General features: G+C 44.7%; 1 protein-coding gene across 2 annotated transcripts; it reads right to left on the reverse strand.

Moving 5' to 3' along the window:
- Positions 1–3,964: 3,964 nt before the first annotated feature.
- Positions 3,965–60,731, reverse strand: PIGO (phosphatidylinositol glycan anchor biosynthesis class O). Of its 2 annotated transcripts, XM_040336029.1 has the most exons (11): positions 60,626–60,731; positions 48,810–49,303; positions 45,720–45,863; positions 39,644–39,767; positions 36,770–36,929; positions 30,831–31,010; positions 18,622–20,200; positions 15,133–15,336; positions 13,268–13,473; positions 10,988–11,058; positions 3,965–4,604 (listed from the first exon to the last, which is right to left on the reverse strand). In XM_040336029.1, exons 2-11 carry the CDS (start codon positions 49,300–49,302, stop codon positions 4,475–4,477), a joined length of 3,291 nt encoding a protein of 1,096 aa, XP_040191963.1. In that variant the 5' UTR covers position 49,303; positions 60,626–60,731; the 3' UTR covers positions 3,965–4,474. The 2 variants fall into 2 exon arrangements, with proteins under 2 accessions (XP_040191963.1, XP_040191964.1); XM_040336030.1 differs by lacking the exons at positions 3,965–4,604; positions 10,988–11,058 and having other exon boundaries at positions 13,347–13,477.
- Positions 60,732–67,313: the final 6,582 nt, after the last annotated feature.

Below are 67,313 nucleotides of genomic sequence, written 5' to 3' on the forward strand. Positions count from 1 at the left end.
TAAAGGCAAGCAAAGGACCACATCCAGTCCGCAGGTCACAGATCGGAGACCGCTGCTTTAAAATATAAGTTTGTATTTCCTACAACTACACAATCCCAGCATCTATGACGTACCATAGCTGGAAAAATGGGATTCAGAAACCCTTTTCTCTCTGCTGTCTTGGTGAGGAAAGAGTTACATTGTATTTGTAGTCACGTGGTGTGTATTGTCTGTGTCTGTGCTATTTTTCTCACTGATTTTCATCCATATTGCAGGGACCAGACATTACATTAAAGCCGCAAGCCGTCTTAAATGACTTTTTTCTTATAGTAATCTCATTTTGTGCAGGGACAGTTCTAAACACTTGCCACTTCACAGGCATACTATAGACACCCAGCAGGTACGATATTTAAAGGAATTTTTCATTTTTTTTTTTCACTTTAAGCATCATTAAAATCACTGCTCCAGAAAAAAATGACCGTTTTTAAAACTATTTTTTCCATTGATACATGTTCCCTGGGGCAAGACCCGGGTTCTCAACCCCGTTTTACGACAATAACTTGCATATTAGGCTTTAAAATGAGCACTTTTGAATTCGAACGTTCGAGTCCCATAGACATCAATGGGGTTCTAAATGTTCGCGCCAACGTTCGGTCCGTTCGAAGGTTCTGGTGCAAACCGAACGGGGGGGGGGGGGTGTTCGGCTCATCCCTAATAAGAACCCAGATCTCTCATCTACCTTTGAAAGCATCATAAAAAACAAGGGCCTGGATTCAAGAAGCAATTGCGCCTGTGTAACCATAAGTTACACAGCGCAATTGCTTACTTGCCCCGGCGTAACGAATGCTCCTGATTCAGGAACCTCGTTACGCCAACTGCAGCCTAAGATATGCGCGGCAAAAGGCTCTTATGCCTGCATATCTTAGGCTGCATTCTTGCGATGGCCGATAGGTGGCGTTCCCGTTGTGCTCAGCGTATAGTATGCAAATTGCATACCAACGCTGATTCACAACGTTGCGCGAGCCCTGCGTACGCAATTTACGTCATTTCCGTACGGCGGTTTTCGCGTAAGGCTGCCCCTGCTATTAGCAGGGGCAGCCAATGTTACGTATACCCGTCGTTCCCGCGTCGCGAAATTTGAAATTTACGTAGTTTGCGTAAGTGAATCGTGAATGGCGCTGGATGCCATTCACGTTCACTTTGAAGCAAATTACGTCCTTGCGACGTCATTTGCCGCAATGCACATCGGGAAAGTGTCCCGACGGAGCATGCGCTCTACGCTCGGCGCGGGAACGCGCCTAATTTAAATGATTCCCGCCCCCTACGGGATCATTTAAATTGCGCGCGCTTTCGCCGGGCATTTTGCCGGCGCGCCCACGCAATTTACGGAGCTACTGCTCCGTGAATCAAGGGCAGCGCAGTAAATTTGCGGGGGCGCAAGGCAAAAACATTGCCCTGCGCCTCCGTAAAAAATGCGCAAATCTACTTGAATCCGGGCCAATGTTTACATCCGCCCTTAACCGGAAATGACGTCATTATGATGCTTCTGGCCTCCTAGATCATAGAGTTGATCAGAGACGATCTCTCTTCACCTCTATGGACAGCCACGCAAACCACCGGATCATTTCCCAGGCTCGCGGTGAGACCAGTAAGCCCAAGAAACACCGGAGAGCGGCTGAGGCAGAAAAGCCTTTACATTTTTCCTGTCACCAAGGTTGGTGTTGTTTCCATCCTCGGATTCTCGTTTTGGTCACAAAGTCCTGTAGGTGGCAGTGTAGTTACCTTTGCCTTAGGGCCGGAGCGTTCATTGTTATCTTTTCCCACCCCTTGGTAGACACTCCTAGACCTAAGGTCTAAAGATCTCCACCATGTTCTTCAGTGATTAGAAGAAAAATGTTTTGCACTCAATGTAAAATCCTTTTTTTTTTGTGTTTATTGAAGGACAACTTTCGGTTGTTCCGTTTGTGGCCAGTTGTGTTTCTTCTATTCACTTTTTTGTAACTGAGTAGCCTCAAGTTTGGCCACCAGCGGGGGTTGCCCCTAGGACAATGATGGCGAACCTTGGCACCCCAGATGTTTTGGAACTACATTTCCCATGATCCTCATGGACTCTGCAGTGTATTGGAGCATCATGCGAAATGTAGTTCCAAAACATCTGGGGTGACAGGTAGGGTTGTCCCGATACCACTTTTTTAGGACAGAGTACAAGTACCGATAATTTTTTTCAGGTACTCGTCGATACCGAATACCGATACTTTTTTTTTTTTTATGTCGTGTCAGTATTTTTTTTTATTTTACAATTTAAATTTTTCAATTTTTTTTGTTTTTTTTACAATGCTTCCTTGGGGGGGGGGGGGTGGATGTGTCAGTGTGTTTTTTTTTTTAATATGTATTTTTTACAATTAATTATTTTTATTATTTATTGCTATTTTGTTTTTCTTAGCCCTGTTGGGGGGCTTTGGCGAGATATCAGGGGTCTTAACAGACCTCTGACATCTCCCCTTTGATACAGAGAAAGGGACTAAGGACACAGATTCCCCAGTCTCTTTCTCAGCTGTGCTGAAAATGAATGGACAGGAGACAGAGGCTCCTCTCCATTCATAAACTGAAGCATCGTAAACACAGTTTACGATGCTGAGTTATATGAATGGACAGAGTCAGTGATCACTGACTCTGTTCATTCAGAAAAGGTAGGAGCCGGATTTAGCGGCTCCTACCTCCGCTCTCCATCCTGACAGAGGGGGGAGTGCAGCGGCACGTAGAAAGGTACAGGGCACGGAGGGGGAGAGCAGCACACGGAGAATTGACACAGGGCACGGAGGGGGGAGAGCAGCGCACAGAGAATTGACACAGGGCACGAAGGGGGGAGAGCAGCGCACAGAGAATGGACACAGGGCACGGAGGGGGAGAGCAGCGCATGGAGGATTGACACAGGACACAGAGGGGGGAGAGCAGCGACAAGGAGAATGGTACAGGGCACAAAGGGGGAGAGCAGCACACAGAGAATTGACACAGGGCACGGAAGGGGGAGAGCAGCGCACGGAGAATGGACACAGGGCACGGAGGGGGGAGAGCAGTGCACGGAGAATGGACACAGGGCACGGAGGGGGGAGAGCAGCGCACGGAAAATGGACACAGGGCACGGAGGGGGGAGAGCAGCGCACGGAGAATGGACACAGGGCACGGAGGGGGGAGAGCAGCACACAGAGAATGGACACAGGGCACGGAGGGGGGAGTGCAGCGACACGAAGGGGGAGAGCAGTGCACGGAGAATGGACACAGGGCACGGAGGGGGGAGAGCAGCGCACGGAGAATGGACACAGGGCACGGAGGGGGGGAGAGCAGCGCACGGAGAATGGACACAGGGCACGGAGGGGGGAGAGCAGCACACAGAGAATGGACACAGGGCACGGAGGGGGGAGTGCAGCGACACGAAGGGGGAGAGCAGTGCACGGAGAATTGACACAGGGCACGGAGGGGGGAGAGCAGCGCACAGAGAATCGACACAGGGCACGGAGGGGAGAGAGCAGCGGCACGGAGGGGGGGAGTGCAGGGGCATGGAGAATTGACACAGGGCACGGAGGGGGGAGAGCAGAACGGCAGCGGCACGGAGGGGGGACACAGGAGCATGGAGGGAGAGAGCAGAACGGATGGGAGAATACAGAGAAAGTCAGGTATCGGTAAAGTATCGGAGCATTTTCCCCGAGTACAAGTACAAATGCTTGGTATCGGGACAACCCTAGTGACAAGGTTCGCCATCACTGGCCTAAGCTGTGCTTTTGCTTTTTGTTCTTTGTGTCTTACTTGTGCAGGTGGCAGTATAACCCCAAGGTCAAGATCTTAAGGTCTCCACTGTGTCCTTCAATGAATGCACAGAAAGAGATTTCATGGTGAGTACAAAAAATACAAATATTTTCTGCCTTGTCTCTCTGTGTCTACTTTGATAAGTTTCCCTGATGTGATGCATACAAGAGGACCCCAATAATAATGTAGCACAAGATTCCCTTTATTTCTGAAGACCCCAGCACCACTTGCACACATACACTCAAGCAATCTTTATTGTGCGGTCACTGACGTATTGAACGCCTATGGCAAGCTCTTGGCAGTGGTTGGTAAATGTTCTTCTATGAATGTTTTTTTTTTTTTAACTCTCCCAAAAGCTACATTTATTCTCCAGTAAAATGCAGTTCACCCACACCGCTCTCCATGTTGCAGCAATGATAGTGGACTGTCTGCTTGACAAGGGATACTTGAGGGGAGGTATCAAGGAAAACTTGACAGGAGAGCCGTCAGAAAATGGCTGCTGATAACACCAGATGACTCTAAGCTACTGTCCTCTCTTGGCAAATCCTCTGAATAGACAGATGAAACAAATATGGCGGAAAGGTCCGGGGTTCTGCCAGCTGGCGGAGTGTAATTAGTGCAGCAGCCCACAGCCTGGACTGGGAAAGGCACTGAGTGAGTTCTGAGCAGCGTTTCAGTCCATCCTCCGCTGCTACCTGCTCTGCTGGACCAAGAGCCTCCGGAACCAGTCACGAACGACACAGTCTACCCGCAGAACCAGTGCAATCCCACACACCATAAAGATGCTGCTGATTGTGAAGCCCAGAGCTTCAAACAGGAACCTGAGAGACAAGAAGAGGACAATAAATTAAAGGTATACTATAAATGTAATACTGAAGAAGGGACACTATAGACGTAATACTGAAGAAGGGATACTATAGATGCAATACTGAATAAGGGACACTATAGACGTAATACTGAAGAAGGGACACTATAAATGTAATACTGAAGAAGGGATACTATAGATGCAATACTGAATAAGGGACACTATAGACGTAATACTGAATAAGGGACACTATAGACGTAATACTGAATAAGGGACACTATAGACGTAATACTAAAGAAGGAACACTATGGACGTAATACTAAAGAAGGGACACTATATACGTAATACTGAAGAAGGGACACTATATACGTAATACTGAAGAAGGGACACTATAGACGTAATACCCAAGAAGGGACACTATAGACGTAATACTGAAGAAGGGACACTATAGACGTAATACTGAATAAGGGACACTATAGACGTAATACTGAAGAAGGGACACTATAGACGTAATACCCAAGAAGGGACACTATAGACGTAATACCCAAGAAGGGACACTATAGACGTAATACTGAAGAAGGGACACTATAGACGTAATACTGAAGAAGGGACACTATAGACGTAATACTGAATAAGGGATACTATAGACGTAATACTGAATAAGGGACACTATAGACGTAATACTGAATAAGGGACACTATAGACGTAATACTGAAGAAGGGACACTATAGACGTAATACCCAAGAAGGGACACTATAGACGTAATACCCAAGAAGGGACACTATAGACATAATACCCAAGAAGGGACACTATAGACGTAATACTGAACAAGGGATACTATAGACGTAATACTGAAAAAAGGATACTATAGACGCAATACTGAACAAGGGACACTATAGACGTAATACTGAAGAAGGGATACTATAGACGCAATACTGAACAAGGGATACTATAGACGCAATACTGAACAAGGGATACTATAGACGTAATACTGAACAAGGGACACTATAGACGTAATACTGAAGAAGGGATACTATAGACGTAATACTGAAGAAGGGACACTATAGACGTAATACTAAACAAGGGATACTATAGACGTAATACTGAAGAAAGGATACTATAGACGCAATACTGAACAAGGGACACTATAGACGTAATACTGAAGAAGGGATACTATAGACGCAATACTGAACAAGGGACACTATAGACGTAATACTGAAGAAGGGACACTATAGACGCAATACTGAAGAAGGGATACTATAGACGTAATACTGAAGAAGGGACACTATAGACGTAATACTGAAGAAAGGATACTATAGACGCAATACTGAACAAGGGATACTATAGACGTAATACTGAACAAGGGATACTATAGACGTAATACTGAACAAGGGATACTATAGACGTAATACTGAAGAAGGGACACTATAGACGTAATACTAAAGAAGGGACACTATAGACGTAATACTGAATAAGGGACACTATAGACGTAATAATGAAGAAGGGACACTATAGACGTAATACTGAATAAGGGACACTATAGACGTAATACTGAAGAAGGGACACTATAGACGTAATACTGAAGAAGGGACACTATAGACGTAATACTGAATAAGGGATACTATAGACGTAATACTGAAGAAGGGACACTATAGACGTAATACTGAATAAGGGATACTATAGACGCAATACTGAATAAGGGACACTATAGACGTAATACTGAAGAAGGGATACTATAGACGCAATACTGAATAAGGGACACTATAGACGTAATACTGAAGAAGGGACACTATAGACGTAATACTGAATAAGGGACACTATAGACGTAATACTGAATAAGGGACACTATAGACGTAATACTGAATAAGGGACACTATAGACGTAATACTAAAGAAGGGACACTATAGACGTAATACTGAATAAGGGACACTATAGACGTAATACTGAAGAAGGGACACTATAGACGTAATAATGAAGAAGGGACACTATAGACGTAATGCTAAAGAAGGGATACTATAGACGTAATACTGAATAAGGGACACTATAGACGCAATACTGAACAAGGGATACTATAGACGTAATACTGAACAGGGGATACTATAGACGCAATACTGAACAAGGGATACTATAGACGTAATACTGAATATGGGATACTATAGACGTAAAAATGAACAAGGGACACTATAGACGTAATACTGAATAAGGGACACTATAGACGTAATACTGAAGAAGGGACACTATAGACGTAATACCGAAGAAGGGACACTATAGACGTAATACCGAAGAAGGGACACTATAGACGTAATACCGAAGAAGGGACACTATAGACGTAATACCGAAGAAGGGACACTATAGACGTAATACCGAAGAAGGGACACTATAGACGTAATACTGAATAAGGGATACTATAGACGTAATACTGAATAAGGGATACTATAGACGTAATACTGAATAAGGGATACTATAGACGTAATACTGAATAAGGGATACTATAGACGTAATACTGAAGAAGGGATACTATAGATGTAATACTGAAGAAGGGACACTATAGACGTAATACTAAAGAAGGGACACTATAGACGTAATACTGAATAAGGGACACTATAGACGTAATACTGAAGAAGGGACACTATAGACGTAATAATGAAGAAGGGACACTATAGACGTAATACCGAAGAAGGGACACTATAGACGTAATACCGAAGAAGGGACACTATAGACGTAATACCGAAGAAGGGATACTATAGACGTAATACTGAATAAGGGATACTATAGACGTAATACTGAATAAGGGATACTATAGACGTAATACTGAAGAAGGGACACTATAGACGTAATACCGAAGAAGGGACACTATAGACGTAATACTGAATAAGGGATACTATAGACGTAATACTGAATAAGGGATACTATAGACGTAATACTGAATAAGGGATACTATAGACGTAATACTGAATATGGGATACTATAGACGTAATACCGAAGAAGGGACACTATAGACGTAATACCGAAGAAGGGATACTATAGACGTAATACTGAATAAGGGATACTATAGACGTAATACTGAATAAGGGATACTATAGACGTAATACTGAATAAGGGATACTATAGACGTAATACTGAAGAAGGGACACTATAGACGTAATACCCAAGAAGGGACACTATAGACGTAATACCCAAGAAGGGACACTATAGACGTAATACTGAAGAAGGGACACTATAGACGTAATACTGAATAAGGGATACTATAGACGTAATACTGAATAAGGGATACTATAGACGTAATACTGAATAAGGGACACTATAGACGTAATACTGAAGAAGGGATACTATAGACGTAATACTGAAGAAGGGACACTATAGACGTAATACCGAAGAAGGGACACTATAGACGTAATACCGAAGAAGGGACACTATAGACGTAATACCGAAGAAGGGATACTATAGACGTAATACTGAATAAGGGATACTATAGACGTAATACTGAATAAGGGATACTATAGACGTAATACTGAAGAAGGGACACTATAGACGTAATACTGAAGAAGGGACACTATAGACGTTATACTGAATAAGGGACACTATAGACGTAATACCCAAGAAGGGACACTATAGATGTAATACTGAAGAAGGGACACTATAGATGTAATACTGAAGAAGGGACACTATAGACGTTATACTGAATAAGGGACACTATAGACGTAATACTGAAGAAGGGATACTATAGACGTAATACTGAAGAAGGGACACTATAGATGTAATACTGAAGAAGGGACACTATAGACGTAATACTAAAGAAGGGACACTATAGACGTAATACTGAATAAGGGATACTATAGACGTAATACTGAAGAAGGGATACTATAGATGTAATACTGAAGAAGGGACACTATAGACGTAATACTAAAGAAGGGACACTATAGACGTAATACTGAATAAGGGACACTATAGACGTAATACTGAATATGGGACACTATAGACGTAAAAATGAACAAGGGACACTATAGACGTAATACTGAATAAGGGACACTATAGACGTAATACTGAAGAAGGGACACTATAGACGTAATACTGAAGAAGGGACACTATAGACGTAATACCGAAGAAGGGACACTATAGACGTAATACCGAAGAAGGGACACTATAGACGTAATACCGAAGAAGGGACACTATAGACGTAATACCGAAGAAGGGATACTATAGACGTAATACCGAATAAGGGATACTATAGACGTAATACTGAATAAGGGATACTATAGACGTAATACTGAATAAGGGATACTATAGACGTAATACTGAAGAAGGGACACTATAGACGTAATACTGAAGAAGGGATACTATAGATGTAATACTGAAGAAGGGACACTATAGACGTTATACTGAATAAGGGACACTATAGACGTAATACTGAAGAAGGGACACTATAGACGTAATACTGAATAAGGGACACTATAGACGTAATACTGAATAAGGGATACTATAGATGTAATACTGAAGAAGGGACACTATAGACGTAATACTGAATAAGGGACACTATAGACGCAATACTGAAGAAGGGACACTATAGACGCAATACTGAAGAAGGGACACTATAGACGTAATACTGAAGAAGGGACACTATAGACGTAATACTGAAGAAGGGACACTATAGACGCAATACTGAATAAGGGACACTATAGACGTAATACTGAAGAAGGGACACTATAGACGTAATACTGAAGGGATACTATAGATGTAATACTGAAGAAGGGACACTATAGACGTAATACTGAAGAAGGGACACTATAGACGTAATACTGAAGAAGGGACACTATAGACGTAATACCGAAGAAGGGACACTATAGACGTAATACCGAAGAAGGGACACTATAGACGTAATACCGAAGAAGGGATACTATAGACGTAATACTGAATAAGGGATACTATAGACGTAATACTGAATAAGGGATACTATAGACGTAATACTGAATAAGGGATACTATAGACGTAATACTGAATAAGGGATACTATAGACGTAATACTGAAGAAGGGACACTATAGACGTAATACTGAAGAAGGGATACTATAGACGTAATACCGAATAAGGGATACTATAGACGTAATACCGAATAAGGGATACTATAGACGTAATACCGAAGAAGGGATACTATAGACGTAATACCGAATAAGGGATACTATAGACGTAATACTGAATAAGGGATACTATAGACGTAATACTGAAGAAGGGACACTATAGACGTAATACTGAATAAGGGATACTATAGACGTAATACTGAAGAAGGGACACTATAGACGTAATACTGAAGAAGGGATACTATAGATGTAATACTGAAGAAGGGACACTAAGGACGTTATACTGAATAAGGGACACTATAGACGTAATACTGAAGAAGGGACACTATAGACGTAATACTGAATAAGGGACACTATAGACGTAATACTGAATAAGGGATACTATAGATGTAATACTGAAGAAGGGACACTATAGACGTAATACTGAATAAGGGATACTATAGACGCAATACTGAATAAGGGACACTATAGACGCAATACTGAAGAAGGGACACTATAGACGTAATACTGAAGAAGGGACACTATAGACGTAATACTGAAGAAGGGACACTATAGACGCAATACTGAATAAGGGACACTATAGACGTAATACTGAAGAAGGGATACTATAGACATAATACTGAATAAGGGATACTATAGCCGCAATACTGAATAAGGGATACTATAGACGTAATACTGAATAAGGGATACTATAGACGTAATACTGAAGAAGGGACACTATAGACGTAATACTGAAGAAGGGATACTATAGACATAATACTGAATAAGGGATACTATAGCCGCAATACTGAATAAGGGATACTATAGACGTAATACTGAATAAGGGATACTATAGACGTAATACTGAAGAAGGGATACTATAAATGTAATACTGAGCAAGAGATTCTATGGCCCTGTTTCATGCAGTGAATCCCTGAATGTGGGATCTGTTCCATGCAGTGAATCCCTGAATGTGGGATCCGTTTCATGCAGTAAAAATAAATGAATGTGGAATCCGTTTCATGCAGTGAATCCCTGAATGTGGGGCCCTGTTTAATGCAGTGAATCCCTGAATCTGGAGCCGTTTCATGCAGTGAATGCCTAAGCATAGGGGTCATGTATGACATTGTCATCAGCCATATAAAAATAATCCCCTCCACAAGTCTGTATTCCAGCTTCTTTAGTTGGAAAAACCTTCTAACTAGAAATTGGGACATCCCGCCTCCAGGGACAACAACCTAGAACTAAGCTCCATCTTCCTGTATTCGTAGAAAGGGAAGATATTTTTTTCATGTGTGGTTAGGGACATGTATTTGGTCGTTTCAGATACAAGTAGCTTTAACCTACTTTGGAGCGAAGACTTTCCACACCATAAGATGCCGCCGAAGAATCATAGCTGCACAGACACAGGACAGGAGCTGTAAGGAAACAAAAAGCAAACGTGAATTGAAAAGAATGATTCTCAAACCGAATTACTGCTCCAAATCTTTGAAGTTGTGATAGTCAAAGTCTATGTTTGTCTGGCAGTGGGGTTACATCCAGGTGTTAAAGTAAGGCTTCATTTTACTTTACCAGCCCTATAAATGTCTACAGATTGGCTGGTAGTATAAAGCATGCCAATGTTAGACCAATAATCAATAGTAATCAATTGCTTTTGAGTGAGTTTCCACAAATCATGTTGCCATCAATTGTTGATTAAAAGGTGACAACTGACCAAATAGAGAAAAGATTAACAATGCCACAAAAAATAGTTTCTGTCGATATTTATTTGCACTCCCAGGGTATTTCAGAGTGTGCATTCACATCAGGCTCAGTACCTGCACTCCCTGGATGGAGACTATGTGTGGTCACAGGAACAGCAGGCTCAATACCTGCACTCCCTGGATGGAGACTATGTGTGGTCACAGGAACAGCAGGCTCAATACCTGCACTCCCTGGATGGAGAGTGTGTGCGATAACAGTAAGATCAGGCTTTGTGCCTGAACCCCCAGGATGAACAGTGCTTGAAGACTCAGTACCTGCACTCCCTGGATGGAGAATGTGTGTGGTCACAGTAACAGCAGGGTCAGTACCTGAACTCCCTGGATGGAGAATATGTGTGGTCACAGGAACAGCAGACTCAGTACCGGCACTCCCTGCATGGAGAATATGTGTGGTCACAGTAACAGCGGGGTCAGTACCTGCTTACCTGGATGGAGAATATGTGTGGTCACAGGAACAGCGGGGTCAGTACCTGCACTCCCTGCATGGAGAATATGTGTGGTCACAGGAACAGCAGACTCAGTATCTGCACTCCCTGGATGGAGAATGTGTGTGGTCACAGTAACAGCGGGGTCAGTACCTGCACTCCCTGGATGGAGAATGTGTGTGGTCACAGGAACAGCAAGGTCAGTACCTGCACTCCCTGGATGGAGAATGTGTGTGGTCACAAGAACAGCGGGGTCAGTACCTGAACTCCCTGGATGGAGAATGTGTGTGGTCACAAGAACAGCGGGGTCAGTACCTGCACTCCCTGCATGGAGAATATGTGTGGTCACAGTAACAGCAGGGTCAGTACCTGCACTCCCTGGATGGAGAATGTGTGTGGTCACAGTAACAGCGGGGTCAGTACCTGCACTCCCTGCATGGAGAATATGTGTGGTCACAGTAACAGCAGGGTCAGTACCTGCACTCCCTGGATGGAGAATGTGTGTGGTCACAAGAACAGCGGGGTCAGTACCTGAACTCCCTGGATGGAGAATGTGTGTGGTCACAGTAACAGCGGGGTCAGTACCTGCACTCCATGGATGGAGAATATGTGTGGTCACAGTAACAGCGGGGTCAGTACCTGAACACCCTGGATGAAGAATGTGTGTGGTCACAGTAACAGCAGGGTCAGTACCTGCACTCTCTGCATGGAGAATATGTGTGGTCACAGGAACAGCGGGGTAAGTACCTGCACTCCATGCATGGAGAATATGTGTGGTCACAGGAACAGCGGGGTCAGTACCTGAACTCCCTGGATGGAGAATGTGTGTGGTCACAGTAACAGCAGGGTCAGTACCTGCACTCCCTGCATGGAGAATATGTGTGGTCACAGTAACAGCAGACTCAGTACCTGCACGGAGAATATGTGTGGTCACAGTACCAGCGGGGTCAGTACCTGAACTCCCTGGATGGGGAATATGTGTGGTCACAGGAACAACAGACTCAGTACCTGAACTCCCTGGATTAAATGTTTGTTTGTGCAGGCACAGTAACATTGGGCTCGATACCTGCACTCCCTGGATGAGGAGTGTGTTCAGACAAAGTAACATTAGGCTCGGTACCTGTACTCCCTGGATGAAGAAAGTGTATAATCACATTAGCCGGCTCAGTACCTGCACTCCCAGGTGAAAGGTGTGTTTAGGCACAGTAAAATTGGGCTCTGTACCTGCACTTCCTGAATGAAGAGTGTGTATGGTCGCAGTATTAGCTGGCTCAGTACCTGCACTCCATGAATGATGAGTGGTTGTGGTCAAAATATTAGCTGGCTTGGTACTTGCACTCCCGAATGAAGAGTGTGTGCAGACACAGTAACACTGGGCTCAGGACATGTACTCCCTGAATGATGATTGATTGTGGTCATATTATTAGCTGGCTCAGTACCTGCACTCCTTGGATGAAGAGGTATTTGGTCCCCAGCTGAAGCAGAGCCACAGAGAAGCAGTCGGGATTCTCTCTCAGCCTCATCTCCATTAGAGGCATGTCCTCGTCCTCACTCTCCCCTTCTCGGGTCTCTCTTTTCCCTCTCTTCCTCCGCCCCGTGGGGGATTCACACAGGAACGGCCATAGCAGCAGTAGGCAGGATCCGGCTTCCTCAGGGGAGAAGATATCATTTACGTCAGACAATCTCCAAGTATAGATTTCACAGAGCAAATTAATGCCACACCCGTTAGACCACACCCACAACAAGCCACACCCATTATCATCTGCCTTTTATTTATAAAAGTTAGCAGCTATACCCATGGCGGCTGGTGCAAAGGCAAACAAACCACCCGACTACCCCCCCCCCCTGCCACGGGTGGTATTCATGCGGTCGGGCTTTCAATTGGCAGATACAGAGCACTAAGAGATCTCTCTGGGCGCCATCTCTCGAGTCCCGGATCTTCCTGTACATCCTCCCCCCGGCCTGGCCAATATAATCGATTTTCCTCTCGGCCAATCGCACTCCTCCTGCTTCCTGATTGGCCGGGAGGGAAAGCAGGAAGACAATAATGAATATTAATTTGCTATTGTCACACAACTGGGTGGGCTTGGGGCGCAGTGCTCTGCGCCCCAAGCCCACCCTTTTTTTAAGCCAATTAGAGCCTCAGGGCCAGATCCACAAAAACGGGCGTATATTTAGGCGGGCGTAGCGCATCTCATATGCGCTACGCCATCGTAAATCAGAGTGGCTGGTAGGGTATCCACAAAGAACTTGCTCCCATATGCGGGCCGGCGTAACGTAAATCTGCCGACGTAAGCCCGCGTAATTCAAAGTAGGCTTAGAGTGGGCGTGTTGTATGGTAATCTAGTATGACCCCACGTAATTGACGCTTTTTACGAACGGCGCATGCGCCGTCCGTGGACGTATCCCAGTGCACATGCGCGAAATCACGTCGCAAATAGTCAATGCTTTTGACGTGAACGTAACTTACGCAAAACACTATTCGCGAATAACAACGTAAAATTCGACGCTGTCCCGACGTCCATACTTAACATTGCGTACGCCTCATAGAGCCGGGGGTAACGTTAAAGCCTTACGTAAACGACGTAAAAAAATTGCGCCAGGTGGACGTACGTTTGAGAATCGGCATATCTAGCTAATTTGCATACTCTACTCGGAAATCAACGGAAGCGCCACCTAGCGGCCAGCGTAAATATGCACCTAAGATCCAACGGCGTACTAAGACGTACGTCGTTAGGATCTAGACCACATTCAGGCGTATCTTGTTTTGTGGATACAAAACAAAGATACAACGGCGCATCGAAGAACTTACGCGGCGTATCAATAGATACGCCGACGTAACTCTTTGTGGATCTGGCCCTCAGGCTCTAATCATGTGCTTAAAAAAAAACCAAAAAAAAAAACCCTATTGCAATCCCTGCGTCCGGTGCCCTGCATATAGATTAGGGGCTGGGTACATGGATTAGAGGGGCGGCGCCCCTGAGCCCTGTATGGCGTGGCGGCCACTGAGCCCTCCAAATATCGCAGCCACACTTCTTTTTATCTCCATATACTGGAGAGAATAGTATACTGTTCTGGGATAAGAACACCATGAACACATGATTAAGAAATCATGCTATGATTTGATTGGTTTGGCCGCTCCTAATGTCTTTCAGTTATCGGCGAGTTATAGGGTCGCCTCTTTGCACGATCCATATTCTATCGATTGCCTTGACCTTCCCCTTAACTCCCAGTAATTTTCTGTTCTGATTTGTTAGCGCTATTGTATTATTTCTACAGATTAGAAATGTGCAATCATTGTTACCTGAGAAGAGGATGTTGGAGCAGAAGGTGTTGGCAGCAACCAGCAGTGCAGGGATGATGTTGTTTGTGTGTCCGTCCTGAAAGCCCACAAAGGCCGAATTCCAGTGAATGGCAGGGAAGACGGGCTGGTGACCAGTGGAGTAGAAGCTCTGGGTGGCGGCGAGAGCCCACGCTATGACCGCGTACCACGGGACGCAAAACAAGTCTAAAGTAACGATAACAATAGTATTTATACCACTCTAATCGTCTGAAGGTCAGTCAACTTTAGCCTTTTACCATATGTTATTGTCCTTTAATAGGAGGCCTATGTATAAGGTATATCATCATCTGGTATACATACTGTATATTGCAGCCTGCATTTTGGAGCCCATTCATAAAATGCAGGCCGTAGTATGTAACCTGCAGCCTTAAAGCGGAGGTTCACCCAAATAACATTTATATCAGACCAACTTATTTATACTTCTAACATGTACAGTCCACAATCTTTTTATTTTTTTTAGGCTGTATATACCTTCTAATCTATATTTGCAATCTGGGTTCCGAGTAGGCATTTCTATGCTGAGGAGGCATGTCATCTGGGAGGTCGCCCAGAGGATTGACGTCTTTTCAGAAAAAGTTCCCCCCCGGCGGATAAGGCCCCGCCCCCTGTATTGCGTAGGCGCATCACGAGTCACGGTGTTTCCGAAAGAAGCCGAACATGCAGAGCTGCGAGTCGGCTCTATACGGCGCCTGCGCACCGACTAGGAGCCGCGTAGAGCTGACTGCGCAGGCGCCGTATAGAGCTTCTTCATGTTCGGCTTCTTTCGGAAACTCCGTGACTAGTGACGCACCTACGCAATACGGGGGGCGGGGCCGTATCCGCCGGGGGGAACTTTTTCTGATAAGACGTCAATCATCTGGGCGACCTCCCAGATGACATGCCTCCTCAGCATAGAAACGCCTACTCCCGCGAGGAGAAGTACCCGGAAGCCGGATTGCAAAAATAGATTAGAAGGTATGTACAGCCTAAAAATTGCGGACTGTACATGTTAGAAGTATAAAGAAGTTGGTCTGATATAAATGTTATTTGGGTGAACCTCCGCTTTAATGCTGCAGATAAAACTCCGGCATTGGAAGTGAGGCCGGTGTGTTGTGATATTCTGCTCCCTATCGCAGAATGCTGCGGAAGTCACGTGGTGCCCAACTGCGCATGCGCTCCAACGGCAAATGCGATCCACAGGATTTACGACACTACCCTTCAGTTTACCATACACGGAGCGGGGGAGAGAGAGAAATAGAGATACTGAGATACATTCAGAGCGAGAGAAAGATGGTGTACATATATTTTATATAAGGGAAGTAATGCACATAGGGGAGGTAATCCCCTCCCTGAGCCCCGCTTCTCTCTCAGTATCTCTATATCTGTATCCCTCTCTCGCGCTGAATGTATCTCAGTATCTCTATATCTCTATTTCTCTCTCGCTCTGAATGTGTCTCTCTCTCTCCCCCCTGCTCTGTCTATGGTAATACGTCACTTCCGTGACAAAGTGTGATGGGTTCACTGAAGGGTAGTGTCGTAAATCCTGTGGAACGCATCGCATTTGCCGTTGGAGCGCATTGTGCATGCGCAGTTGGGCGCCACGTAACTTCCGCAGCATTCTACGATAGGCAGCAGAATGTGACAATACACCGGCACAGGACTTTGACAGGTCATGTGACCTGGCTCTCCTCCTGGCTTGTTTTTTTTGTTTTTTTTTGGTTTATTCAATTCAATTGGACACCCTTTGCTTTTAGAGTGGAAAACAAGCAGAAACGTGCTTCACGGATGTGCAGCTCCTTTGTAAAAGCAGCCCAATGTCTGCAACGCTGCTTTACAAATGGCCCACTCACACTGGCCGCACGCTAAAACAATCCATTTTTACCTGCACACTAGGGTCGGATGCATAAATGGATGGTGACTTTGGGGGAAGCACCAGTACGTTGTTGAAAAATGCAGCATGTCTCCACCATTCCACAACACACTGCAACAGACCTGAAGGAAGTGTTACAATGTGAACAAGGCACATAGAAAACGGTGACCGGCCTTGTTCAAGTGAAGAAAAACGCCAGTCACGCAACACAGTGAGAACGGGGCAAAAAAAGAGTTAACATGTGGAAAACCTTTCTGCATTAGGTTAAAAAAATTAGAAGGATGTGGGATTATCTTGTTGAGAAAGTTGATGCCACCGACTTTGTGGGTCTGGATAGAACTTTTGTTTTGTTTTCCAGTTATAAAAATGGCCACAATTGCCCCAGAAGAAATGCATTGGAAACTGCTGCAGCTTGTGAATGGCCTAAAAAATGGAGAGCAACTGAGCATGTGCAGAGCAGGGTGAGAGAGTATTACTGGATTTTAAACAGTATAGACACCTATTTTTACTGTGTTACATAGCTATACCTGCAAAAGGGGCCAGCCTGAAGTGATCTAACAAAACTTAAAGTGGCTGTAAACCCACTTAAAAAAAAATTAAAATAAAAAAACCTAATGCCTGCAGGACAACGGTATAATGAGCTACTTCCGGGTATGCGTGCGGGAGCCGCGAGTCATGGCATGACCTCCTTTAGAAACGGCACGATCGCCGTTTGTAAAGTGCGTCTGCGCCGTTGTCTACGGCAGTGTTTCCCAACTCCAGTCCTCAAGGCACACCAACAGGTCATGTTTTCAGGATTTCCCTCAGATGAAACGGCTGTGGTAATTACTAAGGCAGTGAAACTGATCAAATCACCTGTGCAAAATGATGGAAAGCCTGAAAACATGACCTGTTGGTGTGCCTTGAGGACTGGAGTTGGGAAACACTGGTCTACGGCACATGCGCTGTAGACATCGGCGCAAGCCTCTATTGTAAATATCTTCTAAACCGTGGAGGTTTAGGAGATATTTCTAGCACCTACAGGGTAAGCCTAATCTAGGCATACCTGTAGGTAAAAGTGGATGTACAGGGTGTACAACAACTTTAAAGGGGTTGTAAAGGCAGAAGGTTTTTTTTTATCTTAATGCATTAAGATCAAAAGCCTTGTATGTGCAGCAGCCCTCCCCCAACACTTACCTGAGGTCCCTCTTTGTCCAGCTATGTCCACGAGTGTCTCAGCTGCCTGAGATTCTCCTTCCTGATTGCCCGAGACACAGCAGTGGCGCCATTGGCTCCCGTTGCTGTCAAAGTCAGCTAGCCAATCAGGGGAGAAAAGGGGTGGGGCCAAGGTGGGGGCTCCGTGTCTGAATGGACAGACGGAGCTGTGATTCGGCTCAGGTGCCCCCCATAGCAAGCTGCTTGCTGTGGGGGCACCGAACAGGATGGAGAGGCCAGGATCACAGAAGAGGAACCTGAGAAGAGGAGGATCTGGGCTGCTCTGTGCAAATCCACTACAACAGAGCAGGTAAGTATAACATGTTTGTTATTTTTATAGGGGGAAAAAAAAAAACTAGACTTTACAATCACTTTAATTTTCTGACTGAAGTTCCACTTTAACTCACCGCTGTCATCAGGTGCCCAGTACAGGTTGGAGACATGTCCATGGATCTGGAGAATGACCAGTGCCTCTAGTAATAGGAGGAGGAAGGCAGGGGTCATTCGTTCACTGTGCAGCATTATAAGCACAAAGGTGAGCAGAGACAGAGTAATGACCATTGCGGCAGAGTATACGCTGCCTAGTCCGTAGGCTTCCAGTGCTGCTCCTTTCTTTCCTTCCTCTCCCTCTCTGCTATGCTGGAGCCGGTTCTTTAGCGTGCGTTGCATTTTCCTGTAGATCTGTGGAATAACATGCTGGAGCTCTGCCTGAGAACCCGGTGCACCACTAATAGTGGTCACTGTGTTGTCCGCACTGGAGTCCTTGCTCTGCTTCATATAAACTGTCATTGGTTTCCACAGGGTGAGCAAAATGCCCATTCCGGCGAAGACATATATGGCCCTAGGGAAGGCCACCAGGGCTAGGTGTGTGAGCTCCCGCAGCCTGGCAAAGGTGTCCTCTGTGCCAGAGCTAAGGGCCCAGAAGCAGGAAATCCCTAGCGCTATAAGTGGGAACCCCCATCGGACATACAGCACCAGTGGGGAGGTGCTGTTCAAGTTTCCGTAGTGCTGCAGCCACTTTCTGATGAGGTAGATAATGACCCCCAGGCACAAGACGCAACAGATATACGAGAAGTTCTTTATTTCCGGATCCTGCACACTGAACAGCGGAGTCAGAAAAGCAGACGGATGACATTCTGGCGTCTCTTCCCGGCAGTTGTGAAAGAAGTTAGAGAGGCGAATGCACAGCCCCAAGGCTGCAAGTAACAATAACAGCCGGGATCCATCCTTCTTATAGCCAGGTGTAAGTGAGGGCTTCAGAGATTCACTTCCTAGCGGGGTGAAAGTTGGGAGGGTCAGCCTGCCATCCCAGTGTAGCTTGGCCACTGTCACCAAGAGCAATGACGCAAGAAAAAACTGAGCTGCCTTTCCCTCCGCCACTACAAAACTGTCCGAAAACAGTGTACAGCAGCGGAAAAAGAGCACAATGCAGGACCCCGACGCTAAGAGAGAGGTAGGCCGGGACCACCATCTCTTTTGTGCATACCTCTTCAACCTGAAAATGTAAAGGAAACTGAGCTGAGAGATGATAGTACCTAAAGCACAAAGAGATACTAAATCCATATCTACGAAGGACATCCATGTGCCCAGGCCGAGTACAACAGTCAGCAACAGTGAGATAAACACCGGATACCCCAGCAGACTCCTATAAGACACCTTCATAGACAATCCAGCTTCGGCGACTATGTAAGAGACGACGCACGACATGAGGAGGATGAGGCTTCCGAAGATCATGCGAAGCGGGTGGAAGCGGGCCCAGGACTCCATACACACATGGCGGGCCTGGCTGAGGTAGAGCTGCATTTTCTGTACCAGCTGGGTCAGTCGCTCTTTCATCTCTGCCTCCGACAACGCATTCTGGTCCCACTGTGACATCAGCTGCTTGTATTCTGCCATGGAGGAGGAGGAAAGATCATGGAGGAGCCTCAACTTATCAGCAGAAAGGTCCCCTGCAGCCTGGGAGTAGGAGGAGAGATAACGGGCTACCTGTGAGAGAGAGAAAACATAGTACTTGTGAGTCCTCGGCACAAAAACTTAGCTGCAAACTAAAGCAGGTACAATGATAACACAGAAAAAAAGGAAAACACCGTATAAAACCCACTGTGACTCTTACATTTGTAACATAGCATCGCTTAACCCAGGGCTCGACAAAATCCGGGCGCCCGGTCGCAATTGCAACTAGAATTATAAACCTTGCGCCCAGGAAGCTTAGGCCTGCAAAGCCGCTGCCTCAATTACCGGCCGGCCCGACGCGATCGCGTGGCGGGGGAGGTGCACGGAGACACAGGATACCCTCATCCTGTGTCTCCGTGTGCCCGTGCCGGCCGGTAATTGAGGCCGCGGCTTTGCGTCCTTCTGCAGGCCTAAGCTTCCTTCTGTGATCTGGCGCCATCTTGTGGTGGCCGTTGGCATGACAAGTAAACCAGCAATCCAGCAATTCTAATGGAGCCTCCCTAGTGTTTTCACTGCCATCTCCTTCCCTCTAATTGGAGCCCCCAAACATTATATATATTTTTTATTCTAACACCCTAGAGAATAAAATGGCGGTCGTTGCAATACTTTCTGTCACACCGTATTTGTGCAGCGGTCTTACAAGCGCAATTGTTTTTTAAAAAAATACACTTTTTTTAATTAAAAAAATAAGACAACCGTAAAGTTAGCCCAATTTTTTTATATTGTGAAAGATAATGTTACGCCGAGTAAATTGATACCCAACATGTCACGCCTCAAAATTGCGTCCGCTCGTGGAATGGCAAAAAAACGTTTACCCTTTAAAATCTCCATAGGCGACGCTTAAAAAATTCTACAGGTTGCATGTTTTGAGTTACAGAGAAGGTCTAGGGCTAGAATTATTGCTCTCGCTCTACCAATCGCGGCGATACGTCACATATGTGGTTTAAATACCGTTTACATATGCGGGTGCTGCTCACGTATGCGTTCGCTTCTGCGCGCGAGCTCGGCGGGACGGGGCGCGTTTTCTGGCTCCTAACTTTTTTAGCTGGCTCCTAGATTCCAAGCAAATTTGTCAAACCCTGACATAACCACTTCAATACCAGGCAATTTCACCTCCTTCCTGCCCAGGCCATTTAAAGTGGTTGTAAGGTTTACCTTTAGCTACCCAGGGTATCTCCTAAACCTGTACGGTTTAGGAGATATCCCCTGTCCCCAGCATGTGCCGATGTCATCGGCCCATGCGCACTTGGGCAAACTGAAGCAATGGCACCTATGTGGTGCTGCTTCAGTCCGTGTGCCATTACCGCAGGCTTCCGCGTGCATGTGCGGGAGTGATGTCATCGCGGCTCTGGCCAATCACAGAGCCGGAGCTGCGATACCCAGAAGTAATCCCCGGGAAAGATGTCGCCGCCGGAGGGGGGGGGGGCGAGGACCGCTGGGGGTGCTTTGATCTCAGATATGTAATTCAAAATGAGCTAGTATGCTATGCGTACTAGCTCATTATGCCTTTGTCTTGCAGGGTTTTTTTGTTTCCGAGGGTTTACAACCACTTTAACCACTTCAGCCCCGGAAGACTTTTACCCCCTTGGTGACCAGACCATTTTTTGCGATACGGCACTGCGTCGATTTAACTGACAATTGCGCGGTCGTGTGATGTTGTACCCAAACAAAATTTCCTTTTTTCCCCACAAATAGAGCTTTCTTTTGGTGGTATTTGATCACCTCTGCTGTTTTCATATTTTTTGCTCTATAAACAAAAAAAGACCGACAATTTTGAGAAAAACATATTTTGTACTTTTTGCTATAATATCCCATTTTTTTTTTTAAACAACAAATATTTTCATCAGTTTAGGCCGATATGTATTCTTCTACATATTTTTGGTAAAAATAAATAAAAAATAAGCGTATATTGATTGGTTTGCAGCAAAAGTTTTAGCGTCTACAAAATAGGGGATAGATTTATGGTAATTGTTTTTACTAGTAATGGCGGTGATCAGCAATTTATATCGATTGCGGCAGACACATTGGACACTTTTTTGGGACCAGTGACATTTTTACAGTGATCAGAGCTAAAAATAGCCACTGATTACTATATAAATGTCACTAGAAGGGGTTAACAGTAGGGGGCGATCAGGGGGTTAGTTGTGTTCCCTGGGAGTGTTCTAACTGTAGGGGGATGGGACTGACTAGGGGAGGAGACCGATCTGTGTTCATACTTAGTATACACACATGATCTGTCTCCTCTCCCCTGAGAGAAACGGGATTTGTGTATTTATACACACAGATCCCAGTTCTCTGTCTGGTCATTTCCCCCGGCCAGGCATGCACATCGGCTCCGGGGACACGCTGAGGGCGTGTGCGCCTGCTCAAGCATCTTAAAGAGCCGATGTACAGCTACTACGGTTCGCCCAGCAGTGCCATTCTGCCGCAGTGCAACTGCGGCGGCTGGGTCGGAAGCGGTCAATCTTCACTGGGTTTTACTTTTTTGCTAAATAAATGACAAAATACAAAAAATTGTGGGGGGGGGGGGGGGCTTTTTCTTAATTTTTGTTATAAAATTCTGCAAATAAATAATATTTCTTCATAAATTTAGCCCAAAACATATTCTGTTAGATCTCTTTGGTGAAAATAACTTAAAGTGGAGTTCCACCCATAAATATAACATTACATCAGTAGTTTAAAAAAAAAGTTTTTTTTTTTAGATGCCTTCAAAGTGTTGTTGCTAGGCAGAATAGTTAATCTTCCCACTTCCTGCACCTAGGTGCTTAATGCTTCCTAACCTACACCGCACAGACTCCTGGGAATGTAGTGGGTGTAACTTTCCAGGAGTCTGTGCACTCCCCAGTCTCAAAGAATCATGTGACTTGGACAGCACAGGTGCTGAAACCTGATCTGACACTGCTTGTGCAGCACTGAGCATGTTCGAGATCTGCAAGGCTAAAATCCAGGAAGTCATACAGTCTGGCTTCATGATGCCCACACTTAAGATGGCCACAGTCAATTTCTATTTTATAAAGTGTCTAAATGCTGTAACAACCTAACAAAACGGACCTTAGTTTACAGGCCAACTTTACTAGAATACATTAAGCTTGTGTATTACAGGGGTATTTATATTTAAAAAGTAAAATTGTGGCCGGAACTCCGCTTTAAATCAGTGTATATTAAATTTAGTCTGAAGGAAAATGATATGGTCCACCAACTGGGGGGGGATTCCATCCTTACAATCAGCTCTCATCAGTGCTCTCCTCACTTAGCTCTGCAGTGTGTAACTTCAGCTCTCCGCCCTCTTTTTTCTGAACTCTCAGACAAGCTTATACATTCAGTACAGATGTAGAAAAGAGAATACTGCAGATAAACAGGTACAACCTATGTAGGAGGTACTTATTTTATCTCTGTGTATCACCTAAGACCAGTCACCTCGCCGGGTATATGTAAGAGTTTACAACCACTTTAAGTATGCACACAAGGCCTAAAAGTCTGCTTTAATTATTAGTTTAATAATTAGTAAGCAATAAGCATTGTTAGCTTTTTGAATTCCTGCTTCTAAAATAGATTCCAGAGACAAGTATTGAATACCATAGTACCGAGTATTCCACTAAAATGTAGTGTGACTCTCTACCTACGACTTATCATGAATGTTGCGGTGAGACTTACCTCTTGCACCTTCTCTGCCGGTTTCTGTATTACTTTCTCATCAGTCTATGAATTAAATTAAAGTTACTATGTATCTACTTACAAGCAAAGCACTCGTAGGCAGGACTTCTTCAGCGTGGCGTTGAATGAAGAAGTCCTATTGACGTAACGCGTACAGGGAGAGGAGTCACGTCTGACGTCACCCGTGGCCATATTCCTGGTTAGAAACGTATCACTGTTGTAAACACGCTTGTTCGCCTGCACTCGGTTCGAGTGCTTTGCTTGTAAGTAGCTGAATAAAAAGGAGTGTAATTGCGCTAAAATCAACCCATATATTCATAAAAACACCAGTGGTGTGAATGTGTGAAGTGTTGCTAATAATACCGTACTACGTGTATAGTCAAACAAACCATAAAAGTATATCAAAAACAACTAAAATAGTGAAATCAGTGTGTCTAATAAAAAGACAAAAAGTTGATATAAATAAGTTACATGTGCAAAATTTCGGATAAAGTTCCAATTTTGCACATGTAACTTATTTATATTTATTTGTTGCTACCATTGGGGGTTTCTTTTTAGTGTCTTTTTATTAGACACACTGATTGCACTATTTAGTTGTCTTTGATATACTTTTATGGTTTGCTGAATATACACGTAGTACGGTATTGTAACGGAATGGCCCGTGATACCCAGAGACTTTTGAAGGATGCGGGGTACTCCTGTGCCAGCTTCATCGATGACTCTTGTGTCTAGGGTCATCCTATGTCCAATAGGGGCATAGGATGACTGAGAAATTATATCTCGGATTACATGAGATGGGACAGTAATGATAATTCATGTATTGCAGGATATCTTGAAATATTACAAATGGTTTATTCTGACCCCAACAGGTCAATATTCATTCATGTGGGGACACAGACTGTTGAGGTGCTAATTAAGTCTACCTGGCTGTAATGATAAAAGCTTGCTGTGATTGCATTCTGTTGTCTATTGTGCTAATTAAGTCTGCCTCTCAAGAACCTTTTAATTATGTGATGCTAATTAGCACTGTTTTGTGTGAAAATACTATTGATGATAATATGTGATGTGACTTGGAACCCTCTAAAGGTCAGACGTCTGACTCATGTTTACTAAAGGAACGTGGATTATGTAGCAGGTGGGAATAGCTTATCGCAGAGTCAGAAAGTCTGTCTAAGATGTGGATTGAGCGGGACTCGTTAGCACCCCTTTGTGTGATGTTGTGGGTGGAGTGTGTCATTGTCCCTGTGATTACTGCAGCATGCTTTTTAGTTGCTAACTGTATAAAAAGCCTGAAGTTTACCATTAAAGTGTCACTTGTTTTAGAACCAGAGAACAGAGCTTGTGTCTCGTTATTCTGGGGGGGGGGGGGGGGATCCAATGGATCGTGTCTGCTGGATTGTGGAAGTGTCGGAAGCTGTCTTGGTTTGGTGGAATGGAATATCATAAACGGTGTTAACCCCTGACCGTTACAGGTATTATTAGCAACACTTCACACATTCACACCACTGGTGTTTTTATGACTATATGGGGTGATTTTAGCGCAATTACACTCCTTTTTATTCCGTTTTTTAGTGTGAGATACACATTCACATTATTGCAGCTTTTATCATTTGATTATCCATTTATTTATTAGTATCAGCGCTTTAGTTATTCATTTTATTTTCTTGTAAGTAGATTACCTTACTTTTAATACAAAATAAACCTGTTAAACGGAGAGCACTAGATTGTCCTCTTCTTTTCTCCATATGTTTGGGGAGACCGTCGGCTGGACCGTATGAGATCGTTACCCCAGGTGTGGGTCAAAAGCTGTGTGACCTGTTTCAGGTCGAGTATATGAGGTGAGAGGCTTGAATATCTGTGGTGGGAGGGACTGCAAATCACAGCTGCACCGTCTTGTTCATTTTATGCACCTAAGGAGGTTCCCTTTTGCTTCCACATAGGAGCACTCACCACTGGATTATTTTATAAGGACTATTATTGTATTGCACTATACTTTGTTATTTTGGAGTTACTTGATGGTTGGTAAATGATCAGAGTAGATGGAAAGAGGGATTAGATATTTTAAGGGTAGGGGAAAGTGAGGTAGGATAAGCAGTAGTAGTCGTAGAGTCATGCACAGGATGAGGCTATGATCGAGGAGGACATAAGATAGTCAGTGGAAAAGCGGAGTGGACCATTTTGACCAATATTTTAGTAGGACATCAGAAAGGAGGTACCGTATTTTCCGGCGTATAAGATGACTTTCTAACCCCTGAAATTTTTATTCAAAGTCGGGGGTCGTATTATACGCCGGTAACCTAATGCTTACCTTATCCGGGACCATGACATGCAGACCGCGTCCGTCCATTTTTCAAAAGCCGCGCCCCTCTTTTTGCTGTTCCGTGATAGGCTGAACACTCCGCTTCCCAGGAGACACTGTGTTTAATGTTCTGCCTATCACGGATGCCCTCTCGTCCGAGGACGAGAGGGCATCCGTGATAGGCGGAAACCCTAAACACAGTGTCTCCTGGGAAGCGGAGTGTTCGGCCTATCACGGAACAGCAGAAAGAGGAGCGCGGCTTTTGAAAAAAAAGGATTTTTGTACTCACCGTAAAATCCATTTCTCTGAGTTCATAGACGGACACAGCCTTCATTGACCTTCTGGCCTCCTCCGGTTCGCCGGTTGACTCCGTCAGGGGCTGTCCAGGATCTTCTGGTCAGGGGAGTGATTGTGCCAGTTCCCTCGTTGGAACGGTCTCGGGGTTTTACTCCATTCTGTTTGTGTCCCCATGGAGGATGGGGCCCGGTCGACCCTGGGCCTCAAGTCCCTCGTTTTGTTTTTGTCAGGTTTTTCTGGCATCCTTGGATGTCATGAACGTGTACCTGCATATCCTCAAACCACCAGAGATTCTGTGCTTTGCGGTCGGGGGGGGCCATTTTCAATGGTGTCCTTCCCATTCGGCGGGTTTTCGCCAAGGTGCTCGTACCGATACTGGCCCGGCTGTGACAGCGGGGGTTTGTTATCATGGGATGTCTGGACGACATTCTCCTACGAGCTTCTTCGAGCTCTGCATTGGTGGAGCCGTGTCTATCACGTGTCAGGCTCTCCGAGTGTTCGGCTGGTTTCTGGATTGTCCTGAAATCAGGGTTGATTCCGTCTCAGGGATACCTGAGACTGGTCCTGGATTCCTCCGGGGCGGGAGTGTTTTTCTCCTAGCGGAAAAACTTCAGACTCTGCTATCTGCTGTGCAGCAGTTGCCGACCCAGAAGCGGTCATCTCTGCGATTCTGCAGGAAGGTTCTGGGTCAGTTGGTAGCCTCTTTCGAGGCGGTTCCGTATGCCCAATTCAACGCCAGGGTACTACGGAGGGAACTGCTGTCACGATGGGACTAGCTTCCGTCATCTCTGGATTACCAGATTCAGTTGAGTCATCTGATCATGTCTCCCCTGGTATGGTGGCTGGCGTTTCCGGTGCTTCGGGCCGGAAAGTCATTTTTCTGCAGGCCACTGGACAGTGGTCACGACGGATGCCAGCCTCTCCGGTTGGGGAGGGGCGCTTGGGGCACCCAGTCAGCCCAGGGGCACTGGACTCAGGTGGAGTCCTGCCTACTGATCAACGTTCTGGAGCTCCGAGCAATCAAGCTTTGCCTTACCAGGTGATCCCTGGACCTACAGGGCCGACCGGTCAGGATCCTGTCCGATAACACCACGTCCGTGGCGTAGGTTGATCATCAGGGAGGCACACGGAGTTCTGTTGCAGCGACGGGAGTCGCGCGCATCCTTTCGGTGGGCCGAAGGGTCCGTTCCGGCTCTATCGGCCGGGTACATTCCGGGAATACGGAATTGGCTAGCCGACTACCTAAGTCGCACTGCACTGGGCCAAGGAGAGTGGTCTCTCCACCCGCAGGTGTTTCGGGGTCTGTGCCGAAAGTGGGGCACTCCGGACGTGGACCTTCTAGCGTCCCGTCTCTATATCGGTAGGTGCCACGGTTCGTGGCCAGGTTTAAGGACCCGTGGGCGGACGCGTCAGGCGCGTTGGTGGCTCCTTGGGGTCGCTGTCGCCTACTTTACACCTTCCCTCCTCGGAAGCTTCTTCCTCGCCTGCTGCGCAGAGTAGAAGCTGTAGGGATTCTATCGGTCCAGATTGGCCGCGTCGCTTCTGGTACGCGGACCAGGTGCGTCTGCTGGCAGACGCCCCCTAGCGTCTTCCCCTGGGAATTGATTTTCTGTTACAGGGTCCAATCTTCCACCCTGTTTCACAGCCACCGGCCTTAGCGGCGTGGCTGTTGAGAGCCAGGGGCTTAAGGACCGAGGCCTATTGGGCTCGGTGGTCTCTACCGTGCTGCCTGCACGGAGGTCTACCTCACGTAGGTTTTTTCCTCATACATGGAAGGCCTACTTCTCTGTGTGTGGGGAGATGAACTGGCACTCTCGTACATGCGTTGTGTACAGGATTCTGCTGTCTTTGCAGCAGGGAGTGGTTCAGGCTCTCGCCTTACGTACGGTTAGGAGCCAGATTTCTGCTCTGGCTGTTTTTTACTTGCAGCGACCCTTGGCATAGCACTCCTGGGTGCGTGCGTTGGGTCAGGGGGTCTGGCAGGTGGCCCCTCCGGTGCGCCCTCCATTACCCCCATGGGACTTGAATTTAGTCCTTTCAGTGCTTCGGGATGCTCCCTTTGAGGACATTCGGGAGGTTTTTTGTTTTATTGTCACAAAAGGTGATTTTATTTCTGGTAGCAATTACCTCGATCAGACGGGTGTCTGTCTGTTCTGGTGGCCTTGTCTTGCAAGGCTCCCTGCTTGGTCATCCGTAAGGACGAGGTGGTGCTGCGGCCGCAGCCGTTTTTTCTCCCTAAGGTCGTTTCGGCTTTTCACTTGGATGTGGACATTGTTCTTCCATCCTTGTGTCCTCAGCCGAAGAACCCGAAGGAGGCCACTTTACATTCTTTGGATGTGGTTCGGGCCCTTCGAGTTTACTTGTCGGCGACAGCTCCGTTCCGGATGTCGGACTCGCTGTTCGTGTCTGTGTCCGGTCCCAGTAAGGGCCTGGCAGTTTCGTCGGCCACCATTTCCAGGTGGATCCGACGGATTGTGCTTCAGGCCTACGCCCTGAAGGGGCGGGCGCCTCCCTTTCGGGTCACGGCGCATTCGACCAGGGCGATCGGGGCCTCTTGGGCTTCCGACACCAAGCCTCTGTGTTACTGGTGTGTAAGGCTGCGACCTGGTCGTCGGTCCACGCTTTTTCAAAGTTTTATATGGTGGATGTGAGTGCATCTTCGGATGCCTCCATTGGCCGCAGGGTGTTACAGGCGGCAGTTTAAGGTTGGAGTTCCTCCGTTGAGTAACTCCGGTTTTTGTTTGGGGTGTAACCTGTTTTTGCTGTGTTATTTTTCCCACCCCTCGAATTTTTTTGACACTGCTTGGGGACGTCCCTAAGGTCAATGAAGGCTGTGTCCGTCTATGAACGAAAGAGAAAAAAGGATTTTTGTACTCACCGTAAAATCCATTTCTCTGAGTTCATAGACGGACACAGCACCCACCCCTCCTTTGTTTGTACTGCTTGTTACGAACTGAGGCTGCTAAAGCAGGGTGTGGGTTATGCCTGGGGGAGCCACGCCCCCTGGGAGGAGCAGCATGAAGGAAAGTTTTTAACACCTTAAGTGCTGTAGAATTCTGCCTAAATCTCCTGGTAGGAAGAAGCATCCGTGATAGGCGGAAACCCTAAACACAGTGTCTCCTGGGAAGCGGAGTGTTCGGCCTATCACGGAACAGCAGAAAGAGGAGCGCGGCTTTTGAAAAATGGATGGACGCGGTCTGCATGTCACGGTCCCGGATAAGGTAAGCAGTGACACACTAAGGCATGTTATTGGGCACAGTTAGGTATGTTGTGGCGCACAGTGAGGCATGTAGTGGGGCACAGTGAGACATGTAGTGGGGCACAGTGAGGCATGTAGTGGGGCACAGTGAGGCATGTAGTGGGGCACAGTGAGGCATGTAGTGGGGCACAGTGAGGCATGTAGTGGGGCACAGTGAGGCATGTAGTGGGGCACAGTGAGACATGTAGTGGGGCACAGTGAGACATGTAGTGGGGCACAGTGAGACATGTAGTGGGGCACAGTGAGACATGTAGTGGGGCACAGTTAAGCATGTAATTGGGCACAGTGAGGCATGTAGTGGGGCACAGTTAAGCATGTAATTGGGCACAGTGAGGCATGTAGTGGGGCACAGTGAGGCATGTAGTGGGGCACAGTGAGGCATGTAATGGGGCACAGTGAGGCATGTAATGGGGCACAGTGAGGCATGTAGTGGGGCACAGTTAAGCATGTAGTGGGGCACAGTTAAGCATGTAGTGGGGCACAGTTAAGCATGTAATTGGGCACAGTGAGGCATGTAGTGGGGCACAGTGAGGCATGTAGTGGCGCACAGTGAGGCATGTAATTGGGCACAGTGATGCATGTAATTGGGCACAGTGATGCATGTAATTGGGCACAGTGATGCATGTAATTGGGCACAGTGAGGTGAGGCAAGGCATGACTAGTAGGAAGGGGGTCGTCTTATACAGTGAGTATATCCCAAAACCAACATTTTAGCTGGAAAATTAGGGTGTCGTCTTATACGCCCAGTTGTCCTATACGCCGGCAAATACGGTAGTTACTTGATCGTTGGTAAATGATCAGAGTAGATGGAAAGAGGCTGCACTATATTTTGATCTATCGAGGCGTTTTTGGATTATCCTTGAGTGTCAGCTTGCAATTTCATTCATATTCAAATTAACTGTTAATATTCTGTCTGCACAAAATATTTGTTGTTTATACATTGATCAAGTAACTCCAAGTGACCAAATGCACCACCTGTCACCCTTACCTATATAGTGCCCAGTGCTTCCCCAACTCTTACATTATACAATCATTCACAAGTTCCTCTTTATGTTTCCCTGGAGTTAGCCATTTGCACCCCCTACTATCCACAATATGCTGGTGCTTTACAAAGAATAACATTAATAATAATTACAGCTTATCAACGTACAGACCTGCTGTGTGTTAATCTGATAAGCACTTGTCTTTGTAAGGAGTGCTGATAGGTCATCCCCATCTTCTGACCACCAGAAGAGGTCGCTGATCAAGGCTCCCAGGTTACTGTATGGGATGGGGACACCAAGCAGAAGCGCCAAGCTTGGGACCAAATTCACCTGGGGGACGGCTTCGGGGTCCTACAACAGAAACACAGTCAGATAAACAGCAGGCAGCTCAAAGTGGGAACTAAACTACAGCCTGAAATGATGCAAGACAAAATAACAGAGATATTTAATGTTTCTGTTTGCAAGTTTATTTGAACAGGTAAATGAAAAAGTAAACATACCCCAAGGAAATAGTTGACGTCACATATTTGGATGGGCAAACATTAGATCTTCATTTAAATGAGGCCTAAAGATAAAGGCCCGGATTCACAAAGCACTTATGCCGACGTATCTCGAGATACGCCGCGTAAGTGTAAATATGCGCCGTCGTATCTATGCGGCCGGACTCTGAAACCAAGATACGCCTGAAAATAGGCTTCATCCGACCGACGTAACTTTCCTACGTCGGCGTATCATGAGCGCATATTTACGCTGGGCGTAGGTGGCGCTCCCATTGATTTCCTATTCAAATATGGAAATGAGGGAGATACGTCGATTCACGAACGTACTTGCGCCCAGCGCATAATATACACGGTTTGCGTAAGTCGTACGTCCGATGTAAAGTCATTCCCCATATATGAGGCACAACTCATGCTAAGGTATGGACCAGGGAACACAGCGGTCGTATTTTACGTTGTTTACGTAGTACGTGAATAGGGCTGGGCGTAGGTTACGTTCACGTCGTAGGCAGTAATCCGTTGTATCTTAGGGAGTAGTTCCCAACGTGATTCTGAGCATGCGCACTGGGATACGTCCTCGGGACGGCGCATGCGCCGTTCGTTTTAAGTACTTGTATGGCACTCGGCCCATCATTTGCATGGGGTCACGCCTCATTAGCATGGCTCACGCCCACTTCCACCTACGACGACTTACGCCTAAGAAACCCAGCGCAGATTTGGCAGCACTGGCTTTGTGAATCCAGTGCTTGCCTCTCTGCGCTACATCGGCGTAGCGTAAAGGAGATATGCTACGGCGGCATAAATATGCTCCGATGTCTGTGAATCCGGGCCAAAGTATTTGATCCCCTGCTGATGATCAGTCTATAATTTTAATGGTTGGTTTATTTTAACAGAGAGAGACAGAACAAAAATATCCAGAAAAATGCATTTCAAAAAAGTTATAAATCGATTTGCATTTTAATGAGTGAAATAAGTATTTGATCCCCTATCAATCAGCAAGATTTTTGGCTACCAGGCAGGGCTGTGGAGTCGGTAGATAAATGTTTCGACAATCTAAATTTAGTAGGAGTCGGATTTGGAGTCGGTGCATTGTTTGCTGACTCCGACTCCAGGTACACAACATTTCCTCCGACTCCACAGCCCTGCTACCAGGTGTCTTCTATACAGGTAATGAGCTCTTAAAGGGAGTGCTCCTAATCTCAGCTTGTTACCTGTATAAAAGACACCTGTCCACAGAAGCAATCAGATTGCAATCTCTCCACCATGGCCAAGACCAAAGAACTGTCCAAGGATGTCGGGGACAAGATTGTAGACCTACACAAGGCTGGAATGGGCTACAAGACCATCGCCTAGCAGTTCGGTGAGAGGGTGACAATAGTTGGTGCGATTATTCGCAAATGGAAGAAACACAAAATATCCGTCACTCTCCTCGGTCTGGGGCTCCATGGAAGATCTCACCTCAAGGAGTTTCAATGATCATGAGAACGGTGAGGAATCACCCAGAACTACACGGGATAATCTTGTCAATGATCTCAAGGCATCTGGGACCAGAGTCACCAAGAAAACAATTGGCAACACGCTACACCGTGAAGGACTGAAATCCTGCAGCGCCCGCAAGGTCCCCCTGCTCAAGAAAGCACATCTGAAGTCTGCTAATGAACATCTAAATGATTCAGAGGAGAACTGGGTGAACGTTTTGTGGTCAGATGAGACCAAAATCAAGCTCTTTGGCATCAACTCAACTCGCCGTGTTTGGAGGAGGAGGAATGCCGCCTACGACCCCAAGAACATCATCCCCCACCGTCATAAATGGAGGTGGAAAGATTATGCTTTGTTTTGTTTTTTTGCTAAGGGAACAGGAAAACTTCACTGCATAAAAGGAGGTGGCCATGTACCATCAAATCTTGGGTGAGAACCTCCTTCCCTCAGCCAGGGCATTGAAAATGGGTCATAGATGGATATTCCAGAATGACAATGACCCAAAACATACCGCCAAGGCAACAAAGGAGTTGCTCAAGAAGAAGCACATTAAGGTCCTGGAGTGGCCTAGCCAGTGTCCCGACCTAAAATCGGAGGTTCACCCAAATAACATTTATATCAGACGAACTTCTTTATACTTCTAACATGTACAGTCCGCAATTTTTTTAGGCTGTACATACCTTATAATCTATATTTTCAATCCGGCTTCTGGGTACTTCTCCCCGCGGGAGTAGGCGTTTCTATGCTGAGGAGGCATGTCATCTGGGAGGTCGCCCAGATGATTGAAGTCCTTTCAGAAAAAGTTCCCCCCCGGCAGATAAGGCCCCGCCCCCCGTATTGCGTAGGCGCGTCACGAGTCACGGCGTTTCCAAAAGAACACGAACATACACAGCTGCAGACTTGGAGAGAATCTGCAAAGAGGGCAAAATCTGGTTGCCAACTACAAAAAATGTCTGACCTCTGTGATCACCAACAAGGGTTTCTCCAAGTCATGTTTTGCGAAGGGGTCAAATATTTATTTCACTCATTAAAATGCAAATCAATTTGTAACTTTTTTGAAATGTGTTTTTCTGGATATTTTTGTTGTTATTTTGTCTCTCGCAGTTAAAAAAAACGACCAATAAAATTATAGACTGATCATTTCTTTGTCAGTGGGGCAAACGTATAAAATCAGCTGGAGATCAAATACTTTTTCCCCTCACTGTAAAGGTTTTAGACTTGAACAATAACATTACTGGCATTGAATTCATTTTCATGATCTACATTAAAGAGGAGATCCAGGCTTTCCACAAAAAATGTAAAGTCAGCAGCTACAAATACTGTAACTGCTGAAAATAAAGATACTTACCTGTCCAGGGATCCAGCGATGTCCTCACCAAAATAGATTCTTCAAGCGGCTTCGGGTGAAGGCGTCGGCATCCCCAATAAGGGAAACAGGAAGTGAAGCCTTGCGACTTCACAGCCGGTTTCCTACTGCGCATGAGCAAGCCGCACTGCGCCTTGTGAATGGTCCCGTAGTCTTCTGGCACTTGTGATGTGTCCCAGGAGACTGCGGAGGAGGGAGGGGTAAAAACAAGCAGGACTTCCCCTTTTCGGTGGAACTCCGCTTTAAGAAAAACGCAGCTTTGTCACATGGAAAAAGTAAGTACACTCCATATATTTACCACCACTTCAAACCCATGAAAATTAGAATCTGGGGTTCCAGATCAGGTGGCAATAATTACAACCTCCTTAGGGAGGTATGTGGGTGGGACCTGTCTTTTTTAAACCTCAGTCTGGGGTTCGCTTTGCTATTGACATGTATGGTGTCATCATGCCAAAATTATTAGAGCTCTCCAAGGCCCTCGGGTTGTGAATGATTATGGCCCAGATTCTCAAAGGGCTTACGACGGCGCAACGCAATGTACGCTGTCGTAAGTCCTAATCTGGGCCTTCGTATCTATGCGACTGATTCTCAGAATCAGTTACGCATAGATATCCATTAGATCCGACAGGCGTAAGGCTCTTACGCTGTCGGATCTTAAATGCAATTTTTTTTTTTGCCGCTAGGTGTCGCCTCCGTCGTTTTCCCTGTCGAGTATGCAAATTAGCAAAGTAGGCGAATTCCCGAACGTACGCGCGGTCGACGCAGTGAAGTTACAACGTTTACGTTAGATTTGCGCCGCGTAAAGTTGCCCCTGCTATATGAGGGGCAACCAATGTCAAGTATGGCCTTCGTTCCCGCGTCGAAATTTTAAAATGTATGTTGTTTGCGTAAGTCGTCCGTGAATGGGGCTGGACGCCATTTACGTTCACGACGAAACCAATGACGTCCTTCCGTCATTTGGAGCAATGCACCCTGGGATATTTTCCGGACGGTGCATGCGCAGTACGTTCGGCGCGGGAACGCGCCTAATTTAAATGCTCCACGCCCCCCTACCCGGCTCATTTGAATTAGGTGGGCTTGCGCCGGGTGATTTACGCTACGCCGCCGCAACTTTACAGGCAAGTTCTTTGTGAATAAAGCACTTGCCTGTAAAACTTGCGGCGGCGTAACGTAAACCAGATACGTTACGCCCGCACAGTTTTACGCCCAGATACGAGAATCTGGGCCAATGTCACCGACCAGTGTGCAGTTGAAGGCCAGGCTACAAGAATTTTTTTCTGCTACTGAGGGCAATACCGGCTTCTGAGGCCAAGGGTATACATACTTTTTTTCCACAATACACCATTACAGTATTGCAATATTTTTGTTGAATAAACTAGTGAAAATATTTATTTTCCTTGTGGTCTTATTCAAGTATATCACCTTTACCTGTAGGCACCGTTTGAGTAAAAATCTAATGTTTGACTGATCAAATATGTTGAAAAAAGTCAACAATTTCCACGAGGTATATTTAATTTTTTAATATGACTGTATATACCACATATACCGTATTTATCGGCGTATAACGCTCACCCCAATTTTAGGAGGGAATTTTAAGTAAAAAAACATTTTAACCAAAGATCTTTGGACTTTGAACCCCCATCATTGCAGCCTCGCCAGTGTCAGATCCCTGCTCTCTCCGAGAGAAGAGGAGGAACGAGTGCCGCTGAATTAGACAAGTGATATATAACCCCCCTCACTGTTATATAACCCCCTCAAAATCTATTATATAGTTTATTTCTATATTATTTTTCTATTTTTCCTGCAACAAAAACTGGTGAGGTGCTGCCCCTGGAGCCCCTATGGATGAGCCTCCACTGGATGGTGCCATCAGATGCAGTACCTTTAGAGCCGCGATCTTCTGTGTACCGGGCGCTCCATGCCGCTGAATTACAGAGCCGCGATCTTCTGTGTACCGGGCGCTCCAGGCCGCTGAATTACAGAGCCACGATCTTCTGTGTACCGGGCGTTCAATGCCGCTGAATTACAGAGCCGCGTTCTTCTGTGTACCGGGCGCTCCGTGCCGCTGAATTACAGAGTCGCGATCTTCTGTGTACCGGGCGCTCCATGCCGCTGAATTACAGAGCCGCGATCTTCTGTGTACCGGGCGCTCCATGCCGCTGAATTACAGAGCCACGATCTTCTGTGTACCGGGCGCTCAATGCCGCTGAATTACAGAGTGGCGTTCTTCTGTGTACCGGGCGCTCCGTGCCGCTGAATTACAGAGTCGCGATCTTCTGTGTACCGGGCGCTCCGTCACTCACAACCACGCCTCCTGACCCTGCTCATATGATACAGTTGCCCAATGCGGGGCCAGGAGGCGTGGCTGTGAGTGACGGAGCGCCCGGTACACAGAAGATCGCGGCTCTGTAATTCAGCGGCACGGAGCGCCCGGTACACAGAAGATCGCGGCTCTGTAATTCAGCGGCACGGAGTGCCCGGTACACAGAAGATCGCGGCTCTGTAATTCAGCGGCACGGAGCGCCCGGTACACAGAAAATCGCGGCTCTGTAATTCAGCGCCACAGAGCGCCCGGTACACAGAAGATCGCGGCTCAGTAATTCAGCAGCATGGAGCGCCCGGAACACAGAAGATCGCGGGGGATCGGCGTATAACGCGCACCTGTGATTTTCCCCCTATTTTCAGGGGGAAAAACTGCGCGTTATACACCGATAAATACGGTATATATGATCTTGTTTCATCCAACCAACAATCTTTGGATAAAGTACCTCCAATAGCTGCTTAGAGAAAAGAGGGGCTTTGCTGTACAAGAAGAGAGCTGCAGTCACTTCCTTCTCGCTGTCTCCTCCATGGTCCCCGGTGTCTGTCATCCCGTGGTCCCCAGCCACAACCAGCAAGGTGTTGTCATCCAGGTGTTCTATGAGGGAGCTGTGGAAAATATTTAGATGTAATGGAAGTGTTATGAGATCGCTGGGACATGGTTATAAAGTGTTACTTTTAGAAAGCACTTGACATCTAACATTGGAAAAGGGACATAGATAAATCAAAATTCAGCTGGTTCAGTAGGGACTAGACACATTTTGAGCCACGTGTGGCCACTGCAGTTGAACAGAAGTTGATCTACCGATATTATCACAGATATATCAACATCTGCAGTGCTGACCTGTGTATTCCAATAGCTAGGGAATCTCCCCGCTGTCAGAACACAAACGCTTAGTGATGAGGATTCCTCAATCCACCTCAAATGTGTAGATGTAGGAATTGGCTCTGTTTTTTTTTTTTTTCATTCAGCCTACTGGCTTAACAAAACTGAGCCACGTATGGCCAGCTTAAATTTATTGTAAAGGTTCGTTTTTTTTGTTTTTTTTTAATAACAAACATGTCATACTTACCTGCTCTGTGCAAGGGTTTTGCACAGAGTGGCCCCAATCCTCCTCTTCTGTGGTGCCCGGGCGGCGCGCCTGGCTCCTTCTCCAGTGCCCCCACAGAGAGCCCCATTCCTTGGTGGCACTCATGCGGGCGCGCATCCGACTCCAGCTGCTGCATCCATTGACACAGACAGCAGGACTCAGTCCCGCCCCCTGGCTCCCGTGTCACTGGATTTGATTGACTGCAGCAGGAGCCAATGGCTATATACCATAGTTTGTAGCCGCTATAACATAAAAAAACAATCAATGTACAATTATCGGGATTTATTTTTTACCAAAAACGTAGCAGAATATATATCGGCCTGCATTTACGAAGAAATTTTATATATTTTTTTATTTATTGGATATGTTTTATAGCAGAAAGTAAAATATATATATATATATATATATATATATATATATATATATATATATATATATATATATATATATATATATATATATATATATATATATATATATATATATATATATATATATATATATATATATGTATATATATTAGTGCTGTCAGTTAAACGCGTTATTAACGGCGTTAACACAAACCCATGTTAACGCCGTCAATTTTTTTATCGCGCGATTAACGTTCGGGGGTTATACCGGGATGATGCCTGCAGCCGCACATACACAGTATTCAGAATCGCCGTTTTTGGCGATCTTTTTTTGTATATAGCACAAAAAAAGAAAAAACGCAGTGGTAATCAAATACCACCAAAAATAAAGCCATGTTTTTGGGCAAAAAACGTATACACAGCCGGGCACGCGCTGCAAATGCCCGGGCAATCTTCTGGGACCTGTGACGTGTCCCAAAAGATTGCGGGGAGGGACGGGGGAGAGGTGATCTTCCTTCCGGTGCCGCGGTGCCAGGGGAGGAAGTGGGAGCTGGGTGCCTGTAAAAAACAGGGTACCTGCTCCCCCGCCAAAAAAATTACATGCCAAATGTGGAATGTCAGGGGGTCATCAGCACTTAAAGCGGAAGTTCCATTTTTGGGTGGAACTCCGCTTTAATACAAACAGAGATCTCAGCTGTGTGTACCTACAAAACAATTTATGAAAAAAAAATTAAATAAAATTGCACAGTATGTCAAGGCACCTCTGAAAAGCATGGCAATCCAGTGCACCTTGCCAGCAGACATATGTGGCAGTGCACAGTAACACGTTACCATGCGTTTTTCTTTTTTTTTTTTTACTGCAGACATTCTGAAACTTAAAATTTAAAAACAAAAAGCGGGAGTTCACCCGCAAAAAAAATTTTAAGATTAGATTCATGCTCATTTTGTCAGGCTTCCGACGGTCGCATCCATCGCGTCACGAGTAGCCGAAAGAAGCCGAACGTCGGTGCGGCTCTATACGGCGCCTGCGCACCGACGTTCGGCTACTTTCGGAAAATCGTGACGCGATGTATGCGACCGTCGGAAGCCTGTCGGAAGCCTGTCAATCAAGAAGGAACGCCCAGACCCGAAGACCATACCCGGAAGCGGCGGAGAAGATCGCTCTCTAAAACGGTAAGTACTGCTTCGTTTTTAAAAAAACTAGCCGATTCCCCTAGACAAAATGAGCATCAATCTAATCTTAAAAAAATGTTTGCGGGTGAACCTCCACTTTAAACACATTTGGAAATCTATGCATCTTGTAGCATTTCCAGAAAGTTTCCCAGCTGCTGTGCAAGACTTTGCATTCTCTTTGACCTCTTAGTTACCGGTCTGCTGGCTGTACAGCTCAGGGGTCGTAGGTTAGCCACACCTCCCGCTTAGTAGGTAAAAATGCTCCTATATTTGCATAAGGGGCGGAGACAATCACTACACAGAACAATGCAAAGCATTTAACTGACCCTGTTGCTTTGCCTTGCATGGGATCATTTTAAAGCTACCACAGAATCCCGATAATTGTAAGGAACCTATAAAGATTTTATTATATTTAAGTGTTCAATTTATATTTTATAGGAACAGACAGTTTGTAGGCGAGAGAGGAAAAAATCACGGCTCTTACTTATTCATGTGTGCAAGTTTTACCTTGAGCTATTGAGCTCTGTAAATTACATTTTGTTTTAGGTAAACCAGGTAAGACTTAGCCTGGAGAATGTGAAAAGTAACAAAAAGTGCCACCTGCTGCTTGCAAATGAAAGTACACAATATTTAGATATGGCCATACACATGTATAGAGAGAAGCTGTCCAACAGTCAGAGCAGTCAAGCTTACGAAGATGTCCTCTCACCTTAACATCTGATTCATTTGTGTGAGTTTCTTGGCGGTCTCTGGGTGGTCTGGCCCATGTTTATGTCCACAGTGATCAACCCCAAGAAAATGAGCAATTACAACGTCCCAATCTCCCCCGTCCACTGAGAGGAAGAAAAAAAAAAGCAACATAAAAACATGACACAGCAGAGACTACAGATCATTACAGTCATACAATTACACGTCATTTAGATGGCTAGAGGGCCTCAAATGACTGTATACAGAGGCCCAGATTCAGTAACATTTGCCCCTTTTTTACGGAGGCGAAGCGCACCGTTTTGCCGCTGCGCCTCCGTAAATTTTCTGCGCTACGCGCGATTCACGGAGCAGTAGCTCCGTAAATTGCGTGTGCGCTCTTTAAAATTGCCCGGCGTAAGGGCACGTAATTTAAATGATCCCCGTAGGGGGCGTGGATCATTTAAATTAGGCGCGTTCCCGCGCCGAGCGTAGAGCGCATGCTCCCTCGGGAAACTTTCCCGACGTGCATTGCGGTAAATGACGTCGCAAGGACGTCATTTGCTTCAACGTGAATGGCGTCCAGCGCCATTCACGATTCACTTACGCAAACAACGTAAATTTCAAATTTCGCGACGTGGGAACGACGGGTATACTTTAGCATTGGCTGCCCCTGCTTTTAGCAAGGGCAGCCTTACGCAAAAACCACTGTACACAAACGTAAACTGCGTACGCAGGGCTCGCGTAACGTTGTGAATCGGCGTTAGTATGCAATTTGCATACTATACGCTGACCACAACGGGAACGCCACCTAGCGGCCAACTTAAGAATGCAGCCTAAGATATGAGGGCATAAGAGCCCTATGCCACGCATATCTTAGGCTGCAGTCGGCGTAACAAGCTCTCTGAATCAGGAGAAGTCGTTACGCCGGGGCAAGTAAGCAATTGCGCTGCGTAACTATGGTTACGCAGGCGCAATTGCTCTTTGAATCTGGGCCAGGGTCTACAATGCCTCATCGTCACATCTTTAAATGAACCCCTTTCCCCATTCTACAAACATGTTAAAATGTGCATGTCTGGCTTCATAAAAATAAAACAGTGCAGCGCAACCAAAATAAAAGATAAACACTATTGCACAATAATGTCCATAAGAGAGTTAAAGGAAAAAGTCCATGTGTGCATGCGAGAAGGCACAGTAACACTAACAGCATGCAATGTGGATAAAGCGTGGCCAGAAATCCCTCCACCGCACACAGAGTGGCCTCTCACCTCACTGATTTGACCTATGATAGGTCACATAACATGTAACTCCTTCCCAGAGTAGGTAAAGGTTCGATCAGCAAAGCATTCCATAGATCATAAACCAAGGTCCTAAGCGTGTCTCCAACGTGCATGTAAAAGTAAAAATGAAGACGATCTAGTGCTCTCTGATTGAGGAGTATTTAATAACCACTTAAGCCCCGGACCTTTAGGCAGCTAAAGGACCTGGCCAGTTTTTGCGATTCGGCACTGCGTCGCTTTAACTGACAATTGCGCGGTCGTGCGACGTGACTCCCAAACAAAATTGGCGTCCTTTTTCCCCAACAAACAGAGATTTCTTTTGGTGGTATTTGATCACCTCTGCGGTTTTTATTTTTTGCGCTATAAATAAAAATAGAGCGACAATTTTGAAAAAAATGCAATATTTTTTACTTTTTGCTGTAATAAATATCCCCCAAAAATATATAAAAAAACGTTTTTTTCCCTCAGTTTAGGCCGATACGTATTCTTGTACCTATTTTTGGTAAAAAAAATCGCAATAAGCGTTTATCGATTGGTTTGCACAAAATATATATCATTTACAAAATAGGGGATAGTTTTATTGCATTTTTATTTAAAAAAAAATGTTTTATTACTAATGGCGGCGATCAGCGTTTTTTTTCCGTGACTGCGACATTATGGCGGACACTTCGGACAATTTTGACACAATTTTGGGACCATTGTCATTTTCACAGAAAAAAATGCATTGCTTATTGTGAAAATGACAATTGCAGTTTGGGAGTTAACCACAAGAGGGGCGCTGAAGGGGTTATGTATGACCTCATCTGTGTTTCTAACTGTAGGGGGGTGTGGCTGTAGGTGTGACGTCATTGATTGTGTTTCCCTATAAAAGGGAACACACGATCGATGACGGCGCCACAGTGAAGAACGGCTGGGCACTTAAAGAGGACGTACAGGTACGTGCTTGTGCCCAGCCGGGCCATTCTGCCTCACATAAGCAGCACTTAGACGTGAGTGTCCCCGCAAACAGCATGTAAAACATCAACAGCAGTGACTGTAAGTGACGTCTGACGTGACTCCTCCCCCCGTACGCGTTACGTCCGTGGGCGGGACTTCATCAGCGCAAGGTAGGATGACACGAGTGTCATCCTTACGTTATTTTAATAAATATTCCTCAATCAGAAAGCACTAGATCGTCTACATTTTTTATTTTTGTAATTTGTATGTATTTGTATAAAATAGTTGGCTTTTTTAACTGACACTAAAAAGAAAAAAAAATTTGATAAAAACAAAAGTTCAAATAGTTATGGGTAGAAAAATATAAATAAAACAAAACATTTTAAAATTGGGTTTAAATAGGAACACATTTTGTAAAAAAAACATTTTTTTATCAGATTGCTTTTACTGACATCAGATGGAAGCACGTCCCATTGATCTACAGATGAATGAAAGTAGATCAAGAGTATCTACAAGTTACTTTGTACCTTTTGGAAAGCAGATGGGCAGTGAGAACAGGCAGGGGAAACCCTCAGTGCTGTCAGTGACTGCTTGTCGCAGCCCCGGCCACCATAAGAGGGCGCCAGTTTCCCGATGTAAGCATCTCGCTCCAGCAGGCCGCAAAGCCACGGGCTCAATTACCGGCCGGTACGGCATCTAAGTCTGCGCACCCACGGGCGGGGACCACATGGGGATAAGACACAAATGCTGCAGTGTAGCCGAGCCGCCAGGCCGCTATTTCCAGTCGCCATTGCGACCTGGCGCCTGGGGTTTGTTGAACCCTGCAATATCCTAAGGGCCAGTTCACACCAGACGCAGTTCCGTGCACTTTTTTCCTGCACAAAATGCATGCACAGTGTTTTCCATGTCTTCCAATGGCTCTGGTTCGCACCATACAGTCAGTTTCCGGTCAGTTTCTGCTCCGGAAACTGACTGCATGGTGTGAACTAGAGCCATTGGAAGACATGGAAAACACTGTGCATGCATTTTTAGTGCAGAAAAAATGCACACGAAACTGTACGGAACTGCGTCTGGTGTGAACTGGCTCGTAAATTAATAAAAAAATATATATTTTAATTTTAAAATTTAAATACCATAAAACAAAATCCTAATAGCAGTCTAGATCCCTTCTACATGAAATTCCATGACCTGCATAAAAATTCAAGTTCATGGCTGCTATGGATTAAACTATCGGGTAAAAAGAGAGGAGGTACAAATCACATGCGATCTCGCAGAACGCGCTGGTGTGAACTGGCACTGAGGCCTTGTACACACGAGCGGACAGTCCGCTGAAAATGGTCCGCCGGACCGTTTTCAGCGGACATGTCCGCCCGGAGATTTCTGTATGATGGTTGTACACACCATCATACAGAAATCCGGCCGGACACGATACGCGGTGACGTGCTGCGACGATGACGCGGCGACGTGCGTGTCCCTGGAAGGTAAATGCTTCCACGCATGCGTCGAATCACTTTGACGCATGCGAGGGCTTGGGGCCGAGCGGACATGTCCGGTGAGTCTGTACAGACGACCGAACATGTCCGACGGACAGGCTTCCAGTGGACATGTTTCTAAGGCCTCGTACACACCACCGGATCTATCCGCTGGAATTGATCCGCGGATCAGTTCCAGCGGATAAATCTGGTCGTATGTACGGCCTAGCGGATATTTATCCGCGGACATTTCTCGGCCCGATCGATTTCAAGCGGATATAAATTTCTTAGCATGCTAAGAAATGTATCCGTCGGACCAGTTTCAGCAGACATGTTCGGTCGTGTGTACAGGGGCCTTAGAGTCGGCGGTGGACAGGTGCAGTATCGGACCTATGCTGCATCCCCCTAGGGAAGTGCGATTCTGCGAAAAAAATAAAATGCCCCATCTTTTAAGGTTTTTAAAAAAAAAAGGGGGGGGGGGGTATAAGCAGGTATTTTGTACGTCAATTTCATTTTAGTTTATTAAAACCGGTCACCGGTGATCCTGCCATGAAGGTCTTGTTCAGGTACTTCACGACACAAAATGCACAGGCATGCTCCACTTTGGAAGCCCACCCTGAGAAATGCCCTGCAGCCATTGTAGTAGTACATACAGGAAAAGGCTGCAGCAGTTTAGAAATGTTCATGTTTAAAAATGATAAAGCTGAAGTTTAATCTTCTTATATTGACTTCCCTATTTGACCACCCCCCCACACACTTTCCTTTTTCATTACATACCTTATTTTAGACCCACGAGTCACTATGCTTTTCTACGCAATGCAGGCAGATCATGGCTGGTGGGAGGAGCCATCAGGATGCTGTACATAGCTTCCTGAAACGGCCACAAGTCTCTGCCTCTTAAGAGTCCTAATGAAAGCAATGGGCTTGCTCTTATGAGGAGTTATGCATACCGTATATACTCGAGTATAAGCCGACCTGAATATAAGCCGAGGCCCTAATTTTACCACAAAAAAATGTGAAAAGTTTTTGACTCGAGTAAAAGGCTAGGATGAGAATGCAGCAGCTACTGTAAGCGGAAAAGAGGGTCAATACTGGGTGCCCATTCTCACTGTGCCCATTCTCACTGTGCCCATTCTCACTGTGCCCATTGCAGCCTTACTGTGCCAATTCTCACTGTGCCTATTACAGCCTTAGTGTGCCCATTCTCACTGTGCCCATTCTCACTGTGCCCATTCTCACTGTGCCCATTGCAGCCTTAGTGTACTTGTATTCTTGACAGGCATCCATTTTTCAAAAGTCGCGGCTTCCTCCTGGTCCCGTTCCGTTCTGTGATAGGCGTTTGACACTGTGTTCCGCTACTGCGTATCACGGAGGTCCTCTCATCCTCGGACTCAGTTTCCCAGCAGACACTGTGTTCAGTGTTCCGCCAATCACGGACCTTCTTCCATCCTCGGACAAGAGGACGTCCGTGATAGGCGGAAAACTGAACACGGTGTCTGCTGGGAAAGTCCGAGTATGAGAGAACCTCCGTGATTGACACTGTGTTCCACTACCGCCTAACTTCTATCAAGGAATGGAACGGGACCAGGAGGAAGCCGCGACTTTTGAAAAATGGACGCCCGCAGTCCTTCAGGTACACTGACTCGAGTATAAGCCAAGGGGGCTTATACTCGCGTATATACGGTAGATAAAAATGCATACAGTGAAAATAGTGCAGCGCAAAATTACATAATAATACTATAGTATAAAATAGAAAGAAAGTCCATAATGTGCTCTGGTGCAATATAAATAGTCTAGAGCACATTATGGACTTTCTTTCTATTTTATACTATAGTATTATTATGTAATTTTGCGCTGCACTATTTTCACTGTATATTTTATTGAGGTGTTTTTTGAATTTACCTTTAGTGCTGGCCTGCATATATTTTTTGTATATTTATTTAGTTGTGTGTTGTATTCCAGCGCTGAATAATTTTCTATTTACTTTGCACAGATAAAAATGCATGTCATGGGTGGAAGTCTGTCTACAGAGGTGGGCATTTGCATGCAGACCAACCTAGATAATGCCCATGTGTGATACTAAGCCTCTTTGAATGAAAAAACTGAAATCTAATACAAGGGGCAGATCAGGAAAAGTGAAGCGGGGGATGAAAGGGTTAGAGCAGGGGTAGGCAACCTGGGGCCCTCCAGCTGTTGTGGAACTACATTTCCCATGAGGCACTGCAAGGCTGGCAGTTACAATTACTCCCAGGGGGCATGAAGGGACTTGTAGTTCTGCAACAGCTGGCGGGGCCCAGGTTGCCTACCCCTGCTGAAACTCCCACAGTCTGGAAATTAAGTGGGTTCTGACTTTCTGTAGCTCACAGTGTGCAGTGAAATCAGAGAACACCATTTCAGTATTACTTTCACTCACCAGTAGGATAAAGGTGCTGCAAGATTCCATCATCCACCATGTGAAGGTCCTTCACGTTGAAGGAAGAAAAGAAATAAGACTTGTAGAACTTTTTCGGGAACAATCCATCCCAAGTATCGTCTCCCATGAACACCACTCTCTTCCCTAAATAATAACAGAAAATAACAGATATTCAATTATCTCTCTTCATAAACAGATTTATATTGCTTGCCAAGCAGTACAGTCAGCAACTCAGCGAAATGGTTGGCAAAAAATAAATGAATATTTACTTATACAATTTAGTTTTCAGTCTGAGAAGACTTACATGCAGAAAACGAAACAAAAAGTAGGGTTGCACTGATAGCGTTTTTATTTATCGGCGAGTACTGATACTTTCGGTCAAGTACTCGCCGATACAGAGTATTAATACTTTATGGTGAAATTTGCGTCAATACAAAATAAATGGGCGCAAATCGCACTGCGAAAGAATCACATGTGATTTGAACAGGAATGTGGTGCGATTCCTGTCCGAATCACATGCTATTTCCCGCACAGCCCCTGTGTATGTATAGAAAGGGAAAAGCGCCATCTAGTGTGCAGTTTATTAAAAATGTTAGAACCGCAGCAAGATCTCCTGGAAGTGAGGACGGATCCTTTCAAAAACAGGTCCCCGCTTCCCCCCCCCCCCCCGAAAGGTGCCAAATGTGGCACCGGAGGGGGGCAGGAGTACAATGAGCGGAAGTTCCACATTTGGGTGGAACTCCACTTTAAAACAGAGTTTTGCCTGAAAAAAATAAATGAAAAAGTCAGCAGCTACAAATACTACAGCTGTTGAATTTTACAATAAGGACACTTGTCTGTCCAGGGCGCCTCCAATGTCCTCACCCGAAGCCAACCTGTCCCTCGGCTCTGGTTGGAGGCATCTTAAGTAAGGGAATCAGGAAGTGAAGCCCTGCGGCTCCACAGTCTGCTTCCCTACTGCGCATGATCGAGTCGCGCTGCGCTTTCTGAGTTGTCTCTGCTGTCTTCTGGGACCTGTGTCTCCCAGAAGACAGCGGGGGAACAGAGGAGGGGCATCAGCCAGTTCTTGTTTACCAAGATCATGATAAGAAAGTACTGAGTTTGTATAACTTTTAAAAACATATGCATTAAAACACAACCCCTCCCTTCTTTCTTCTGTATATAAACCACTGTTGTACTCAATAAAAGTCAGAGATTTTATGAACACACTCAAGCCTGTTTCCCTTGTCTCATTTGGTCTCTCACAGATCCGAGGGTCCCTCAAGGTCTTCCTGCATTACCTGGGTGGTCGTATTACCTGTTCCTCTTCAACAAGTACACATTATAGAGGGATATGCGTTGTTCATATTTCATGTCTAAGGTTTATACCGTATTTATCGGCGTATAACGCGCACTTTTATCCCCTTAAAATCAGGGGAAAATCGTGAGTGCGCGTTATACGCCGATCCCCGCTTTCTGAGCGCCGCCGCCGACATATACCGAGTGCAGTACACTCGGCTGGGCTCGGCCACGCTCGGCTCCGCGAGAGGAGCTGAGCGTGGCCAAGCCCAGCCGAGTGTACCCTAGTGTACTGCACTCAGTATATGTCGGCGGCGGCGTTCAAAAACAGCACGGGAGAAAAGGGGAAGAAACGGGGAGGACACCACAAATGCCGCAGACGGACGCCGGACCGGACAAGGCCACAGATGGACGCCGGGCAACTGTACCTGTAAATTGTCAGTATTTCTTTTTTTTTCCTAGGATTCTCCTCTAGGTTTGGGGTGCGCGCTATACGCCGGTGCGCGCTATAGGGCGATAAATAAAATAACCACTTTAGCTTCTTGCATTTGTTGTCACCTTCTCTAAAATTACAATTTTATTTTTAGAGGTGGGAAAGGTGTATTTTTTTTCTGACCCTACTTTCCAACATTTAACAGAAAGTAACTTGGTCAGGGGAAACATTTGTGTATTGTGCTGGTACACACAATGAAGTATGAGATCTCAACCTAAGAAAATAAATAAAAAATAAAAAAGCTCAATAAAGATCTTATCGTATGGAGTGTTATGCCGCGTACACACGATCGGAAATTCTGACAAAAAAGCCGTGGATTTTTTTCCGAAGGAATCTTGGCTCAAACTTGTGTTGCATACACACGGTCACACAAAATTCCGCCCGGCGAGAACGTGGTGACGTACAACACTACAACGAGCCGAGAAAAGTTCAATGATTCCGAGCATGCATCCAATTGATTCCGAGCATGTGTCTAATTAATTCCAAGCATGCGTGTTTTTTTGCGCGGCAAAATTGCCTACAGACGATCGGAATTTTCGACAAGAACTTTTCTTCTCGGAAAAATTGAGAACCACATCTCAAATTTTTGGTGTCAGAAATTCCCGAAAGAAAAAGTCTGATGGGGCCTACACACGGTTGGAATTTACAAAAGCTCACATGGAACGTTTCTTGACGGAAATTCCGACCATGTGTACGCGGCATTACAGAACCCAAGATCAGCTTCGGAACAGAAAAGGCACTCTGAAGAACTAATCTGGTCTATTCCATCCAGTAACTACATGACAAGTGACAAGCAAGAGGCCTTCAGACACTTTTCAAGACAAAACACTCGTTAAAAGCATTACCAATTGATGGAGGCCCTAGAGCCCCCCCCCCCTGCTCGGCTCGCGGGTCGGGGCCCCCTAGTGATGTGGCGACCCACGTGGACGGATGCCGGGCTCACTTCGGTGGGGCGGGGCCGATCGCGGGGATCACTAAAGCCTTGCTCTCCAGGGGCGGCTGGTGTTTCAGCCTGACCCTATGTTATAGACCGGATGATGACATCCCTCTTGGTTGACACCACATTATGGGACACCCGTTGGTGCCCCCTCTTCTTCTCACATTGTATGTCTATGTTTTGTTGGTTTAACGGATCCCCTTGGGGTCTTGAAGCCTATGAGACCCTGCGTGGTCGCTAGTTCTGCCTACTGACAACTTTCCGTTGAACATGTATGTGTCTTTTTTTCTTCTGTTGAAAATAATAAATTTGACTATACAAAAAAAAAAAAAAAAAAGCATTACCACTATTTAGGGTCACTAAAAAAAAGTCTCTGACTTACCATTCTGTACCATCTGATGGATCAAATTGTCTTCCTGGATGGCATAGCTGGCAAAGTTGCTGCCCACGTCCACGAAGGTCGGCAGTGAGCCTGTGGTGACTCCTTTAATCCTCTGCATGGTGGTAGTGGGAGGGTCAGCCCGGAAAGGGTAGAGTCTGGCATGCCGAGGTTGGGACTGGATCAGCTGGTGGATCACTTCCAGCTTGTTCTCGTAGGGCTTTGGGTTGGTGTTCGCTGGGTCATATTTGGCAAAGTCATACTTCAAGGCATCAATGATGACAATGACGGCCTTATTGAACCTGCGTGGGAACCAGCAGGTAGTAGTCTTTTGTTGGGTGCTGCTGAGAAGATCTGGATCAGGAGGCTGAGAACACAGACTCTGATTGTTGAGTTCTATTCTCATTAGGAGGAAACCGCTCATGAAAAGCCAGATGCCGGAGTAGAAAAGGATGGACAGCCAAGCCAGGAAAAGGAGCACCGGAGCCCTCTTCATCCTGCGGAATACACGGACAACACTTTTCAAACAGATTCACCAAGTTGGTGGTAGACATGCAATGGAAGTGAGATGCTAGTGAACAAAATACTTCCTTTTAACTATTTTATGTACATTTCTACTTCTGATTATCTAATGTCAAGAAGTTCAGTTAGCTTTACAGAGAGTTTATAACTTTCAGTCAGTCAGACTTCACTCTTAGGGGTCTTTTTTTACCTAAAATTTACCAAACTTTCCCCCAACACTCACATTTTTATTAGATTAACTGAATCCATGAAAGTTGTGTGAATGCTGGGTAATAACAGCAAGTTCACACCTACAGGCACGAGCAAACACACAAGTATTTCTATGCATTCTCAGCACCAACTGTGGGCCTGGGACAGGCAAAGTGGGTGCCGCCGGGTAGAGGGGAGGAGAAGGGACATACATCCGCTCTCCTCCCCTTCTTGTAGCTGACCCAGAAGTGATGTGTATGACGTCACTTCCAGGTCCCAGTTGACAGTTTCCCCAGCCATCAAGGCCGGGAAAGAATGTAAAGCAGTACGATGTGCGCATTGCATTACATTCAGTGGAGCACAGGGGAGACCATGCAGGGTCATACTGCACTTAGATGGTGCTGCTCTCTGCCCTTTGTGTTCCCAGAGTCCCTTCAAGCTCTTATTGGAGCCGGTGTCTTGTCGAGCTGGTTCCTCCATCGGATAGGTTTCAGCCTCGACTTTGCAGGCGCAGCCAAGCGCGGTGCATGCGCAGTAGGAGGCAACGGAAGTCTCCAAGCCTCAACAGCTGATTGTTAGCTGTAGACGAGCACTGGGGGGTGCCAGAGAGCACTGAGGGGGGTGGCAGAGAGCAATGGGGGTGGCAGAGAGTCCTGGAGGACTGGTGGGTGGCAGAGAGCACTGGGGGGGTGGTGGTAGAGAGCACTGAGGGTGGCAGAGAGCACTGGGGGGGGGGGGGGGTGACAGAGCACTGGGGGGGGGGTGACAGAGCACTGGGGGGGGGGGTGACAGAGCATGGCGGAGGTGGAGAGCACTGAGGGGGTGGCAGAGAGCATGGCAGAGGTGGAGGGCACTGGGGGTGGCAGAGAGCCCTAGGGGGGAGGTTGAGAGCACTGGGGGGTGGCAGAGAGCACTGGGGGGGGGGTGTGACAGAGCATAGGGGAGGTGTAGAGCGCACTGGGGGGGTGACAGAGAGCATTGAGGGAGATGGAGAGCACCGAGCTCCCGATGCCCGATTATATACGCTTGGTAATACACACCGCTCTATACAGCAAGGGGGGATGTGATATTGAGCAGTGCTTTTTTGATTGGTTATACACGCCGCTCTGTACAGCAAGGGGCAGATGTGAGACGTGTATTTTATTCAGAAAACCATCCCCCAAAAAAGGACTACTCAATATCACATCCGCCCCTTACTGTATAGAGCGGCGTGTAGTATAGAGCGGCGTGCTTTTCAGCCTGAAATGAAGACAGGCACAGTATTTACTATTTAGTGCAACTTATAACATTCAAGTGAAAGATATAACATCAACATGTAAAAAAAAAATGACTTATAAACTCAATCAGGTGTAGCTAATCACTTTTTCAATAGCATGCAAAGTCCTGCTAGCCGCATCTTTGTAGCGCCCCTGTCCATTGAAATCAATGGGCAGCGCCGCCGAACCCGCCGCTACATCGGCTGGAGAATTTGTCAGGATAGAAGGAAAAATGAATGGGACAAAATACCATCCAATTCTTAAAGTGGAGTTCCACCCATAAATATAACATTACATCAGTAGTTTTAAAAAAATGTCATTAGTCCTTTACGAATTTTTTTTTTTTTTTTTTTTAGATGCCTTCAAAGTGTTGTTGCTAGGCAGAATAGTTAATCTTCCCACTTCCTGCACCTAGGTGCTTAATGCTTCCTAACCTACACCGCACAGACTCCTGGGAATGTAGTGGGTGTAACTTTCCAGGAGTCTGTGCACTCCCCAGTCTCAAAGAATCATGTGACTTGGACAGCACAGGTGCTGAAACCTGATCTGACACTGCTTGTGCAGCACTGCGAGATCTGCAAGGCTGAAATCCAGGAAGTCATACAGTCTGGCTTCATGATGCCCACACTTAAGATGGCCCCAGTCAATTTCTATTTTATAAAGTGTCTAAATGCTGTAACAACCTAACAAAACGGACCTTCGTTTACAGACTAACTTTACTAAAATACATTAAGCTTGTGTATTACAGGGGTATTTATATATAAAAAGTGAAATTGTGGCCAGAACTCCGCTTTAAGGAAAATCTGCTGCCCTCTGCCAGAAAGTTGTCAGTGGAAAGAAGCTTTACCTTCCAACATGACAATGACCCAAAGCACACAGCAAACATGACCACACAGTGGCTGAAGGAGAAGAAGGTGAATGTCCTTGTAAGGCCTAGTCAGAGCCCAGACCTAAACCCCTTTGAAAACCTGTGGAATGACTTGAAGACTGCAGTCCACAAACGGTCACCATCAAATTTCACTGAACATGAGCAATTATGCAAAGAAGAGCGGGGCAAATATTGCAGTCTGGAGGTGCAAATCCCAACAGACTAAACTGTGGAGGAGTGCGGAGTGCAGCAAGATGGTGGCGACGGAACGTCACTTCCGTTACACATTCTGACGGGTTGCCTAATCTGACGAAACACCGGTGTTGTGTCCAAACAGAAATCTCCAACTAGAAAATGCATTTCCTGCAGAAAATGTGTGGACACTGATGAGGTGGCACTGACAGGTGGCACTTATGGGCACTGCTAGGCTGCACTAATCAGGCTGCGCTGATGAGGTGGCACTGATATGGGCACTGAGGTGGAACTGACAGGCAGCACTAATGGGCACTGACGGGTGACACTGGTGAGGCTGCGCTGATAAGCATCGATAGGCTGCACTGATTAGGTGGCACTTATGGGCACTGATAGGCTGCATCAGCGCAGCCTCATCAGTATCGCCTGTCAATGCCTATCAGTGCCGCCTATCAGTACCTATCGGTGCCATCTAATCAGTGCAGCCTATCAGTGCCCATCAGAGTAGCCTCATCAGTGCCACCTTTTTTTTTTTACTTTTTGGTCTTTTTTCGCTTGGCACCAGGCCCGAGCAATTCTAATTTCCTGACGCACCAGACATGCAGTTCTGGGCACTGGACAGCTGATTTAAAAACTGGCTCCTAGATTCTAAGCAAATTTGTTAAGCCTCTATGTGATCTTTATATCCTCCCCTCTGTCAGATACAAAGCTGCATCCTAGTGCCTGTGTGTTATTTAAAAAAAGAACTGGTTTCTACCGGTATAAAGCGGAAGGAAACCCATAGATTTAACAATTTTTAAAAAAACATTTCTATTCCCGGCATGCTGAGAATGCCAACTGTCACTTTTTTGTGCTCTCAAACTGTCATAACGGATCATGTGTACGGCGTTATGGCAGTTGAAGAATAAACAGAGGCCAAGATGGATACATTGTAATACAAGTAGAATTTTTTTTTTGTTGTTGTTTATAGAGCACAGGCACTAGGATGCAGCTTTTTATGTGACAGAGGGGATGAACAGATCAGGGATAGTGAAAGATGACAGACAGGGGAGGGGACACAGGGAGAGCTGTAGATAGTAGTGTATGATGGAGACATGTACATGGAGGGTGAGGTGGGGAGGAGGAGACACAGGGAGAGCTTCAGATAGCAGTGTATGATGGAGACTTGTACAGGGAGATGGAGGAGACACAGGGAGAGCTGCAGATAGCAGTGTATGATGGAGACTTGTACAGGGAGGGTGAGGGGGGAGGAGACACAGGGAGAGCCGCAGGCACTTTGAGTGATTTACCCCGCTCAGCGGGGGCGGGCCTTAGTGAACAGAGGCCGTAAATGGGCAGCACAGAGGCTTAGGGGTTAGCCTTGCAACACTGGGGTCCTTGTTTCAGATTCTGACCAGGACACTATCTGCATGGAGTTTGCATGTTCTCCCTGTGCTTGCGTGGGTTTCCTCTGGGTACTCCGGTTTCCTCCCACCACTACAAAGACATGCTACTTTTGCGTTGCTGGTGCAGTGGTAAGCATAGCTGCCTTCCAAGCAGCTGACCCGGGTTTGATTCCCAGCCAACGCCATCTCCAATACTTGGAGTCCTCAGAGAGAAAAGCGCTATACAAGGTCAATGCGGAGTATATATTAGCGGTGGAATAAAGAATGTTTGAGGAAGAAAATGTTCCCCCAGAATCTATAGAAGGAGAACCCAGCAACTGATAGAAAATGCTTAGCTTTGGCTGTGATCACACCTAGGCATTCAGGATTGCGGGCGGAATTACTGCAATTTTCCCAAATTGCCGCAAAACGCATGACACGCTTCTAATCCTGTTACTTTCAATGGCCCCCCAATCATGGGACAATATTGTCACCTGACAAATCACACAAACAAAATGACGGGACGCCTGTTTCCCAAAAGCAGTCCTGCGATTTGTCAGGCGACAATCACGGCAAAATCACGCCTCGATTGGGGTGATATTGAAAGCAAGGGGATCGCATACTCCACCCGGCGGGAATATTACACCCCCTCAACTGTCTAGATTTACATTAAAGTTTCAAATACAAAAATCCTTCATTGCTACAGACCTCAGCACACATGTGATGTAACCACTTATAGACCACAATAAATATATACAGCACCTCACAAAAGTACACCCCTCTGTGTGCGGGAGATCACATACAGTCTGTCACAAAAGTAAGTACACCCCTCACACTTTTGTAAATATTTTCTTCTATCTTTTTCATGTAACAACACTGAAGAAATGACACTTTGCTACAATGTAAAGTAGTGAGTGTATAACTTGTATAAGAGTAAATTTGCTGTCCCCTCAAAATAACGCAACACACAGCCATTACTTCGTTTGGCGTCTGTAGATGAAAGTATGAAGGAGCTGAAACTTTTGGTAGCGGAGAAGATTTTAAAGATTTGAAGCATGCTCTCATTGACTTCAATGTTAAAAAAAAAAGTGTCTAAAAAGCTTAAAGGGGTTGTAAAGGAAAAAAATGTTTTCATAATAAGCATCCTTTACCTGCAGACATTTCTCTTTTCACTTCCTCATTCGTTTTTGCTCAAAAGTTGCTCTATTTCTTCTCTGTTCTGTTCACTTCCTGCTTGTCTGATTGTTACTCACCACTGTGAAGGGAGGCTTTACTGCGGTGGTCAGTAACGTGCTCACCCCCTCCTGGGAACTTACATCTGTGCGGCAGGACGCTCTCTACGTGTTAGAGACTTCAAGGAGGTGTGAATTACTGGGCGAGCCGCAATGCATACTGGGAAATGTAGTTCTTACATGAACGAGCGATGCAAACCAGGAAGTGAATGAGAGAACAGAAACTAGAATGCCGGAGGTGATATAGATGAAGGAATTTAATAGATATTTACTTGTTTTTTAACAGAATCATTACACTATTCTGTCTGTCTACCATGCAGACATTAATTTTAGGCAAAAATTTGTTTTCCTTTACAACTCCCTTAATATTTTAAAAGTAAAAAAAAAGTTGTAGAAGTCCCATCCCATCATTGGCTGAAAGAGATGAACATTTTAAAAGTTGAATGGTCTTAATAGCTGAAAGTATGCAGAAGTTACGCAGTGCCAAAAAAACTTACGGAATAAAATAAAAATTATAAAGAATAATAAAAAAGAATAACAATACTGGAAATGCTATTGAGCATTCCCACTAATTAAGAATAATAAAAAACGAATAACAATACTGGGAATGCTATGGAGCATTCCCACTAATTGCTGATGCTTTAAAGCAGTGGTCTCCAAACTGCGGTCCGGGCCCTTATCTGGCCCTTGGGGCACCATTCTTCCTATTGACACCAACGATAGGATACTATTCTTCCTGTGATGGGGGACTATTCCTCCTACCAACACCAACATCCGGCCGCCCTAAAGTCTGAAGGACCGTAAACTGGCCCTTTGTTTAAAAAGTTTGGAGACCCCTGGTGTAAAGAAACTGGAAGTGAGGTGGTTGGAGTTTCTGACGAGTTGGCCAATTTGACAGAACACCAGAACTGTGTCTCCCCCCCACACCTCCAGCCCTGGTCATTGTTCATTTTATCTTTAACTGCTCTGTGTACAGAAGGTTTAGAATTACACAGAGTACAGAGAAGTTGGGCAGATTAATAGCTAAAGATAAGACATGGCACGACCTACAAAACCGACTCAATGACATTTGGTCCCAAAATAGTGTCAAAAGTTTCGGATGTGTCCGTCGTAATGTCGCAGTTGTGATAAAAATCGCAGATCACCGCCATTACTAGTAAAAAAAATATATTAATAAAAATGCCATAAAACTATCCCCTATTTTGTAGACGCTATTAGGTAGATTCAGGTACATTGGATTAAAGTTACGACGGCGTAGCTTAGTGTGTTTAGGCTACGCCGCCGTAAATTAGCTAGGCTAGTAATGATTCTCAATATACTTGCCTGCTAATATACGGCGGCGTAGCCTAAAGCGGGCGGGCGTAAGGGCGCCGAATTCAAATGTGTTGGAGGGGGGCGTGTTTGATGGTAATGAGGCTTGACCTCACGTTTTTTCCGTTTTTATTTTAACTGCGCATGCGCCGGGCGCCTACATATGCCAGTGTGCATTGCGATTCTCGGACGACTTACGCAAACGACGTAAAAAATTCGAATCTCGCGGCGGGAACGGCGGCCATACTTTAACATTGTTATTCCACCTAATAGGTGGAATAACTTTAGGCCTGCTAATGCCTTACGGAAACGGCGTAAATCGACTGCGGCGGCCGGGCGTACGTTCGTGAATCGGCGTATCCCCTCATTTACATATTCTATGCAGACCGCAATGGAAGCGTCACCTAGCGGCCATCCAAAATATTGCAATCTAAGATAGGACGGCGCAAGCCATCGTATCATAGATATGTTTAAGTGTATCTCTGTTTGAGCATACGTTTAAACATAGGTCGGCGTAGATTCTGAGTTAGGTAGGCTTATCTACTGATAAGCCTACCTGAATCTACCTATATAAGTTTTGCGCAAACCAATCATTAAACGCTTATTGTGATTTTTTTTTACCAAAAATATGTAGAAGAATACGTATCGGCCTAAACTGAGGAAAAAATGTTTTTTATATATTTTTGGGGGATATTTATTATAGCAAAAAGTAAAAAATATTGAATTTATTTTTGTTTATAGCGCAAAAAATTAAAACCGCAGAGGTGATCAAATACCACCAAAACAAAGCTCTATTTGTGGGGAAAAAAGGACGCCAATTTTGTTTGGGAGCCAATTCGCACGACCGCGCAATTGTCAGTTAAAGCGACGCAGTGCCGAATCGCAAAAAGTGGCCTGGTTCTTTAGCAACAAAATGGTCGGGGGTTTAAGCGGTTAAGGTTTCAAAGCTGATGTTTAGTAACTCCAACCTTCAGCTCCCTCCACATATTTTCTATGGGATTGGGGTCTTGAGACTGGCTAGGCCACTCCAGGACCTTAACCCCTTCCATACTGCCAAACATCATATGAAGTCCTGGGCTTTCAGCGGGGATATCTGAATGAAGGGTGCAGTTACAGGCATCATTCAGATATCATTTTTTTCAGCCGGCAATTCCCTTTATCATAAGAACAATCATAGTGACTTTTCAGCTGCTTGATCATTCTTACAGGCCGCGGGAGAGGACGTGTGCCCCCCCCCCCCCCCCAACGTCGGTGCTTCTACCGGCTTGTCCCTGCGATCGGCGAGCCAGGCAAGTAATCTGCTGGCGCCAGAAGTTAGCCATAGAGAAAACTGAGGGCCAGATGGTCCCCGGCTGTCTCTATGACTCTCAGAGGCCCGGACACAACGTTATGACGTCACGTCCGGGCCTGCAGAAGTAAACAATGCCGGGGACTCGGCTTGAAGTGCGTCGTTTTGCTGAAACGCACTACAGTAAGATTTACATGGTCTCTTATGGGTCCCGTTCAAGGGCGGACTGACCATTGAGTCACTTGGGCACTGCCCGAGGGCCCCATGCCACTAGGGGGCCCCATCAGGGATGCCAGGCTCAGTAAAACCAGGGACAGTATGTAAAAATCTGTGTTTTTTTTTACATCTGTCCCTGATATGTCCGAAACCGACATGCCTTTGATGTGAAAATCCCGAGACTTTACCTGCCCCACCTCTGCACTGCCTTCTGGCGTGGTGGCCATCTGTAAAGCCCAGGGGCCCCATAATCTTCTATTGCCCGGGGGCCCCATAATCTTCTATTGCCCGGGGGCCCCATATTCTTCTATTGCCCGGGGGCCCCATGAGTTGTCAGTCCGTCCCTGGTCCCGTTCACATCTCTGAGTTATCCACCGTTGTGTTTTTTGGACGGGGTCAGGGACTTTTTCCACCCATAAGGTTGTGTTTGTGATTCCTTAAACTTCAATCGAAACTCAACAAAAACGCAGTGCTTGCTCTTTTTTTTATGCATTTCTGCTGAGATTTTTGCTGGTTTCTCCCGCAAGACAACAGACACCCCCCAAAATGCAAAACGCAAGAAAAATACGTCAAACACGTGTGAGAAAATAAATAAAAAAGCACAACGGGCCCGGAAAATGCATCAACCGCAACCTGCATAGGTGTGAACCAGGATTAGGTCCTGTAAGTTGTGAGGTGGGGCCTCCATGGTTTAGACTTGTTTTTCTAGCACATCCCACAGATACTTCGACTGGACCGAGATCTAAAAAAACTCGAGGCCAAGTCGATATATATATATATATATATATATGAATGTATGTATAGTATATATATATTTCTTATTATTGTCTTTATTATATTCTTGTCTTTTATTATGTGTATAATTACATATGGGTGTGTATGTATGTATGTATATATATTAGTGCTGTCAAACGATTAACATTTTTAATCGCGATTAATCGCATTATTGTCATAGTTAACTCACGATTAATCGCTCTAATTTATGACGAATTTCCCCACAAATATCGCACAATTCTGCAAGTGATTATAATTTATTATCGCTGTTTTCTAGCTGATCTAAAACCATTTTTGACATAAAGGGACACTTTTGGACAATCTACAGTTTGCAGGCAGAAAGAATAGTTTTTATTTTATAAAAGAACATGCAGGACACTGGGCAGACCACTAGGGACAAGGGGGGTGTGTATTTTTTACATACAGTACTGTAATCTATAAGATTACAGTATACTGTATGTATTGTGTTTGTTTACTTTTTTAAATTTGGCACCGTTCTCCGCTCCCGTGCGTCGTAACGTCGCAGGGAACGGAGCTCGGCGTCACACAGGCACTGTGAATCGAGCGAGGAGGACCCGCCGAGCGAGGAGGACCCGCCGAGCAAGGAGGACCCGCCAAGCAAGGAGGACCTGCTCGATCACACAGCGGGTGGCATCGCTGGATCCAGGGACAAGGTGAGTAACTTGTCTGTGAATCCAGCGAAAAGGTAAGCCGCGCCGCTGCACACTCTGCATGTCCACCCGAGGGCTCCTGCGTTAATCGCGCGACAAAAATATTGACGGCGTTAACATGGGTTTGCGTTAACGCCGTTAATATCGCGTTTAACGCACAGCCCTAATATATATATATATATATATATATATATATATATATATATATACACACACACACATACATACATACATACCCATATGTAATTATACACATAATAAAGGACAAGAATATAATAAAGACAATAATAAGAAATATATATATACTATACATACATTTATATATATATATATATATATATATATATATATATATATATATATATATATATAAAAAATAACAGACAAGAATATATATATTATATATATAGGGCTTTTTTTCAGGGGGAACTTGGGGGAACTCAGTTCCACCACCTCTGGCTCAGACCCTTTGGTGCCTTCTCACCACAATCACTTGTAAACACAGAAGTCTGGTTTCTGTGTTTACAAGCAACAGCTCTGCACTCTGTGTGTAACCCCCCTGAACTCTGCACTCTGTATGTAATGCAATTCTGGTATTTAATGCCCCTTTAAGACCCTTCTACTGTTTGTGAAAACTGAATGGGTCATGGTTGAGTTCCTGAAAAAAAAAAGATATATATATATATATATATATATATATATATATCTTTTTTTTTTTTCAGGAACTCAACCATGACCCGTAATATATATATATATATATATATATATATATATATATATATATATATATATATATATATATATACCCAACAACCATATGTAATAAAACACATAATATATCAAGAAATATACAAATATATATATATACCCAACAACCATATGTAATAAAACACATAATATATCAAGAAATATACAAATAACAAGGAATATACAGTATAATGTGAAATATATAGAATATGGAATATACAGTGTTATAAGGAATATATAGTATAATATGGAATATATAGTGTAATAATAAGGGATATACAGTATAATATGGAATAAATAGTATAATAATAAGGAATATATATAGAATAAGGAATATACTGTAATATATAATAATAAGAAATATATAGTACCGTATAATAATAATATGGAATAAATAGTATAATAAGGAATTTACAGTATAATATGGAATATATAATATAATAAGGAATATACTGTATAGTATAATAAGGAATATACAGTATAATATGGAATAGTATAATAATAAGGAATAATATATATATATATATATATATATATATATATATATATATATATATATATATATATATATATATATATATATTATAATAAGGAATATACAGTATAATATGGAATAAATAGTATAATAAGGAATATACTGTATAGTATAAAAATAAGAAATATATAGTATAATAATATGGAATAGTAAAATAATAAGGAATATACAGTATAATAAGGAATATAGAGTAGAATATGGAATATACAGTATAAGGAATATACTGTACAGTATAATAAGGAATATATTGTATAGTATAAGGAATATACAGTATATGGAAAATACAGTATATGGAATATATAGTATAATAATAAGGAATATACAATATAATATGGAATATACTGTATAGTATAAGGACTATATTGGATATTAGAAAGAAAATATTTTATAGTATAATAAGGAATATACAGTATAAGGAATATATAGTATAAGGAATATATTGTACAGTATAATAAGGAATATACGGTATAATATGGAATATATAGTATAATAATAGGGAATATAGAGTATAATGACAAGAAAACACACCTATATGAACATATACACACATATAATAAAAACATAACAGACAGGGACATATGACATACATAATAATAAGGAATATAAATGATAATAATGAGTAATAATCATCTAAATGAAGGTTGTAGCTCTGACCTGAGGCGACTCTCTCTCTTCTCATTCACTCCACTGAGGTCAGGCGGACCCGGAAGAACAGAGCTCGGTCACCAGGACAACAGCACGATAGAGTGGAGTGCGAGGAACAGGAGGAGAGGCCGGTAGAGATCATAGACATCACGCTGACGGACCAGACTGGTAATAGCGGGAACGGGTGGCTTCTACTGGTTTTTGCTGGTACTGCATATCATCATGTATACAATGTATAATAACTGAAAAGCTGTTGATTATTATTATTATTATTATTATTATACAGGATTAATAAGTTTGCTGAGCGCTTTACAAAATGAATGCAGACAGTAGAGTTACAATACAATTTGTCACAAGAGGAATCAGGGGCCTGGCTTGGAATTGGGAAGTCTCAGGGGTACAATGATGACATTTGATACAAATAAGTTGTAAATGTCAATGCTGTATTTATAATGAATATAGTAGGGGTATAATAAAAATCATGTACACCGCGGTATTAAACCCCAAAGCAAACATTTATTACATTTCAGCTTATGAGTTCTTGGATTTGATGGCTGCATTTGTTTTCTTTTTTTGACTTTTTTTTCCTTTTATGATCACCTGGTTATCTGTCCAGTAAGGCCCCTTTCACACTGAGGAGTTTTTCAGAAGGTTTAGCGCTAAAAATACCTAAATACCGTCTGAAAAACTCCTGCCCAGCAATCTCAATGTGAAAGCCCGAAGGCTTTCACACTGAGGCGATACGCTGGCGGGAGAGAAAAAAATCTCCTGCAAGCAGCATCTTTGGAGCAGTGTGTATACTGCTCCCTCCCATTTAAAACAATGGGAAACCGCGGTAATACCGCCCGCAGAGGCGCATTACGGGTGGTATTAAGCCGACGGTATAGCGCCGCTAATTTTGGCGGCGCTATACTGCCACCACACCTCCCTCCCCAGTGTGAAAGGGGCCTTAGGCTTTTGTTTTTCAACAGAACTAACTGTTCTGCAGGTTTAGCAGTTAGAGGGGTAAGACAAACCATTTACCCCTGACAGGGGTGCTTACAATGATCAGCATTAATTGATTTATGTAAAAACATTATCGCGAAAGGAACAAAAACAGTTTGCTGTAACTGCTTATAAAGTGTGAGCTGGAGTTTGGCTTCAATTTGTTCATGTATTTAAATCTGCTTGTACATCTAACATAGGGTGACCAGACATCCCCGGTTTCCAGGGACAGTCTCCAGATTGAGGACAAGTCTGTCCCCGGTTTTGTCCCCCATTATCTGTGCCCCTTTCTGATGATCATGTGCTGGTCGGAGCAGAGGGAATATTTCTTCAGTTTCGGGCGCATGCCCATTCAGCTTCGCTCGCATGTTCTTCTGCCTTGGCTCAAGTCCTGGCCAGCCGCCTGCTTGTTTATCTCCTTGTCTTCCCTGGTGGAGTGATCTTCCTCCACTCCCCATCCAGTAGTAGCCGGGACCCGAAGAGTGAGACTTGGCAGGCTGTGAGGCGGGCGACGGCAGCGACGGGCAGAGAGTCGCTGATTGCCGCCGGATTTCATTAAAAAAATCTGGTCACCTTAATCTAACACTCCCCCCCCCCCCCCGACTAACAATGCTGATGTCCAAAGGTGCCCCCTGTTCTCCTTCATCCAGAGTGGGGGCACTTTAATACAGGCCAGGTCGGTGTCACTGGCCAGACCACAGTTTGAAAACAAAAGGAAGATTTGGTGATACCGCCTACACTTTAGCAAACATCTATGCCCCGAATGTACATCCAACCCATTACTTAAGCAGAATCTTGGGCAAATTGAAAAATTTTGCAGAGGGGTACACTATCATGATGGGGGATCTTAATTTTGCCATGAATCCGAAAGAAGACAGTACGTCCCGGGGGAAGGAGACAACGAACGTGCAGTTACAAAAAATTAAGCACAAGATCCATGACAGTCAATTAGTGGATGCTTGGAGGATATTCCATCCAAATACAAAGGATTACACGTTCTTTTCCCCTCCCCACGGAACGTACACTAGAATAGACTACATTTTGGTAGATCACAGGCTGCTTGACTTGATCACGGAGACAGACATTGGAATTATGACTGTCTCAGACCATGCGCCAGTGACCATGAAAATTAAACTCTCCATACAAAAGAGCCAACGGCCGGTATGGCACCTAAATGATAGTCTGATTCGCGATGAAGAAGGGGCAAGTAGGGTGGAGGCGGAACTAAAACAATTCTTCCTTTTCAATGATACCGAAGGGATTTCAAGCGCTACCCTGTGGGAGACACACAAAGCATATATTAGAGGGATACTAATCGCTGAGGGTGCCAGGGAAAATAAAGAGAGAAAACGTAAATCCGACACCCTGATCAAAGAGATAGTGATATTAGAACGTAAACACAAGGAACATGCGCAAAAAGAGAATTACCATAATCTAATTATGAAAAGAGATGCGCTCAAGGAGATTATGGAACAGGAAGCAAGGAACAAACTGAACTGCATTGCCAGAGAGAGGTATCTATGGGGTAACAAACCCAGTAAGCACTTAGCCAAAATGGCCCAAAAAAAGAAAACTAGAAACTACATTGAAAAAATTAAAAGGAAAGATGGGAAATTGGTACATACAACTAGAGAAATTGCAGATACCTTTAAAAACTACTATGAGGAATTATATACAATAAAACAGTCAGGGTGGCAGGTTGGTGAAAAAGAGGCTAAAACTCATGATTTTCTGCAGAAAGCGGGTCTTCCTAGATTGGAGAGGGTAGAAAGTTCAAATATGTGCCTTCCAATAACTGAAGAAGAAATTAAAATTGCTCTAAAAAACACGACGTGCGGGAAAAGCCCCGGCCCGGACGGATTTTCGGCCCTATACTATAAGAGATTTAGTAACATCTTAATACCGAAGATGTGTAAGTATTTTAATGGTCTAGGGTCCGAATTCGAAGCCAGTAGGGAAGCAATAGCGGCCACGGTGGCAATAATTCTGAAGGAGGGGAAAGATAGCTCGCTCTGTTCGGGATATAGACCAATCTCGTTGCTCAATGCAGACACCAAGCTTTTTGCCAAAATCCTGGCAGAACGCCTGAAAGGGGTGATGCACCTTTTGGTGCACCCCGATCAGGTAGGTTTTATCCCCAACAGAGAGGGCAAAGACAACAGCATAAGAGCGATTCTCCTGCTCCAGAACATAAGGCAGAATGCGCCCCCAGGCCTATTCCTATCAGTTGATGCTGAAAAAGCATTTGATAGGGTAGACTGGGGGATTATGATGGAGACTCTTACAGCTATGGGAATAGGGAATAGGATGATCCGCTGGATCAACACACTATATTACCATCCCTCTGCCAAAATTAAAATAAACGGCTCGCTATCAGATTCCTTCGAGATGAAAAATGGGACAAGACAGGGCTGCCCTTTGTCCCCCCTCTTGTTTATTCTGTCTTTGGAGCCTCTTCTGGCCACTATTCGAAACGACCCAGAAATCAATGGTGTTAGAATAAAAGAGGAGGAACATAAGCTCTCGGCATTCGCCGACGATATTTTATTTTATTTAACTAATCCGGTTAAATCTATTCCCAAGCTCTCTAAGATACTACAACAATATGGCGATATCTCCAACTTCAAAGTTAATGCCACAAAATCCGAAATCTTAAATATAAACTTAAGTAAAAGCGAAGAAGCTCGAGTCAAAGAAATTTGTATTTACCCATGGAAAAAAGAATTAAAATACCTTGGTATTAAACTTGCTAATACAGTTCAGAAGATATATAAAATAAATTATGTGCCACTATTAAATGAGATTAAAAATGAATTAAAAAGAACGGAAAATAAACCTATATCATGGATCGGACGCATTAATATGCTGAAGATGGTCATAGTTCCAAAAATACTATATAAATTTCTTTTAATTCCAATTGCCCTGCCTCAGCAATTTTTGAGAATTCTCAATTCCCTCTTATTAAACTATGTATGGAAAAAGAAAAAGCACAGAATATCTCTATCCATCCTAAAACAGGGTAAGCTTCAGGGAGGGCTGGCACTGCCGGACATTAAAAGCTATCATAAGGCGGCGGTTTTGTCTCGTGCGGTGGAATGGGCGCGCGATAGGAAAGAAAAAAGATGGGTGCAAATTGAAAACGCACAAGCTAACACACAATTGAGCAACTCTATCTGGATTCCTGCACAATACAGAGCACTGGATCACAAAGCATTTGACATAACACGGGACACTTTACGTATGTGGGATAGGACCCAGTCACTACTTGAAAGGGAATTTAATTCTCCACTAATGAATTTGAAAGAAAACGCTTACTTTGCACCTGGGGAAATAAAAATAGGAGGGAACTGGATTAGAAAGGACACGGTCCACCTAGGGGATATTATAAAAGACGGGGAGATGATGACCTATGAAGATCTTAAGTCTAGAATAGATTTTTGGGACCTTGATAGGTGGCATTACTCCCAGCTATTTCACTTTACACGGAGTCTCCCCCGCCCTCTGAGGACGGTGGCGGAGCTGACACAATTGGAGAAGATATGTAAATCTAAGGTTTCCAAGGGCACGATCACGAAACTATACGGGATACTGGTCAAGATAGGGTCACGGGGGGAAGCACCGTTTTTGGAAAAATGGGAAAGGGAACTAAAAATCACGAGAGGGACTAACACTTGTCAGAGGATTATGCAATTAATACACTCCTCAGCAATAGACATACAAACTGCCGAGGCAAACTATAAGTGCATTTCGGGGTGGTATATCACACCCGATAAAGCTAACAAAATTAATGCTGACCAGCCCGCTGAGTGCTGGCGTGGATGTCCTGATAGAGGAACTATGGCCCATCTATGGTGGACATGCCCTAAAATACAAATTTTCTGGGACACAATTTTAAAGCAAATAAAGGAGATCACAGGCAAGGAGATTAAGAAAGACCCGTGGGTAGTGCTCTTTCATGGGAGTCAGGAGGGTATAAAAAAATACAAGCAATCCCTTATTCCTCATCTGCTCAACGCAGCCAAGAGACTGATCCCAAAAAGGTGGCATGAAACGGAAAGTCCACATTTGTGGAATTGGGTTGACGCAGTGGAGGAAACCTATAGGTTAGAAGAGTTAAAGGACAGCCTCTCGGAGACAAATAGTGACATCAAGGTTAAATGGGAAAAGTGGAAGGAATACAAGAAAACATGGAGCTATGCAGAGAGATTAAGAGGTCCCTAATTTTTATATTCCGGTTAACATACTATATATAGGATGCCCTGGAACGAAGTTCGATTTCCCGACTGTCATTTTTAAAATTCTACTTACTTTGGTGGAATTTTCTTTCATTCTTTTTTCTCTTTTCTTTTCTCTATGTTTTTCTTGGTTTAGGATATATCCTATCCTTGTGCAAGCAGTAGACTCCTGGGAGCCACGGGGTGGGGGGGGGGGGAGGGGATGGGGAGAATGTACCATTTACAGCAGTTTTAAAAGCCAGTGATAATTCTAGATCTCTTTTGGCCGCAAAAAAAAAAAAAAGATACACCACATATGATGCAAACTGAAAATAGAGACGCAAGAGGCATCAAACCATGAGCTGGTCTCTAGAATTTGGCAAAAGCTGAGGTGGTATAAAAAAAAAAAAAAAAAAAAAAAAAAAAAGAAAAAAAAAAAAAAAAAAAAAAAAAAGAAAACAGAGGGGAAATGCTTAAAGCGGAGTTCCACCCTAAAAATTACCTTTCTATTAACAGCATGCCTTTAATAAAAAAAAAAAAAAGTTCCTGGTCCACGGTGGTTCAACTTTCTGTCCTAATGCCGCGTACTCACGGTCGTTTTTTGTGATGAAAAAAAACGTAATTTTTTCTCATGAAAAAAAACGAAGTTTTTCAAACTTCATTTTAAAAAACGACGTTGCCTACACACCATAGTTTTTTCAAAATGCTCCAGCAAAGCGCAGTTACGTTCAGCACGTACAGCGGCACTCTGTTCCATTCAAGCTCGCGTCATAACTTGCTTCTGAGCATGCGCGGGTTTAAGAACTTTGTTTTAAATGTCGTTTTAGCTACACACTGTGATTTTTTATGACACAAAAAACGACGTTTTGAAAAACGACATAAAAATTGAAGCATGCTCGAATTTTTTTTTGGTCGTTTTTCAGAAGACATAAAACAACGTTTTCCCCACACACTGTCATTTTAAATGACGTTTTTAAAAATGTCTGGGTTTTTTTCGTCACAAAAACGACCGTGTGTACGCGGCATTAGACCCCATTGCCTCCTGGGAAATGATGACACTCATTTCCCAGGAGTCTCTGGGCATTACTGTGCCTAAAAATCGCCCAGCATGCACCTCTCCCTGGAACTGGGCTTCTCATGCCCCCCACACATATGATGGATACGGCCACAACATGAGCTGGAGGATATAAGGCAAGTGTTTGCAATGATTTCTGGAATGATTGGGAAGCTATTAATATGTTTTAGGGACTATTTAATGTGATTAATTTTAGCTTGCAAAAAAAAAAATATATATATGCCCGGAACCCAGCTTTAAAAAAGAAAACGAATGCAGCCACCACCACATCTAATGATTGGTAAGCTGCAATATACAGAGCATTCATAAAGTATTCACACCCCCTTCACTTTTTTTCAATGTTGGTATGTTGCAGCAGTTGTTTTATACTACAGTTGTTTGAATTATTATTTTCTTCTCATTAATCTACACTCAGTACCCCATA

Source organism: Rana temporaria, chromosome 1, assembly GCF_905171775.1.
Source record: "Rana temporaria chromosome 1, aRanTem1.1, whole genome shotgun sequence".
Lineage (NCBI taxonomy): Eukaryota > Metazoa > Chordata > Amphibia > Anura > Ranidae > Rana > Rana temporaria.

Excerpts from the sequence above, each read along its gene's own strand:
- PIGO (XM_040336029.1), bottom strand. The coding sequence starts at position 49,302 with ATGAAGAGGGCTCCGGTGCTCCTTTTCCTGGCTTGGCTGTCCATCCTT. Across the intron at positions 31,011-36,769 it reads TCTCTAAGCAGCTATTGGAG|GACCCCGAAGCCGTCCCCCA; the intron begins GTACTTTATCCA and ends TTTCTGTTGTAG. Across the intron at positions 13,474-15,132 it reads CTCCAACATCCTCTTCTCAG|CCGGATCCTGCCTACTGCTG; the intron begins GTAACAATGATT and ends CCCCTGAGGAAG.